Source organism: Lucilia sericata, unplaced genomic scaffold, assembly GCF_015586225.1.
Source record: "Lucilia sericata isolate MDLA Ls3-8-SP2 unplaced genomic scaffold, ASM1558622v1 Contig000554F_arrow, whole genome shotgun sequence".
NCBI classification, from domain to species: domain Eukaryota; kingdom Metazoa; phylum Arthropoda; class Insecta; order Diptera; family Calliphoridae; genus Lucilia; species Lucilia sericata.
In genome coordinates this window covers 111,650-183,738 of record NW_023994564.1, presented here as the reverse complement: position 1 = coordinate 183,738, position 72,089 = coordinate 111,650, and positions in this window count along the sequence as shown.

The window sequence follows — 72,089 nt, the reverse complement described above, 5'->3', positions numbered from 1 at the left end:
ATTCATACATATGGGTAAATCCAGAAAAAAATTTAATTTTGTGATTTGAAAAGTATGTATGTGACCTTTTTTAGAGCTTAAAGATTTAGTCAAAAAGTGGGTGATTTTCGTATTTGGTATATTATTTTTGATGACCACTTTTACTAATTTCTGAAGCTAAATATAAAAAAAAACAAGTAGGAAAGTATAGTCGGACATGGCCGGCTATATGATACCCTACACCATGGGTATATATTAAAAAAATTATTTATTTTTCATAAAGAAACTTTTATGTTGAATTTTACCTTAATTCCTATGTATTTAAGCAATTTAATGATGAAAAACCAAATGTCTAAAAGAGTCTTTATATGGGTGTTAGGGTCAAATATGGGCCGATCCTCAAGAAATTGGGAAGAGGAATGTATTTTTATATAAAGGTTAGTTATGCGGAATTGTATCGCCGTATAAATGGTTATAAGTAAATTTTTGGACGTTTAAAATATTTTTTTAAAGGGGGGTTTGTATGGGGCTAGGGTCAAACGACGGCCGATCATTATAAAAATTGGCATTGTCATTTATGCCTATATAAAACTTAACTGTGCCATTTTTTAGTGATATAGTATTATATTTGACAAATTATCTTATGTAATTCATAAAAAAGGAAATAATTTAGTTTCATAGACTTAAAAAATTTTCTGGATTTAACCATATGTATATGTTCATATGAGTATAAAATGCTTTTATTTTAATTGTATTTAATGTATAATTTATTGTTTAATACCAAAATGTTATTGTATATAAGTTAAAACATTAAAACATATATGTGAACATGTGTATATTAAAAATATACAATTATTGCCTGTAAAGGATGTCTGCGTTTAATAAAACAATATTATAATTTGGTAATATAATGATTAATAAGTAATTATAAATACAACAAAATACATTAATTCAAAAAATATAATATCGAGAAAAAAAGCATAGAATATTTTATGTCATTTTACTATTTCTTAAATGAAATTTTTACTTATCAAATATTTGTGAAAATTTGAATTTTAGGTTTGATGTTTATAAAAATATCGTTCTTGAAAATTATAGGTATTTTTGAATGGATATTTTAAAAAGCTTGTATGTTATGTTATGACAGTCTCATAATAAATAGGCGACATTTATGAATGAAATTTTTGGTAATAAATTTTCAACACTTTTGTAAATTACAAACATAAATGTATGTTAAATTCTTGTAAATTTATGTTTTTAATATCGATATGCTATATGTGTGTGTATTAATATGAGAATAATTTTTTAAATGCCTTTAATTTTTTGAAAAACTTTAAGACGGACGGTATAAATGTAATGATGTTAATAGATTCAGACGATCCGAAAAATTCGAAAAGGATGTATTGATATTGACAGATCTTCTTAAAATCCCAAAAGGATACAAAACATATAATTTTATGAGTCTAATATTTCGATGCATTAGAAATAGAATGAAAATACAGAATGTCTAAGTGCTTAACGTGAACACCTGCCTTGACGGCCTTATAGACTTGAGAATAGTCTACCAGGCGTCCCTGAATCCTTCTATGAAGAACTCAATCACTGGCCTAATTAAATATAAAGGTGTTGGAAGGTGACTACCCTTCAGATGTCATGAAAGATTGCATTATTTAAAATGCAATCCCCATCAACTAATGACCCATTCCAGTGCATTCCTTAATATTTTAAAGACGTATTTGGTAGTCCGAAATACCCAGCCAAAAAATCAGGATCCCTCTGTATGTCTGATAATGTGGCAAAAGAAGGAAGGAATTTCCAAAGTCAATTCGAACCCAATAATTGCCCCGACAAGTTGAGTGGCAGGTCTCAACCATAAGTCTTGTAGCATGACACAATATGAATCCTGTTGTAATGGCAACAGCATCGAGATCTTCCCTGAAGTAAAAGGTCTACTCAATCAGTACTAGTCTCCTGTCGGGCAGAGGATTCTTTCCTGACCGTTCACCAATTGCATCAGTTCCATTCTCAACCCATATAGAACGATCTACGGAGTGACAGGCATCTACCAAATGTTAACCTGAGAATTCCCCAACCCATACTGGCGCCCTACTACGCGAAGACGGGTTCTACGGGTTCAGGAATTTAGCATAAGTTACCCAATGAAATCTGTTGAGATGGCAACAGAGAGAGGATCCAGACATACATGGCACAGGATATATCAGTGCTTAAACCAACATTCTCTCCCCGCGAATTTGGGTTTAAACCACAGAAACTACCTGGATCCCGAGGGAATCTCAACCAACTGGCCAGCCAGGATAAGTCCTGCGGACAACAAAATCGAGGTAACATGCCCCCGGGTGAAAGGGAGAGAAAAAACAGTAAACATTTATAATCTGACATTGCCAACCATATAACACCTTACGATCTGTAGCGTACACACAATAATTAAATGGTAATACAGCTTAATCGACTCATAAAACGATTCTGAGCCAACGGGTATACTTTAAGGTATGTGTAGGCTAATTTTAGATGTTACAAACATCTATATAATCACATAATACCCTTCCCACTATAGTGATGTAGAGTATAACAATATTTAAGCGAACGAACATTTTATAATAGATAACAGCCTAAATATCTGACATAATGGGGAAAAATATTTTATATAAAAAGCATTATTCAGAGAATTTTTTGGACTACAAAATTTCTATAATTACATAGTAGGTATTAAAAGAAAATAAAATCAATAAAATCTAAATTTAAAAAATACATATAAAATCTCTTAAATATATTAAATTTTATTAATGTAATCAAAGCAATGCAACAATTACTTCGATAACGTAAAAATATCTACATATACAAAGATTACGAACATTAACTGTTGAAAAGAATTCACAGAATTTAAATGCACTTCTTTCGCCCCCAAAACACTCATTTCAGTTAACTAATGCTATTACCGAAAATGTATATTAAATGTAAATTGAATTACAAATCACTACTAAGAATCTGACAACAATGATGAGTTTTTTTTTTCTCCAACTTCACACTAGGTTTTATACGCGCCCTTTCTACCAACAAAAAAAGTATACACACATAATATCAGATAAAATTTTCAACCAAATTTAAAGCTTCCGTTAGCATTTAAATTTGCACAAAACAAGAAACGGAAAATAATTCGTACTAGAAAATAGAAATAAAATAACAAGCTGCTAAAAGCTAAAATAGAAGTAAATGGTAGAAAAATATCTTATACTAAAAGATAAGTTGCCATAAAAGTGATTTCCTTTCTAATTCTAATTCAAATATTTTGCCGCTTCAGCAAAAATCCAATTTTAGAATACGAATCGAACAAGTCACAAAAAAAATTAAATCTCAAGAATGAATAAAAAAAAAAACACAAACTCAAAGAAATACATTTGCTTTTGTTAAAAAATTCTTTACAAAAAGTTACGCTTTTTTATATATTTAGTTTTTTGTTCAAGTTGTGTTAAACTTTTTGTGTTCAATTCTTTTTTTTGCATTTTATTTCTACTTAACGTTTTATTGTGTAACATTTTTACTACTCGCACTCAAATATACATATTTTTTTTTTTGGTTTCTGCATTTATTTCGACCACCTCCCTCTAACTGTAATAGTTTCGTGAAAGGACCAACACTCTCCTATGTATATACATTAGGGTGGTCCCCAAATTGGACCGTAACAAGAACATTTGGAATGTTGTTTCATGAGATTTATGTTATATTAATTTTATTAAATAAATCTGTTTAATATTTTTGAACAACGACCATCAACTGATATAAAAATTATTTTGCGTGGAATACTATAAAAAATTTAAAACCCTAAAAAGGACTCTTTTATCCCAGGACAAAAATGTTGAGAAATTTAAGCTTTCGTTTCATAAATTGGAAGCACCAATAACTAATTTTTGAATCTTTACGAACAGGCCACCCTAAAGTACACATGTTTGTATGTAACATCGCCAAACAGCAAGGAAAAAGGACTTTTTTAAGTGCGTTATTGTGCGAAAACTTACATACAAGTCCGTAAATATATATGTATAAATGAAAGTGGGTGGTGGTATTTTTTATATGTATACATATACCGAAAAAAAAACACAAAACAGAAACCTTGCTCTTATTGTATGCGTATTGTGTGCGGTAATATTTTATGTAAATTTCAAGTTAAGTGTGAAAATAGTAGTGATTGTTTAAATTCAACAATGTCACACCAAAACTAAAGGCATTACAATTCGACATCATGCTAAACTAAAGAAACTGTTAAAATCTTTAAGGAAGAAAGAAATGAACGAATGAAAAGCAAAAAAACAAGAAATTGTATTCGTGCGAGGCCGACTATTTAATACCCTACACCTGTTACAAAATTAAAATGTGATTTAGTTCATAACAAAGCATTTAAGTTGAATTGTACCTCGCCCCAGATATACTTAAGATATTTATTGTTGAATAAAATTGTGGACATTTAAGTCAAATTTTGAAGTGTGCTTTGTATAGGGTCTATGGTCAAATGAGATCCTATAATTATAAAATTTTTGAGGGTCATCAAGGCTAGTATAGAACTTGGTTTTGCATCTTTTTGTCGCGATACGAGTATATTGAACATTATTATGAACTTAAGAGCCTTATTCGGCGGGTTCAATTGTATGGGGCCTAGGTGAAATAATGGACCGATGTTAACTATTTTCAATAGGCTGTGACAATAGAAGATCATGTACCAAATTTCATTGAATTATCCTCAAAATTGCTACATGTAGTTTGATTACAAGGTTTACATGAACAAGCAGACAGACTGACGGACGGACAGACGGGCGAACTAAATCGACTCAGAAAATGATTCTAAGCCGATTGGTATACTTTAAGGTGGCTATAGGACCAGTTTTATTGTGCGTTACAAACAACAGTACAAACCCAATATCCACTAAAGTGGTGTAGGGTATAAAAATAACCAGCATCAGTATTAAAAGAAATAAGACACAAATGTATGAGTATTTTCATAAGAAAATTGCAAAAATATCTCGAAAAAAACTACTGCACTTTTAGTTGAATTTATACAAGCAAATGAATAGAAAAAAGACATACACATTGTAAGTTTTTATTGGATAATCGCTGGTTAAATAAGAAAAACACTTTCAACAAAAATAACACTTACACTTGTTAGTATATATTTACGTTCTTATTTTTGCACATTTCACAAACAAATGCATATTTTCTGAAATACTTTCCATATTTACTTATTCCTTAGAAGTGTGAAGTGATATTCCTTGTACAAAGTGAGAAGTGATATAATTATAAAATCTTAATTATTAAGGTATTTTTTATCGAAATTTATTGATTTAAAAATTTTATCATCCACCATCAAAAAACAAGTTTATTTTAAACATTTGTAGAATTTTCATTTATTCAGTGAAGTATATTCCAAAACAAGCGTTCTGCACCGATTAAAGCAAATAGTAGTCGAACGGGACAAGTTCTACACTATAACCATGTCTTTCAACATATTTTTTAACAAGTAAAACGCATTACAGGTGGCCGAGCATTATCATGATGGAACTTACGCTTTCTTACGCTACGAATTAAAGTAATTGATATTTTATCGAAAAGCCTTCAGATTCCCTGCTTTTGGGCGAATCCTGCTGCTGATAAACGTTTTAGTAGTAGCTCCCTTTTAATTTTGCAAGCTCTTTTGGCTGGCCTAGACGATTTTTTCACTTCTCACTATTATTATCACTTCTGAACCGCATAACCCATTACTTGCTCGTTCATACCTACGAAACACATTCACTATTAAGACAAAAGCCAAGTTCATTAAATTCGCTATTTATTGCATTTTTATAACCTCTACCACCATCAGTGGTGATAGAGGGTATATGTAAGCATGTTTGTCATTCCGTGTGGAACACCAAGAAATATTCATCTAAGGCCCAACAAAGTATATATGTAAGTTAGTGGTCCTTGTGAATTTCTGAAACGATTTAGCTATGTCCATCTGTCTGTGTAAAATACGCCCACGTACGGAAAGGAAACAACCAAATTCACCGAAAATATTCATTATTGTCCTAAGCAAAATCGATTCATAACGTAAAAAGTTATGAGTAAAAATTTCAGACTACCTCGAAAAAACTTCGTTTTTTCCTAATTCTTAAGTAGTTTTCTCAAAAAATACCAAAGATATTTTGATGAATTTTATAACACATTTTTTTCCACCAGAGATCAATCACATTCAAAATCATGACAATCGATCAAAAATTTTCCATGCAAAGATACATATTTCCGGAAATGAATTTATAGTAAATAATTCCCTCAAACATATCGGTATTAAAACAACATTTGTATATATAAATATATGTAATATGAACAGAAATCATGTAGATCTGTATTGGTTCACAATTGGTTATAGCTGCCATATAAGGTCCACTTCCAAAAATCACTTATTTTATAGGTAAATTAAGCTATCATAATTAAATTCAACATGAATATGATTTGTGTAGTTATAAACCATTACGCGAAAAATTTTCCGAATCAGTGCACAATTGGTCATAGCTCCGATATAAGGTCCACTTCCGGAAATCACTTAAACGCACATATTTCATTGTCAAATAATGATATATTGATAAAATTCGAAATGAATATGTTTTGTCCATATACTATGAGTCACTCTAAAAATGTTTTTCCGTATAGGCCCGTACTTGGTCATAGCTCTCCTATAAGATCCACTTTCGAAATTCACTTAAACGCACATATTTAATTGTCAAATAAATGAATATTGATGAAATTTGACATGAAAAAATTTTATGTATATATGAATCACTCATCGAATTTGTTTTCCGTATAGGCCCGTAATTGGTCATAGCTATCATGTAAGGTCTACTTCCCAAAATCACTCAAACGCACATATTTAATTCACTAATAAAGATATAGGGGTAAAACTCGACAGGAATGTATTTTGTAAATATACAAATCATTCTCCTAAATTGTTTGGCAGCGGCAAGATCGCCCCATAATCGTCCATATCCGAAAATAGCTTAATGTAAAGAAATTACTAAATGATAGTACCCTCAACAGACAGAATGACTTAATGTCCTTGAACATGAAATGACAAAATCATTATAGCCCCCACTTTCTATGGTGTGAAAAGACTCTTTTAATTTAATTTGTATTTCTAATTGTTACACAATTTAATTTCTTTTACCCTAATTATCTTAAAGACTTGTATTCCTAATTGTTCTAAGATTGATAACAAAAAACCCATATCCAACTCACTTTAATTAAATTGCTTTAAATTGTCTCATTAGGAAAATAATTTTTTCAATCTTTATATGTATAGAAAAAACAAACTTCTCTATACTTCCAAGAATTTAAAAAATAGTCTACACTTTCACAAAAATCTTTATCGATAAATGTTTCACCCAAAAAAAATTTCTGGTCCCTTTCATATTTCTATTTAATTGACATTATTATCACAAGCAACAAGAACAACAGCAGCAAAAAGAACAAATTGTCGAAGAGTAAAAAAAAAATCAACAAAGTTAATAAACTTTTAATTGCTATGACAACAGCTGCAAACGCTTTTAAAACTTGAACAAAGCAAACTGTCAAACAACATTGCTAAAAGGTAAAAAAACGTACAAAAAAAGGCCATAGAAAAATATTGTATTAAAATGCTTAAAAAATATATAAAAATTTCAGGACATAATAATAAATTTATTTTAAAATAAAAATTAAGATATAAAAGTTTTAAAATGTTTATGAAAATATACTTATTGTTAAATTTCATAGTACGTACGTAGGTACAAAAGAAGTAACAAAATATAAGGAATATAAATAATATGCTTGTATGTATATTTTAAGACATTTATGAAACGCTAGTTTAATGGGAAATTCACAATTTTAGGGTCAATTATGGACCGATACTTACACAATTTGACAAAGCGATTAAGGTTCTTATAAAATGTGATCATGTCGAATTTCATCGCTATAGATGCTTCTTATAAACAGTTATGAGCGTTAAAGTCGTTTTCCTTATTTGGGGGCTAGGCGAAATCGTGGACCGATATTGCTCATTTTCAATACCAAACAAACTGCAACAACATAAAATATCTCTAAAAAATCGCTAGCTGCTTCCATTTGGACTCTATCGTGTTTTAAACAGACGGACGGACATGGCTATATCGTCTTAGAATTTAATAAGGGTCCAGAATATATACTTTTATGGGTCTTAGATGAATATTTTGATGTGTTACAAACGGAATGACAAAAATAATATACCCCCATCTTTTTTGATGGTGGGTATACAAATACCGGTGCAACTTTAGTACACAAATCTACCTACGGTCACTTGAGTCCATTCGTCCATACGTCCATATAAATAATACAGCATCAACAAAACTAAGAATTTAGTTTTGTTGAGTATACAAATTACACTGGTCTGCAAAAACATATTTTTTCGCTCCTTTAAATATTAGTACATGATTATGATGAATCGAGATGTGGGTTTAGTGTATTTCCAGCGCGTAGAAGATTTGGCAATATCTTTTCTAAATAATCTGAACTTGGACCGTGATACTGGTCTTGATTACTATTTTTTGGAACTTTTGTTATCTTTAACTGAACTACCGGTATACATCGTATCATTCAATTATTTATTTTTTTTTTTTCAAAATTTTGAACTTTGAGTGTTTATAACTTTACATCCTTAAATATGGTAAATATAATGAAGTCAAATAATTATATTTTGTAGAAAAAATTGTTAAATGAATTCGGTGAAACAAGGGTTAATGCATAAATTTGAATATTTCAAAAACTCGACGAGACAGAAAGAAATAAAAATCAGATGTAGATTTTGTATCTCCAATTTTATTATAATTTTTCTTAACGGAGAATTACATTGCAGACCAGTGTTATTAGCAAGTATCTAAAATATAAAAGGTTTAAAATCTTAAATGTTTGATCAGCTATCATGTTTGCCATAAACAAGTTATCAAAATTACTTAGAAACCTTCAGTAGGCAGACACAACAATATTAAATTTAATTTTTTAGACAAAATTCTTGTTAAATAATTTGTATTTGAGTAAAAAGCATACATATTTGTAGAAACTGAAGATAACAAAAACAAGTAAGAGACTTTAGTTGGGCGTGGCCGACCATATAATACCATACACCAGTTATGAAAACAGAATGTAATTTATTCTTCCTAACCTTGCTTGCGATATATTTAAGCAATTTTATGAAGAAAAACTAATTTTATGAAGGGCCTTTGTATGAGGTCCAATCATTACAAAAATCAACCAGATTATCAAGGCTAGTATATAATATTAAATATAATTATGAGCTCAAAAGCCCTATTCCGGGGGTTCAGTTGTATGGGACTAGGTGAAATAATGGACCAATTTTAACATGTCTTAAACAACTTAGAAAAACTTGTCCATCGGAAATATCAGCACAAACCTAATACATCCTCCCAAGTAACGTGATGTAGGGTATAATTACGCACTTCCAATAGAAGCACACAGCAATATTAAAGATACGTTAACACCTATCAAATATTTGACGAAAATGATGTGACCACTAAAAAAATCGACATTTTAATGTAAATTAATTGTAATTAAATTTTATCTATTTAGAATATCTTTATTATTTGTTTCGATATTTTTTTTTTAATTATAAAAAACATGTAAGATCATAAAACTATTTGCAAAAAGTAATGGTTACGTATCTTTCATCAAATATTTGATAAGTGTGAACGTACCTTTACTTTAATTTATTAGTGAAATATATGAAAAGGATAGATTACATTGAAATTCAATATTTTCATTGAGAATAATACCAGAAAAAAACAGGGTAATGGGTTGTACTTATATAACCACTTACTTTTCAATGACTTTTACTCTAAAGTACTCTTATCATGTTTTACATATAACACAAGTCAACAAAATCGAACTTTTAAATAAAGATAGCTAATTCCTATGTATTTCCATCCGCTGAGTTCAAAAATCGTTATTAATCGTATTTATTAGCTCTAGTTTTTGAGATATTGCGATTTTTGTACAGACTTTGTTTACGCCACTTTTTGGAAGTTTTTACTTCAAAGTTTTTTTAACAACCTGGAAATCTACTCAAAATTATCTTTCTAAAGAATATAATCATGTTGACAGTTATTGCAGTATATCTAAATTGTCTTGCAAAGAAGTTGAAATTGAGCATTTTCTTGTTTTATCCTTATAACAATAATTTTGGCTAAATTTATTTAAATTTTTCCATAAAGTACTACCAACACAAACCAATAATACCATTTTTCGGTTAAAATTGGAAATTCGTTAAAAACGCATTGAAATATTTCGGTTGCCTGAGAAATATTAATGACATATGATGATACAACAATACGATACCGATAGTGAATTGGATAAATTAGACGTCCTTTCTTTTAAAAAATATATTTGTAAGTGCTTGTGATGTTTGTCAGGATCTTATTGCTTCCAAAGTTTCATATTTCTATATATACATAGGAATCAGCTATTTAAAGGGCATTTTCAGTGTTGTCTAGTGTAATCAGATACATTAGTACTTTATTTTGGGTTTTACCGTTTTATTTGTACATTTTATTGAATCCAGTCCTAGCAACTAGTTTTCTGTGAGAAAACCATTATTGGGCCCACAATAAAATAACCTGTGTGAGCAACTTTTTTTGTTTTTAAAACAAACAAAAAACTTTTTAAATACTTATTGAAGTACTTATTTGTAAGCGAGCGTGGTAAGTACCTGCATCCAATGTCATCACCGTGTTAAAATAATGAATTAACATGATAATAAATAAGTAGTGAAAAGCTGCTTTTTAAACCTTTTTACTTATTACTTTTCAGTGTTTGGTTTTGCTGGAATTATGATCAAAACACTTGAAATTTAATGAAATAATTACAAGTTATTGTAAAAAATAAAAAATTTCAGCTAATAGATAGTGTCTCCAATAGATTAGTTTATAGTGAACTACGATGCCCACCAGATACTCTGGTAAAGGAGTGCATAACAGGCCCAATAGTGCTCTACGTGTACTACTTCAGATCAGACATAACATACATAATCCTGTAGCTAAAGGAAAATTTCAAAATTGAAGTAAATAATGGTGCAAAGATATCATGAAATGCGATGCATGTACATCATATGATTAAATTTAACAAATATCTTAAATATTTATTACATATTTTCCTAAACGAATACACACCAATCTTGGCAACCATTCACAGGGTAACGACCTAATAAAAATGACAATATTCTCTTAATATTTAACAATATCAAGACAAGAAAAAATAATACACACAAAGTCAATCAATTTGATGTACAACCCTCCAAAATCCGTTAAGATAAATTTGATTATTTTTATCTTATTTAAGTGTATAGTAGAACATTGGCCGCCCTCAAGATGAATGTAGTTTATCATAGTTTTATTGGGCTAATGTATTGGTATTTCCCCCTCAAAGAAAAAAATTTACAGTTAATAAAATTACACTCTTTCATAGCAGCTTATTCATCATCATCATCATCATCGTTGTGTATATTTATTTCATCTTATGCCCTAAAAGCAAACTTATCATTCTTTTGCACAACACAATCAAATCATCTTAGACTCAAATAAATGCCTGTAAACAGGATACTAAAATTAAATATGTGTGTGGTGGTATTTATGTAATTTATAGGGTGTTCATACTATGAAATTTACAAAGGGGAGAATTTCAATTAAATTATAACTACTATTTGTCGATTTTATAAATATTATACTTATAATGAAATAAATATTTCAATCTTAGTAATATTATACGTTAATTAATAGATTTAATGCGAATGGGGCCATATACAATTAATTGACTACTCTACATACTACATTTCTTGTTGTACTAATCGAACATCTCTTTAGATGTCTAATGCTTTGAAGATTTTTGATTGATTCTGTTGTAAATTGCTATGGCAGTTTCGCTCATCAGAGAGGCAAAAAAAGGTTTTGAAAATAACATTATTGTTTTAAAGATTTTATTAAACATAACCTAGAGTTAAATACTAATCATAATGTTTCTTTAAAGAAAATATCTGGCATATTTCGATATCAGTGTTTAGAAAAATATTCTCAAACTACGAAACTACATATACATATGTACATATACATATTTAAAAGTTCAGTTTGATAACCTTAAGACTTTTCAGTAACATCACAAATATTGTCTTCTACGACACCAAAAAAACTGCTACGAGCTAGATTGTAATAAATTTAATTGGATTGAATATAACAACTAGAACAATTAATACTTCGATTTTTTTTATAAAATATATTTTTATTCCCATGTATTCTAATTTGTTATAGCCGCCGTAAAAAAGGATATGCGTTATATTGGTTGTGTCATTCCGTTTGTAACACATCGAAATTAATAAAAATCCACAGAAGTATATATTCTGTGCCCATATTAGAATCTATTACGATCTAGCCAAGTCCGTCCATCTGTCAATTGATCGATTCAACGATAGATTCCAAATGAAAAGAGGCTAGATAGCTGACATTTTGGAGAAATATTTTTTATTTATGCAGTTTGTCCGGTATTAAAAATGGGTAAAAGATTTCACCTAGCCCCATAAAAGTGACCTCATAAAATTCTACTAGGAGACTTATACTGATTTAGTAGACCTTTTACTTTCGGTAAGTTGTCAGTGCTGTTGCCATCTCAATAGGATGCATATTGTTTCATGCTACGCAATTTATGATTGAGACCTGCCACTCAACTTGTCAGGGTAGTTATTGAGTTACAATTGACTTTGGAAGTTCCTACATCTTGTGTCACATTATCTGACATACAGAGGGATCCTGAATTATCGGCGGTGTATTTCGGACCACCAAATACGTCTCTAGGTGCTGTTGCCGAATCAACAGGGCCACCTCAGTAGTGTAGTTGCGCGGTCTTTAAAAGGTTAAGAAATGCACTGGAATGGGTCATTAGTTGATGGGGATTGCATTTTAAATAATGCAATCTTTAATGGCATCTAAAGGATGGTCACTTAACGGCATACCGGAGGATTGATTTCACCTGATGTTGGGGTTGTCTCCCCTTCTATAGACTTTAGACCAGTGATTGCTTTTTCCTTGTCGGGGTTTGCATTGGGATTGATCCCAAGCTGCCTGTCATTTCACAACAGAGCTACTATGGCAAGAGATTAGATTGCCCGAGTACTTCAGCAAAGTGCTCGTACATGGACCGGCACAGCCATGTACAAAAATTTTCATCTGACTTCTTTATAGAAGTATTAAGTGGTGAATGGTAGACTGTTCCAAGTCTACTCAGTGGATGAAAAAGACCACCGTGAAATAAGGCCGTCAAGGCAGTTAATCACGGTATGCTCTTATACATCTTGTCCTCCCAGAATACAGTTTTAACAGCCATAACAGGCTTAAAAACACTAGTACAGCGATGCAATTTTACAAAAACTGGGAATAAAAAATTCTCCTCATCAAATTAAGGCTCCCTTAAAACAGACTTTAATGACAACTACTGGCTTAATAATATGAATTTCGCCATAAATAAGTTTATACGATACAATTTCTTTACCAAAATTTATAAGAATCGGCCTTTAATTTCTGCCAATGAAATAAGGGGAATAATAACTTTTACCGTAAGCAAAACCTTATGAAGATCAATCAGCAATTGAACCTATCTGAAGCTACCATTACAGAACCTATTTCAATATGTGTATGGTGGGTATATAAGGTTCGGCATAGTCGAATATAACAATGTAACATGATTTTTTTTTACTCATATAATATATTCATCTTTTGTTATTATTGTCTACAAGAATATTAACAACATGAACAACGAGAGCGCAACTGACAGCAAAAATGAAAAAAATATAAAGAAACGTTGTCGCGCTAATATTTACAGTTGCAACCGGATAAAAATGTGCTGTCACTGAGGCCAAAGACAACCTTAAAACATCACAGACGGTAATAATGACGCGCATCTAGGGTATATATGGAGTAAGTTACCCACAATGCATTTATATATAAAGTGATATTGGAAAATATGTAAGTATGTAGTAGTGTAGCTTCTTTTAAAATTTGAGAAATTTATATATATTTTTTTTTTTTCAAATATAAAAAAATATAGAAACTATTTTGATTTTATATTTGAAAAAATAAAAATTTAATGAAACGTTAATGGCTGTTGGGTTACCTAACAATATGGAAATACATACATTAATATTGCAGCATTTTGTATTATTTGTTGTCCTATAAGGATTATAATAAACACAATTCTGTCTTGTATAGCAGTAAAAAAACAACAGTGCATTTTGTTTGAAAAGCTTTTGTTGTGAGTTCTTTCTGTTTCCTATTTATATTAGAAATGCTTCTTTTTGTTACTGTTATAATTCTCTAATATTTCATATAATTTTATATACATACTTACTTGTGTGCGTTACTCTGTATATTCCTCGTTTGTAGTAGTATATATATGTTATGATGTTACATCAGAGCTTATTTGTTCTACAAACTTATCTTGTGATACCACCTGGTCTAATGATAAACAGAACATGATATGTACTGGTGATGATGCTGATGACTGTTGATAGAGGTGGTTTTTCTATTTAAGCTTTCGTTTGTTTATGTGTGCTTCTCATTTAGTGTTCATATTTCTAACCTTAATATCTTACTTTGTACACATAAATATTCTTTAAGCTACATTAACTTAAGTAATGGGTGAAGTTGATTGAAATGATCAGGATATGACTTGTCAACTTTTGAGCTTGATTTGAAATAGAAGAGAAATTAAAAAATTATATTTTTAACGAAAAGAACTAGCTGTTTGCATACATCGATTTTAGCGAGTATCCCAGCAGTTCGACAAAGAGTCAATGCATACGAAAAAGACAGTAATTTCCACTAATAGTTAACCACCTGGATGATCGTAATTCGTATGTTTTGGGTCATTCGTCACGAATGTACCCTTTGTAATCGAGAATGAAGACAGTCGTCACATTAGTGTCCTCTTTGTAAGCGGGAGCGGAGACAGTCGTCTCTTTACTGTCCTCAAGTAACCTAGAGATTATACTCTTAAAAGTTGTTTTTTTTTTTTTTTTTTTTTTTTTGTACTTCCGAAAGTAGTTATTTTACCCATCTTTTGGAGAAATGATTGTTACTTTCTACTAATGTGCCACCATCTGGTTGACTCAAATTTATATCTTTCGGGTCAATCGTCACATTATTGTCCCATAGTATTCTAGAGAGTAGACACTTGAAATTTTTAAATTTTAGTTCAATTAATATCTTACCACCTAAACTCTTTGTAAACGAGAATGAAGACAGTCGTCACTTTAGTGTCCCCTTTGTAAGCGAGAGCGGAGGCAATCGTCTCTTTAGTGTATCTTTGTAGGGTGTAGAGTGACGATTGACTTCCTCGTAGGACAAGCCCATGTTAAAATGGTTGGTCACCTGGGTAGTCAGGTGGATAGGGGCCACCACAAGTGGTAGGTTAAGTGGTCAGTTCGGGACTGCCCGTCGAACTGCTGGGATGTTACTGTGATCACAAATTTTTATACCCTACATCACTTTAGTAGAGAGGGTATATTGGGTTTGTGCTGATGTTTGGAATGCACAATAATATTGGTTCTATACCGATCTTAAAGTATACCAATCGGCTTAGAATCATTTTCTGTGTCGATTTTGCTATGTCCGTCCGTCCGTCCATGTAAATCTTGTAATCAAACTACAGGTCGCACTTTTAAAGATAATTCAATGAAATTGGTCACATGATCTTCTATAGTACTAGAGACGAAGCCTATTGAAAATGGCTAACATCAGTCCATTATTTGACCTAGCCCCCATACAACTGAGCCCCCAAATAGGGCTTTTAAGACCATAGTTATGTTTAATATACTCGCATCTCGATAAGAAGCTGCAAAATCAAGTTTTATACTAGCCTAGATGACCTTCATGAATAGTATAATTATAGGGTCTCATTTGACCCCAGCAACTATAAAAAGCCCCTTCAAAATTTGACTTAAATGTCTACAATTTTATTCAACAATAAATGGCTTAAGTATATCTGAGGCAAGGTACAATTCAACTTTAATGCTTTATTAAGAAATCTTATCATTTTATTTTTATAACTGGTGTAGAGTATTATATGGTCGGCCTCGCCCGACTATAATTTCTTACTTGTTTTAATTTAAAAATTACATTTTTGTATAAAACTGAAGTGTATAAATGACGATTGATACGGAACCGATTGATACGAATATAATGTTATAGAGTATAAAAATAAATTTAAATCAACATTTATAAACTTAAATATATAAACACCCAAAATACAAACCCATATAACAAAAAAGCTATTAAAATTAAACATTAATTGCTTAACAACGTAAATATTATTTACAAACATAATATCTTACAAAGGGCTTAATAATTGTTATCTTCAATAATAACAAAATTAAACCTAAAACTAAATATAAATATAAATAATTCCTTAATATCTAATATTCCTTTTTTAAAAAAGAATTTTTCTTTTTTAATACCATACATATTTTTTTGGCATTTAATTAAAATGTTGTTTGGTTTTTAATGGACAACATAATGGAAACCTTTATAAATGTTTGGCATAATTAAAAAAGTGGAAAAAGTATACATACTTCATTTTGGTATTATTAAGCGTTTGATTCAGTTTGCTAAACTCAAACTTTAGAACCTTACAGTTTTTTGCTCTCTTTTTTCTAAATATATTAAATGACTGCGGTTTTATACCATTTGGCCTCTAAATTTTTAACCAAAAAAAAAAAAAAACAACTAAAATGAAATACCATAAACAGCAAAGAGATAAATAGCAAAGTGAAAAAAATTCCATTAATTCCTGCATGTGGAATTTTGACGCGTGGGCCACTTTTTTAATTGTGCCAGCATTAAAACTCATTTTTTTTAAATGCACATTAACTTTGTTACACCATCCATCTAATACTTTATCGCAGAAGAGAGAATGTACAACAACAATAGCAATGCTAAGTCCTTTTAGCTGTACAGTGGGGCGCAAAAGATAATGTGATTTAACAATTTACTTTTCATTCTATTTTAAATGCGAAGAAATAATTTTTTTATAACAAATTTTAGAGAATACTAGGTATATATAGGACAAAGTTTTTCCCTTTTTTTCCTATACCCTCAACCCACAGTACATTTTTACTCTGCCACTTTAATGGGAGGCATAATTTAAATTTAATTGATTTGCTTGGCAAACGGTTGATGTTATTCGTATATTGCACGAGGACGCACTAAACATCATTAGTTCACAGTAAGTTGTGGAAAAAAATAAAAAAGGAGTATAAAATGTTTAAATATATGACTTGTATATTGTTTATATTGTAATTTAGGGTGAACATTTTTAAAAAAGAATGAAAAATAAGAAAAGGATAAAAATTACCCCTAAATACAAACAAATTTGCGGTTTACGTATTAGGGCAAACAATTATGTTAAAAGTGCTGTAAATACAAAATAAAATTGATTTTTTAGTCTTTGTAAGCAACACACACGTAATAATAATGTCCAAACTAATGGCTTTAATTTGTTTAAAAAAACAGAATTTTATTATTGGTGCAATAAAAATAGGCTGTTTTTTATTTTAATTAATTACAAAAATTTATTAAATATTTCCCATTAAACGACTATAACGCCCTTAAAGTTTTCTTTTGAGCAAAAAAAAATTAAAAAACATCTATAGGTCAATAGTTGAAGAGTTACGCTTATTTGAATAAAGCCCTGTATGACCAAAATGTCCAACTTTGAACCTCTAAGTCCGGCAGTTCTCGACCGATAGAACTGAAAATTTGTGTCTGACCTACTATACAATAGTACTAATCTTGGTACAAATTTCATCCAAATCGATTTTTGGAGTTGGGTCATTTGACACAAAATTGCCCATATGCTAAATTTCATTATGATTCCACAAAATTGAATTAAATAATGTTTATAAAAATCATTAATTATATAAAATTTTTAAATTAAAGAACCCTAATTATTAGGTTATATACATATATTCTCGGTCTTACTTGTTTACAAAACAACGAAGAGAAGGTATGACATTTTTCACAGTAAATCCATTATTTTCTTAAAATTTCTAATTTGACCAATTATAATACTCACATTAAATATTAAATGTTGTGAGTACCATTTCTTTTTATACCCACCATAAAAAATGGTCGTATATTGCTCTTGTCATTTCATTTGTAACCATCAAAATATTGGCAGTAATAACTTTCATTTAAAACCACTTACCTATTAACATACTTTTTAATGACTAATACATATCATCCTGATTACGTAGAAGTGGTCTAATGAGGTCTTATTAATAACTAGCTTTACCCAGTGTACTTTGCTACCCTAAAAGCAGTATAAATAAAAAACCCACTTAACGACTTTGAAGATTCTAACTGCAATAGTTCTCTAGATTTACAATATGTTACATATTAGAGATGCCAAGCAAATTACTGAAAGTTCGCCAATTTCTATCTATCTATGAAAAATTTGAATAATATAAAAATTTCCAAGATATACGAAATTTTGTATTTAATTCATTTATGTAGTGCCAAGCCCCCAATTGATAGCTCGCCCGTTATTTTCTAAATGTTCACATAAATGTCAAAGTTCTTCATGTAAAATTTGAAGATTCTAGCTCTAATAGTTTCTCAGATATACGAATTTAATTCATGTGGGGGCTTCATGCTCCCCGGATGAAAGTCCGCCCTTTTTCCTCCAAAATATTCAGATGAACATTAAAATAATTTGTGCAAAATTTGAAGGATCTTGTTCTATTAGTTTCCCAGTTAAACGAAATTTTGTATTTAATTCATATGGGAGGTACCAAGTACCCCATTGGAAGTCCGCCCGTTAAACTCTAAATGTTCAGATGAATGTCAAAGTTCTTCAAGTAAAATTTAAATATTCTAGCTCTAATAGTTTCTCAGCTATATGAATTTTTTTATTTTATTCATATGGGGGCTCCAAGCCCCCCCAGAAGAAAGTCCGCTCTTTTCTCCTTAAAAATGTTCAGACGAATATTAAAGTTCTTCGTGAAAAATAATGACTTAAAATACTAAATTTTAGTATTTTAACCCCTTACTTGGTAATGAGAGTTTATGCTGGGTATGTTCTGGGTCTTATTAAATTCTAAGACGATCTAGGGAAGTTCGCTTGTCTGTTCAAGATACGTTAGCGCCAAAATAAGTGCAGCTATAGGACTCGAAGAATATGTCACAAATATTCTTCGATTATAACCACAATAACTAGTATTAATAATTATGAATACTAAGTTATTATAATAAGCAATATCGTCGCACCAAATTATATGAAAAGTATGGCCAACATATCTTGGGGGACATAAAGTCCCCTTCAGAAAATTACTTTTGACGCTCATAACTGGTTTAGATAAATTTCCAATAAAAATGATTTATTTTATGAAATTAGTAATTCTTTTTAATTCTGTAGAACTCGGTCCATTAATGAAGCCAGCTGACATTAAAGCCCTATTTCGAAAGTCACTATCATGCCTTTATAAATTTCGAATAATAAAATTCAGTATATAACAAATAATGAGAAGACCTTTCGAAATTAAATTTAATTTTACTGTACATAATTTTAAAATTCGGCATACTATTTTCTTTTCAAATAGTTCTATTAAAAATAGTTAAAAATCCATAATATATACACCCGTATACTTAGATACAAAGATGTTTAACTTGAATTTATATCAATAAAGATCAATGACATATAAACGATTATTACCTTAGTTTAAACAACGTAAATACGATTTTAGTATACATATCGCTCATTTACTATAAGACTGACATAACTCAAAAAAGTTCGTTTCGAGATAAATGTCTTTGATGATAGAATTAAAAAAAACTAGATTTTGGTATTAAAAGTTTCGCATCTAATTTTAGAATAAATTTTTACTTTTTAAACATACTTAAAAAATTTTTATTGTATTGCGTTTACAACAAGAAATTGCTCTTAAATCGGAAATAATAGAAATTTTTGAAAATAGATGAAGATGGTGGAGCATATTTTGTAATACACATTTTCAAAATAAGATTTTGAGTTCTGATAGTGTTGTAGTAAATATGCGATATGCTTTGTATTAAGTAGCAAAAAGCAAAGATTACTAAACATCAACTAAAGGGAATTTATACATGTTTATACGTTTAAGTCATATCTTCTATGTTGTCAGCAATAAGCTTAAATATTACAAGATATTGCTGTTGTTGCTGACATGTATGAATGTATTAAACCAACAGTCAAATAGTCAACCAGTTAGCCAGCAAACCATTCGACCAGGCAATCATTGAACTTTGCTATGTATGTATGTATTACAAATACTTAGGTATGTTTAAATAAGGAAATGGATTTTGAAAATCGACTAAACGTTGAGCTTTTTTACAAATCTTATTTAATATGCTTTAAATCGGATATAAAATTTAGATTTTTAAGAGGACTTCTAACAAAAGGATTAATAGAGGTCTTTTTTGGGGTGCTTAGATCAATTATGAACCAAGCTCTACAATACATAGTTTTTACATGATGGTAAATGTTAGAATAGTTGCATTCGCCTCCAAATTTATTTGATTGCCTTATTAAAAATTTCTCGGGTGTAACAAAGCTAAAAACATGAACTAAAAACACATACCTTTACATACATCTTGTATAGTATGAGTATCCTAACTATGATTGTGTTGGTTATTTAAGTAAATTTATATTTATACATATGTATATGTATTGAATATTTATTTATACGTTTGTTTATTTTTTAGTTGGTTTATTTGTTTTTATAGTTAATTTGTGCTTTTTGTACATGTGACTTCTGTTTGGTGGTAATAAATAAATTAGCCAAGTTAGATACTGATTTTTCCTCCATAACTTTGTCTGCTATATTTTTAGTTGTTGTCATACATTTTCACACTTTATTTTTTTTTCTCCCTATTTTATTCATTTGATGTGGATAAAGTTGGGAAAAAAAGGGCGTCGTTTGTATACAACATATTTGTTTGCATGGGTTTTCATTTGAATCAACATATATTTTTTTTCAAAGTAGAGAAAAAAAACATTCAAACCCTCTGTTAATATGTCACATGGGATTTGTGTTGAATAAGTATTTTTCTACATTTAAGTGTTTTTTATTTCGATTCGGGTTTTATGCATTAGAGTTGGTTTTATTTTATACTTTTTTTCTTTCTACAGCTTGACCATCATGGTTGGCATTAATTTTCAAATGTTTTATTTTATTTTTATACTTTTTGCTCTTTTGCTTTGGTTTGCAATTTACTTGTCCTTTTAGTATTTATTCTAAATAAATTTTCTCAATTGCTTTTATGTATGCTTTTCTAATAACATGATGTCTCTTTATATAATCATACATGTAGTAATTATCAAGTTAGTTAGTAATTGTGCACTTAATACGAGGGTTGTGTGAAAAGCTAAAATTAGTTTTTAGATTTCGCTTGCTAAAAATAAAATATTTGAAAAGGCTTTCAAGTCTTAAAAAAAAATAGCAAAATAACCAACACTTTCTCACCCATCTCTCTCTCTCCCTTTTAGTTTTGTTTATCTTAGCTTAATTCGGTCTCTTAATACATTCTAGCTAATGACAACAGCAATAGCAAATTTTCAAAACGAAGACATTTTAGTTGACTCCTGTTGATGGCTTAATCACATCTGTTTGTGCGTGTGTCTGCAATTTTGTCAAAACTTCATGTCACTTCATTTTGTTCGCATTAATGGTTAAGACTTGTTTTTGAGAAAAATTATTACCCACACGTTTCTCTGTCTCTATGCTAGAGGATGTTAGACATTTTGATATTTGCTTAAGGAATAATTGTAATTGAATGCTCTTGGCAATTTTCATTTTAATTTTCAATTCAATAGATTTCATGAAAGATATTTTGATAGTGTGAAAAATGGTAGTAATCTATATTAGCTAATAATAAAAACCAATAATTTTATTATGTATATAGAGAAAAATATTAGTTATACAAATAACTATCTCAGTTCCCTCAGTAAACAAAATTTTTGACGATAAGCTTAAATTCTAATAAAGTGCCAGATATCAGATATATTGGAATTTGGTTTGGAAACAACCACGAGTTTGGACCAACATATTTCCTATTTCACACCCACCAGAATTAACGGAGATATATAATTATACCCTACACCACTTTAGTGGCTCAGAATCATTTTCTAAGTCGATTAGGTCATGTCCGTCTGTTCGTCCGTCTGTTCGTCCGTCCGTCTGTCTGTCCATGTAAACTTTGCAATCAAACTACAGGACGCAATTTTGAAGATAATTGGATAAAAATTGGGAACACGCATTATCTGTGACCCAACGAATCCAATTTTGGTTGATATCGGTCCATTTACCCTAAATTGGGTTTTGTAGCTCATAATTATGCCAAATATACTAAAATCCCTACAAAAACCCTCCAACATAAATAGACACAACACGGTTTATACAAGCATAAATTATACTGCACAATTTCGTATTGAGCGGCCCTTATTTAACTCTAGGCCCCTTGCAAAGTCCCCCTCTAAAAATGCTTGAATGTCGTTAAATCCCTTATAAACAATATTTTAATGAAATTCGGCATAATGAACTTTAATGTCAATAAAAATCCCTCCAACAAATTTTGTAAGGATTGGTTCATATTTGACCATAGCCCCCATATATTGAATCTATCAGAAAATTATTGAATATGAATTAAATCAGTGAATTCAAAAATGTTAACTACAATCTAAATTTAAGTACTTAAAAACAAGTTAGAGTGCTATATTCGGTGGAGCCGAATCTTAAATATCCTCCAAGAGCTACTTTTTTACTTTTTTCGTAAAAGAACATTGTATGGGAGCTATGGCCAATTATGTACATAAAGACAAAGTTTCAAAATTCTGTATCTATATCATTATTTGGTAACAAATATTGTACATTTAAGTGATTTTCTGGAGAGCTATGACCAAATATGGACCGATCGTAAAACAATTTTATAGTTTAATTTATGTATATAAGAGCAATATTTTTGCTAAATGTATGGATATCAATATTTGGTAATGAGTTATGTGTGTTTAAGTGATTTTCGAGAGGGAACCTTGTATGGGAACTATGACTAAGGGTGGACCGATCGTGAAAAAATTTTGAAATAACAAAAGAGAAGTACTTGTACCAAATTTTATATCTTCATTTACTAATGAGTTATGTGGTTTTAAGTGATTTTCGGGAGGGGACCTTGTATGGGAGCTATGACCAATTATGGACCGATCGGAAAAAAATTTCACAGTAATATTTCTGTACATATAAGAAATATTTATGGACCGATCCAGAAAATTTTTTCTCTGAAAGAATGCTATTGACATAAGATTTTAATTTGTGAAGATATCGACATTGTGACGGAAGTTATTAACAAAAACCCATTTTGCGGGAATATGTACTTTTGTATGGGAGGTATATGAAATTGTGGACCGATTCCGGAAATTCAAGGAGATCAAGCTCTTCTGAAGAAATGAATGTATGGTGATTTTCATCAATTATCTTGCATAGTTTTCGAGAAAATTACATCAGAATGTGTATAAAATGGTTATTTTTTTTGGAGGTTGTTTTAAATTTTGATTCATAACTTTTCCCGGCATGAACCGATTTTCAATACCAAACAACTTAGGAAAATGAAGAACATTTTGGGTGAATTTGGTTAAACTCTATTGCTTCGTTTCATCGTGAGCGTGTTTTACACAGACAGACGGACATAGCTAAATCGACTCAGAATTTGATAAGGACCCAGAATATATATACTTTGTTGTGTCTCAGGTGAATATTTCTTGGTGTTACACACGGAATGACAAAGTTATATATACCCTCTATCACCACTGATGGTGGTGGAGGGTATAAAAATTTAAATAATCATTATACTCAACAGTAATACACTTAGATTTGAAACAAAAATTTTAAAATAAATAAAATCATTATAAACTATTAGCCCAAAAAACACACCTACACCCCTTCCATAGACTATTTTTACCGTTAAGCATACACATTTTCAATTTTTAAGCATCATCAAGTAGTCTAACCTTTTAGTGCCATTAAATAATTTTAATACCTCTTTTGCTAATTGATTTCGAAATTAGTACTAATCACACACAAAACTAAAAACACATTTCCTATCTAGAGTATAATTTAACTAAATACGTATTTAAATTAAATATTATAAATTTCCGTATTTACAGTTTAAAATAAATTTGTTAAAAAGGCTTTTGTTTTTAGATTAAACTTTAAAATGTATTTAATATTTTAAAACAATATACATACACATATAATAAATACATATACATACATAACTACATACATACTTATTTCCTTTTTTGGGTTTTTTGTTTTACTTTTTGCTATTTCTACTCTTTGTGTTATTTATGGCTAATAAAATTATTAGAAAATTTATTGCCTACCTTTTTACAAAATCCCTTAACCGGAAATAGAACATTAATAAAAATTTATTTTCATCTTAAATAAACCATTTCATATATCATTTTTCCTTAATGCATAAAAAACAAATCTTCATATTATTTGCCAAATCATTTTTATTTAATTTTTATACTCACCATCAGAAAAAAATGGGGGTTATATTGATTTTGTCCTTATGTTTGTAACACATCGAAATATTGATTGCAGGTCCACAAAAGTACATGTGTTCCGAGTCCTTATTAAATTCTAGGACCGAAAGGAGCTAAAGGGCTATAAGTTTGCACAGTTATTCTATATTGAATAAACCTTGATATTGAACAATATCGGTCCACGGTCACCTCGCCCCATACCTTTAGCCCCCGGAATATAGTTTAAAGAGACATAACTAAGCTTTTTAAGCAGCATAAACAAGTTTTTTAAAAACAAAATTTTTGTACCAAATTTGATAAGAATCGGTTCATAATTGACACTACCATATAAGGTTATCTTCAAAACGTTAACTGGCTTAATAATAGCAGTATGGTGCGAAATTCGATTCAAGCAATTTGTATCAGAACAAAAATATCTCTGCCAAATTTGATAAGAATCGGTTCATAAGGGGATTCTTTAAAGTCCCCTTTAGCAAATTATAATAATATCAGTATAGTGGAGAGTATGAGTAGACCTTCCGAAATTCGCTTAAAATCTACGGAATTTAATTTGATGATGGGTATATAAGATTCGGCATTGCTGAATATATTACTCATACTTGTGATTTTTTGTTACTTTTTGAATGTAAGTGAGATGTGAGTGAGAATGATTGTATGAATATTTATTAATAGTTGAAATCCAAGTTCTAACCTGCATCTTCCGTACTTAATTTGAAATTTTCCTAGCTTAAGTAGAAAGGCTTGGGAAAAGTTAAAGTAATGAATTAATAAAATAATTATTTAAATGTTTTACAAATGCCGCAGTAACTAATTTTGTAATTATGATTCTATGACAAAAGCTGTTTTTTTTCTTCTGAAATTTCATTCGAAAATAACTTAAAAATCTGATAAGGGTGTAAATATTGACACATAAATTGCCCCCGGGTGCTAACCCTTCCGACAATTTCTTCAAATATAATCATAACTGAAGTAGATATTACATGCTCGATTATAATTTCATTATGATATAAGTCCACCCTAATTTTATTAATCTTCGTCCTTATACCCCCATTTCCGTATATTTATTTTCATATTAAACATAGTAGTAGCAGTATAAAACAACAACATCTTTTAACCATTAAACTGCTATTACTGCTACTGCTGCTTTTTAGTTGTTTCTATGAGTATTGTTTATGTCATGTCAAGCGCAAATCATGTTTCATTAATTCTTTACGAATATTCGTAAGATAAAGTATTTTATGGGTGTAAGTGTGTATTAGTAAGTATAATGTTGCTTAAATACAGAGACGTTTGCCCATATTAACGTACTTATTATTAATAATTTCATATATTGTCATAATATGATGTCTAATACGCCCCTGGGTAACTAATTCAAAACATGCTTTTATTATGAAAAAAGGTGTTTCATTCTTATTGTTTTGTTTTTGTTTTGTTCTCCATACACTCACATACACACGAGCGCTTTCCTTATTCATCTACTCACTTAACCATTAAATTCATGGACACACACGCACACACTTATTCATACATATAAATATTTTTACACATATACTACATTTATATATTTTTTTTATTTTCCGTCGCTCTGATCCTTTATTTCCATCTATTGTTTTCATACTTTTGTTGTTGTTGTTTTATTTACAACTTTTACTCGTATACTCAGATGTACTATAATACTTAGGTTCCGCTTTGTTGATTTCTAACCATGCGTTGAAATTGTGAAAATTTTTCATATTTTTTTTCGCATTTTTATTGTTTGTTGTTAAATAAAGAATTGTTGCAAAATGTATCGAGGTTTTAAATTTTGAATTTTATATTTTTTTATAAAATCAAACATATTTCTCATTCGTTCGTATTTAGAAAAAATTTTGATTTATGATCATGTGCCTTAAACAAGTTTAGACCTTTAATTTAAAACATGTAAGAGTTATAGTCAATTACATCCAACTGTCCGAACAATGATGCGAGCAATAGAAATTTTCAGTTTATGGTCTGAGTGCTAATGATTTCAACAAGTTCCATATTGTTTGAAGGTTTAAAATTAAATATGCAGTATGTGTGCATATGAATTATACTGGTTTTAAATCATATATTTCATTATATATAAATGGCTAATACATATTTAATACATATTTTTTCAATTCATCCTAAACACATAAAAATGCATGTACGTAATATATAACATAAACATAATAATATTACTCATACAACCTGTAGACCACACAGTAATGTATTAAATTTTTCAAGTTTAACATAATTTTTTTTAACATTATCTAACAAAATATGCATTTGTATAAAAAATTGCGAAATTCAAATATAGTAAATATTAACAAATTTAAATTTCTCTACAAAAAATGATAATAAACTGTTAAAACTTAAGAAAAAAAATTCACCTCCACACAACTTTAATTTCCTTGTTACGACAATGTTTATGAAGTAAAGAGTTACCAAGTACAATTAACTTTAACTATATTTTATAGTTTGATTTTAAGTCAAGCTGAGAAACAAACAGAACCTCAACTTGAGTTGTTATGACACTTTTAATAACTTTATTATTACAACATTTTACACAAAAACACACACCCACACACCAAAAAAAAAAAAAAAAGCAAAACAGAAGCCAAAAATAAAATTTGTTTTTATAAGACATAGACAAACTTGACATACCGACTTTCTTTCTCTTACTATAGTAAATACTTTATGCTTTATACTGAAATATTTAGCAGCAAAATGGGGAGCTACAATACATATTCATACTTCTACCACTGCATTAACACCTGTGTAAGAAAATTATATATGTATGTATAATTTTTATTTTATTTATTATCATAGTCGTCAACAAGTGGCATAAAGAGAAGAAGACATTTGATGAACATTTTGGGTGAGAGTTGGTGTTTTTGTTACAGTGTGTGTTTTTGACAGCTTTTTTTATTCATTTTTTTAACTTCTTAATTTTCTAGTTTGTTGTTGTTGTCGTTTAGATTGTTGAAGCATATGCGTGAGCAATTAAAAGTTTAATGCACTTTAATGGTTTTTACGGAAAACTTAGAAACATCAAAACTTACATACATACATTAAAACTTAAAAACTTTATAGTATTTTCTCATACTAAACATTTGTTTTCTTTATAAGAATAATCAAGCAAAAGAACTAATGTATAGTTTGAAGAAAACAAAACTACTTATTACCTGTTAATAATTTTTAGTTAAATTTGTGTGTATTTTTTTAATAACATTAAAATATGCAAAATATGTTTGCAGTTAATTACTTGTTAAATGGTTTTATATGTATTTTTAGCAACAAATTTGTAAATATAGTTATTTTTCAATAAAAAACATGGCCGAACATATAATACCCTACACCATGAGTATATTTTAAACATTTTTATTTTTTATAAAGAAACTTTTATGTTGAATTTTACCTTAATTCTAAATAAGCAATTTATTGATAGAAAACTGATTTTCTAAATGAGGCTTTGTATAGGAGTATAGGTCAAACATGGGCCGATGCTTATTGAATTTGGAAAAATGATATATTTTTAAATAACAGTTAGTTATGTTGAGTTTCATTGCAATACAAATGGTTACAAGTCAATTTTTGACGTTTAAAACATTTTTAAATGGGTGTTTCTATGGGGCCTTGTGTCAAGTAAAGGCCGATCATTACGAAAATCTGCTATACACAATCATCAGACGTGCCTGATTGCGTATCAGAAACAGAATATGTAGTAAACGTTGAAGCGCTGTTCCCAGGTAGAAAGTCTAAGTCAAGCGTAATGTTAGAGCAAATACCCATAATACACCGTTGCTACACCGATGCGTAAATTGGATTAGAATAAATATCGCGCCTAGAGTGCTTAACATATTTACCGACATCCAGAAGGTAATTAGGACGCTATCAGATGATAAAGTTAAGTCTAAGAACGTAATGGATTGTAAAAACGCTCTTACCGTATACTCTTCCAGAGGTAAGATTTTATCATGTGGGTACTAGGCCACTCGGGTGTAGTCGACAACGAAAGAGCGAATGTAATAGACTTAAAGGAAAGAGAGATCGAGGTAGTTAAAGTGGCACAAAGATTCTATGGGGTGACCCTAATGAGAACAGGACGAGAAGCATCCTCTGAGTGGACACACAGGATTACAGACGAATGAAGAGCACATAGAGAGGACAGTGAAACTATACATTTGCCATTGTCAGGCTTTTGCTGAATTAGATCAAAATATCTTGAGAATGAAATTATTCCGGATATAGCATTCCTCACGAACACTGATTGGAAAATTCTTACACAGAGGGAAAAAGAAATACACACGCCTGGTACCAAATTGACACCAAACTGTTTATAATTTTTCAATACCATCCGTTGTCAAAGTATATACATACGTACGACAACACTATGTCATGTTGACAACATTGCAACAATTCGTTGTCGAAATCAAAATTTTATACATATCCGTTGCCTAGTTTTAACAAACGTGGTAAGCTCACTATTGACATATAATCCGTTGCCTATAGTGAGCTTACCACGTTTGTTAACGTTTAGACAACGGATGTGTATGAAATTTAGATTTCGACAACGAATTGTTGCAATGTTGACAACGTTGCGTTGTCAACATTATATAGTTTTGTCGTACGTATGTATATACTTTGACAACGGATGATATTGAAAAATTATAAACTCTTTGGTGTCAATTTCGTACCAATGTATGTACATTATGGATAAAAATTAGGTGCTAATGTTCCCACTGAAAATAAAAGCTCGGTTCATTTTAAGACATCGTTTCACAAAACTTTTGTCTTGGGTTCAATATTTTTGATAGAAAATGTGAGTACTTAATAGCAGATTTTAGTTATTTTTACAATAACGGGTAATTAAATTCACGTAAAGACTGATTCAAGGATCTACAGCCGATTTTAAGATTTTCATATACAAGTTTTTCGTAATTGGAGCATTATTTAAGGATCTATAGCAAATTTTGGATTTATTATATCTATTATAACTTTTGCTACAAAAAGTGAGTGATTGCAGATCTATAGCCATCTAAACGACTTCATATTGGTGGAAAATTGAGTGAGAGGTTTATATATGGACAAATTGTTTGAAAAACCAAAAATACATAGAACAAAAACAACTTACACATAAATACATATTTAATATAGATTATATTCTTCAATCCTTGTCATGTATAAAAGAGCTTATTTTCGTTTTAAGCAAAATCGTTTGTTTTACACAAGATTATTGTCTTTACTGACATGTACGTATATCTTTACGTACATGTACGTATATCTTGTAATGTAATCAATAACGTTAACTTTTAACATATTTTATACATATAACACTTAACTGCAGGTAAACGTGCAACGCTAATGGATTCAAAGTTTATTGTATAAAACTCAAATATAATACAATTTTAAAAGCAATATTATAGAAAAATACAACAATGAATATACAAATTAACTGCCAAAATTTTAAGTAAACAATTTAAATTTACATTTCTGTTAGGCACTAAATAGAATTTGCTTCATTTTAGTATAAACATCCAGACTGAATTTTACCAAAATTTTGTTATAAAACAACTTTAACCTGATAACATTTTACACACTTACACATTAATATTGCATCATTTGTTGGAAAATGTTTGCTATCAATTTATTTCTGTCAGTCCATAATTATGTGGTTTATATTTTTAAACTGGAGCAGTTATAATGATGTTGTATTAATTTTGCAAATGTTTGCAGTCTTAGTGTCAGACACACATACATACATATTTACATACAAACAATTTTATTTAAATGTAAATGACCAGCAAACCTGGAGATAATTTGTCAAATGAATATGATTAAAAACTAGAACCATTGTTAATTGTAAATGTTAGTAAATACTTTGATGATATTTGAATATTATCGTTTTCTCAACAATAAATGTGAAATTTGTTTAAACGTTCATATTTATGTTTGCTGGGTTTACACTGGGGTTTATGTAAAAATACAAACAAATGTATATGTATGTATATGTACATGTAATTGGATTGAATGACACCTTTATGCTTTGTTTCTAACTTTGGTTTTGTGTTCATTTTGAAAAACCATGACATTTGCATGTGTGTGTGTGTGTGTGTAAAATTATGTTTCTAGTACATTAGCCTTATCCGAAAATAGTTGTTTATATTTAAATTGAAAGTTTTCTTTTTAATATGTATATTATTCATTAATGTACAGACAAAAGTATATCAATGTTCGGACTCGCTTTATTGCAATATATACTTGCATTATTTTCTCTTATATTTTTGTTGAAAGCAGTAGTATAATTAGGATGCCTGCCTAATGTATGAGTAATTCCAGAATTATAGATATACCCAGCAGTTCGACGGGATAGTCCCGAACGAACCACTTGACATACCACAGTGGCCCCTAGCCACCCGATTAGCCAGGTGACCAACCATTTTAACATAGGCTTGTCCCACAAGAAAGTCAATCGTCACTCTACAGTCAACAATGAGACTGTCAAGAGGAAGTCAGAAATAGTCAATGGATGGTAATCTCCAAATGGGTTCTTGTGATGTGATGAAATAGTATAACTGTTCATTGTCTTTGAACTCAGACTCAACTAATCATGTTTATTCTTATTCTCTTCACCTTCAATTCTTAAGCGTTCCCTCTCTCGTTTACTCGGGGGATAGTTAAGTGACGACTGCCACCGTCTTGCTTACTTGGTGTACAGTAAAGTGGCGACTATATTTGCTCTCGATTAGAAAGGGTACATTCGTGATGAATGACCAAAAACATTCAAATAGGGTACAACCAGCTGGTTAGACTTTAGTGGAAAATAACAATTGTGTCTCCATTAGATGTGTAAAATATCTACATTCTGAAGTACAATGGAAAAAAAACTATTTTTAAGTGTTCCCTCACTCGTTTACCTAGGGTACAGTAAAGTGACTACTAAGACAGTCGTACTCTCGTTTACGAAGAGTACGTTGGAGACGAATAACGCAATATATAGAAATTAGGGTTAACCATGTGGTTACACATTAGTGTAAACGACAGTCTTTTACATATGCATTGACTATTTGTCGAACTGCTGGGTACTTTTTTAAAAATACATACATGCATATACGTGTATGTATGCGTAATAATATAAATATATAAAGTAAATCTAAAAATAGGATGGTGGATGGATACAACCGATCTGTGATGAAAAGGGTTTTGGAGTTCTAATTATTTTAAAATCAAAACAGTAAAGCTTAGTATTCTATCTAAAAAAAATGTAATAAAAATTTTATGAAATAGTGTTATATGTTTGCATTTTTAAAAAATATGCGATAAGTTTCTAGCAACATTTTCTCAATTTTGTGAAAAAATATATTAATTTCAGTTATTTCACGTGAAATATTTAACAAAAGTTTATTAAGCGTGTGTCGTCCAATATTCATTATCTATATTTTCAAACATTTAGTTCGAATTGTACGTATATACAAGCGGAAATAAAAATGGTGAATTCTGTCATGTCAGACAATTTTATAGAATTTTTCCATTTCTCTTTTACAATTTTTTTTTCTTAAATACTAATTATTGTCTGTAAATTTACTCCACCCTCGTTTAAAAATCACTTTAAATATATTTAAAAGAGTGCTAAACACACACGCGTATATATTTCTAGGTATTTTAATTTCTAACGATGTGCATAACCGCACATACTAGATACAAAGCAGACAATTGCTAAACATTGACATAAAACATTAAATTTAATGATTTTTAATGAGATTTAGAAAACTAGTATGAGTTTTAAATTTTCTATCAAAACAAGTAAAAGCGTTTGTTTGTTGGTTGGTTGTTAACAAATGTTCCATGCTATGGTTGTTAATACATACTTAAAGTTTACAATTAATTTATAGACATTTTATGTATTTGCTAGCGAGCTGTTATAGTTTAAATGAGTTTTATTTAAAATGAATGAAATCATAATTTTAAAGAGAAATTTTGTGGACCGATTTCAAACAAAATTAATGGACTTCGTGTAGCATTCTTTAACGAAAATTGCGGCATGTAGTTTGGATAGATAGATATACACAACGGCAGATGGGCGAACGGACTCAACTCAGAAATTGATTATTGTCTGGTATGCATATACTAATGATAATAATTTTGTGGATTACAAACATTAGCACAAAAGCATAATAAATACCCTACTGCTGTAGGGTATAATAAATAGAATATAATAAACTACATGATCACGTAGAAAAAATTCTGTAAAATAAAGAAACTACATTTATACACCAAATGTGTTAACATATAATATTTAAACAATGACATATGTATGTACATTGTACTTACATACATACATTTAACACATACATGCACAAACTTGTATAAATAGAAGTAACTATATATATATATATACACATACATAGCACTTTTTTGAAACAGTCATCCCTTTATAGCAGCAAAAAATATATATATATTCATAATTTTTCATAAAATAATAACTTAATTCGATAACAAATGGCAAAATTATTGGAAACTCTATAGAGCACATACAAATCTAACACCATTAATCGATTTGAATAAAACTCTGCTGCAAGAGGGACCATATACATGAATACTATACATATAAAAATTATTCACATACAGGACCATATATAAGAACTAGTATTTAACTAAAATAAACAGCGTTGTAAAAACATTTTATTACGTGAAGTACAATAAGAAAACAAGAATGAATATAATAAAAAAGAAAACTTAAGTAAACGGATGTAAAGAATGTTAAATATTTGCATTTGGGAGTCAGTACCACTTGAATTTTAAATAATTCGCTTTTAATTTCCATTAGTAAGGGTGGAGTAACGTATAAAGTTGCTGTATGTTAAATAATACAATAACACATATACATACATGTGTATGTATGTATGTATAAGACTCAACAATTGCAGCAGAATTCTTAAAAATGATGCGCTTTTGTGTAAGTACAGTAAATGCATGTGTAGGCGTATGTACCAGAAGTTCGAAATAGTGGAATCATAGTTCTATAGCTTGTCTGTATGTCTACTAAAAAATTTTTACTTTTTATAGAAATTCTTGAAATAGTTGTACATGTTGAATATGATAACCAAAAAATAATAAAAACATGTTAAAGTTTTTATCAAATCATATGTTGTAAATTAAAGTTCGTTTTAAAAAATGGTGCTATGTACGGACTTAACTCTTAGAAGTTAAATCGGGGCTTGAGTCAATCATACATCGGTATCTTCAGAATTTGAAATAGTTAATAATATCCTCAAAAATTATTTTTTTGATATAATTCGAACGATTGTTTTTAAACGATTTATTGGCAATAAACTGATTTTCTGCAAGAGCGGTTATGCGAGAGGTACGCATGGACCAATCCTTAAAATTTTGTAGAGAAAATTTTGGTCCAAATATATGTAAAATTTTATAAATATATTTTGTTATTATTAGCGTTAGTCATTTTCTGTTGAGGACATTATATGGATTGACTGTACCCAATTATGCTCCGATGTCCGTTTGCAAAGCAATATAATTTCTAGTTGCGTAAAACTGACTTCTGAAAATGTTATTCACGATTGCAGTCTATTTGATTTTAAAAACTTTAATTATGTTATCAAAATGTATACATTCTTTTAAAGTAACTTAAGGCACTACATCTATGTCGTTCTACATTTAAACTACTTGAGTTTTCATAAATAAAATCATTTGTCTGTAACCATGAATGTTAAACTGAAAAAAATTCAAGAAAAATATTGTAAAACATATTTCTCTAACAGTAAAAGAATACAATTTTCCGCTTTTTCACACATATTCTTTTTTATAAGTAATAAAAAGAAGTGCAGTTATGTTAAGTTTATTTTGCGTTTTATTTATATTTTCTTACATACATATATACCTATGTATGTATTTATATTTACTTTAAATTGTTAAATATAAAACAAGAATAAAGTGGAACAACTATTAATAATGTGTGCATATTCTTTAACAATCATAAATGAACAAGTGAACAGTAATTTAGCCTACCGGAAAATGTCACTAAGTGTTGCTATACAAAACATTATTTGTATAGCAAAATGAAGTTGGTGTACATTTTTAAGTTTTTAAATATTTAAAGCATAAATTGAATATCACTTTTAACAAAAAACACGCAATATTTCAGCATTATCTAAGATTGGAATAATTTTTCTATACATACAATAATTTCAGTTATTAAAAAGATTTACACTATTTTCTAGTTCAGTTCTAGTTCAGTTCTAGTTCAGTTCTAGCTCAGTTCTAGTTCAGTTCTAGTTCAGTTCTAGTTCAGTTCTAGTTCAGTTCTAGTTCAGTTCTAGTTCAGTTCTAGTTCAGTTCTAGTTCAGTTCTAGTTCAGTTCTAGTTCAGTTCTAGTTCAGTTCTAGTTCAGTTCTAGTTCAGTTCTAGTTCAGTTCTAGTTCAGTTCTAGTTCAGTTCTAGTTCAGTTCTAGTTCAGTTCTAGTTCAGTTCTAGTTCAGTTCTAGTTCAGTTCTAGTTCAGTTCTAGTTCAGTTCTAGTTCAGTTCTAGTTCAGTTCTAGTTCAGTTCTAGTTCAGTTCTAGTTCAGTTCTAGTTCAGTTCTAGTTCAGTTCTAGTTCAGTTCTAGTTCAGTTCTAGTTCAGTTCTAGTTCAGTACTAGTTCAGTACTAGTTCAGTTCTAGTTCAGTTCTAGTTCAGTTCTAGTTCAGTTCTAGTTCAGTTCTAGTTCAGTTCTAGTTCAGTTCTAGTTCAGTTCTAGTTCAGTTCTAGTTCAGTTCTAGTTCAGTTCTAGTTCAGTTCTAGTTCAGTTCTAGTTCAGTTCTAGTTCAGTTCTAGTTCAGTTCTAGTTCAGTTCTAGTTCAGTTCTAGTTCAGTTCTAGTTCAGTTCTAGATTAGATGGGAAATGTTTTATAATTAGTTCCCAAAAATGCACCCAAAATAAATCAGTTCATTCATAAAGGATTTTAAATATGAAATGTATTCCCTTCTTAAATAAGCATTTTCTCGTGTACATATTATTTTATCTTTTCATCTTCATTTTTTGAGTTTTAAAATTAAATAACTAGTAAATTCAGCATTTATGCAACTCATCTGCAACACAAAACTTACCATCAAACAAATATACAATGAGTGGTTAAAAAAAAAGGAGAAAACAGAAATGAACTGACAAAAAAATTACTTGTTACAAAATTGTATTTCGCACCTTTACTAGAGGCATCACCAGTGGTCATAAAGCATAAAACACGCAAAGGGGCATTACAATTTTATAACTCAACGAATTCTGACAAAAATTAAATGTACAAAGACTGAAAATAGCAAAAAGCGTACTAAGTATTTTCTGTTTTTTAATTTTGCAATTTTTGTTATTATTTTTCGACCAGTTGTCGTAGTTACAACGGAAATACTTGTATAAATTCATTGCTTCCTACAAAGGAATGTTCAAATGAATAAATAAATGAATGAATCAGCAAGTGAGTGAGCGAAAGGACGAATGTCTTTTTCACAGTCTCGAAAACACACAGTTTTCAGTTTACAATTGCTTCACGTAACAACCGCATTTAACCGTGATAAAACCCATGTGTGCGTGTTGTTGTATTTGTGTATGTACATGTGTATATGTATCAATGTCTATTGGATTTCATAAGTGTGTGTGTGTAATAGAGCCATTGTGGCAGGTAACATTGTCGTTATACTTAGTTCATGGAAAATAGTTGTTACTTCGTACTTTTGCTACTCCCAGTACATCAGGAAAGGAACATGACAGACGATGGTGGATACAATAAAAATTTCATGTTATGTTGCTCTTAATTGTAAATGCAAAAACGAAACACAAATAAGAACATGTAGGAAAGTCGGTTATGACCGATACTCTACACCAGCTCATAATCTGTTTAAAATGTAAGAAATTCTTTATAATAAAGCATTTATACGGATTTTATGATGTATTTGTATGCCAGGATCAATACTTATTTAGGTCTACCTTAGTTTTTTATTGGCCATAAGGCCATATTTGGGTGCCCAGGGGTAAATGAAATACTAGGCCAGTTTTAACTATTTTTATTATGGTGCGCCCTTAGGGTAAAAATTTTATTAAAGAAATATAGTAATTCTGAGCCGATTAGTATAGTGTAACGATCAATATATTTTTGAGTTACAAACATCAGCAGAAACTTATAATACCATACCCTCTATAGTTGTATAGGGTATAAAAAACGAAATATACACAAAATAAAATGGCAACAATAAATGCTACTGGATGGACACTTGTGGAAAAGGTTAAGGAAGTTGAAGAAGTAACTGTAATTGTAGTTGTCGGAGATGGAGATGGAGATAAAAATTCAATTAAAATTAAATTTACACAAATTATAAAATATACAATCTGCATAAGTATATATAATGAAAAATATAAGCTATTTATCTTTTTGTTTTATAAATATAAACGTCAATAAAAAAATACATATTTTACAGAAATCTGTAAGGGTTAGCGGATTTTTACTAATTGAAATAATAACCCACAAAGAGAAAATATCTAGTATTTACTTTAAGCCGATTGTGTTTGTATGACAGCAAACTCGTTTTTTTTACTTTTCAGGTATTCACTTATGTTTTTTTTAAGTGTCTATTTTCTAAATTACCTGGAGACAGTAAAATGACGAGTGTATTCGCTGCGTATTAACCATTAAAATTAGTTTCTTAACATTGTCATATTTCACAAATCTGGCCTTTATAGTGTATACACTGCTTCAGAAACTCTTTAAATTATCCCCATATTGTATATTTCCTAAAAACAAAGTAATAAAAATACATACTTTATTATAAAATTATTAATATTGAATTGCTTAAGCAACAAATTGGGCAGATTTTAAAGGCAACAATAAATTTCGCTTTAGTTAAATGATGCCTGTTAGCTATAATTCTTAAACAGAATTATACATAGATTTAGGAAAACGTTAGCAACGAATGTTGCAATCTTCCTAGCGGTAATAAACATAGTATTACCCCTTCTGTATTTTATTATACTTATTATAATCCATTAAACAAAATATTTTTTTTTTCCATTTTTGTTTTTGTTACTTTTGTATTTAATTTATTTTTCAGACTTGAGCTTGTTTCATTTCTTTATTCCATCAAACACGCATAATTTCTACATGCTTCTAATACATAATACATTTTCATTGTTAAACAAAAAAGTTTTCTTGTTTTCGTACATTTCAAAAATTCCTCAGTTTTTTTTTTTTTTTTTTTTTTTGAGAAGATGTTTTTGAATTTTTTGGATTTTTTTTTTGCTAAAACTTTTTCACTCATACACATAATGTTATACATTTATTCTCATTTATTCATTTACTTACTTACTTTCATTCATTTATTAATTGCAAATTCAAAACACATTTTGTTAACATATGCTGGCAATTATTTCCTCTTATTTTCAACATTTGTTACAAGAGTAGTGAGTGGTAGTAGTAGCAGTTGTACTATTAATGTTCCCTTGTTTGTTGTTGTTTTATTACAATAGCTAACATTTTGTACCCGGCGTTGAATGGAGAAAATTACTTAATTTACTGATTTTATAAAACCATATTTAACATGCCTATGAGTTCCAAAGCCATATTCGTCGTGGGACTAGCTGAAATAATGGATCGTTTTCAACCATTTTTAATACGCTTCTTCCCTGGGCCAAAACAAACATATGAAAGTTGCGACCAAAAAACGGATATCAAGCCGGACGGCTTAATCGATTAACTAGTATACTTTAAGACGGTTATAAGACCTATATTTTCGTACATTACATATATCAGCACAAGCGAATAATACCGTCCAACTAGGATCCACCGGGGCATGTTTCCTTGATGAAATCTCCATCTTAGTGTATTGCAATCCCGGGTTAAAGATATGCTACCAGTATCTCTAGTCAGCCGGGACTATAAACTGGTGATGTCAAATGTATCCTCGGCTTCGCATGAGGTGTAACCAGAGCACAATATAATCTGGCACTACGGATGGCCGGTTGCCCACAGGACCTAGTCCTGACCGGTCAATTGGTTGAGGTACCTTTGGGATCCACGTAGTGGCTGTGGCTTAAACCCAAATCGCGGGGAGAGAATGTTGGTTTAAGGATTGATATATCCAAATGCTAAGTATTTCTGGATTCTCTCACCGGTGCTGTTGCCAACAGATGTCACCGGATGATGTGACAAAGCAACTTATGCTGGATTCCTGAACCCGTTGAGTATCTCTTACTCTTCGCGTAGTAGGGCGCCAGTATAAGTTGGGGAATTTTCAGGTTGACACTTGGTAGTTGCATGTCATTCCGTAGATCGTTCTTTATGGTCTGAGAATGGAACTGATGTAATTGGTGAACGATCGGGAAAGTCTTTTGCTCTACAGGAGACTAGTACTGATTTAGTAGACCTTTTACTTCAGGGAAGTTCTCGGTACTGTTGCCATCTCAACAGGATTCATATTGTTTCATGCTACGCGACATATGGTTGAGGTCCGTTCCCTCAACTCGTCGGGGCAATTATTAGGTTCGAATTGACTTTGGAAATTTTTACATCCTTTGTCACATTATCTGACATACAGAGGGATCCTGATTTATTGGCTGGATATTTCGGGCTACCAAATACGTATCTAGGTGCTGTTGCCGAAACTACAGAGCCATCTTAGATAGATAGCTCGAGTTCTTCAGCAAAGTGCTTGTGCATGGACCGACTCAGCCATGTACAAAAATTTCCACCTGAGTTCTTCATTGAAGTCCAACTAGGATATAATAAATAACTTTTCTTTTACACAATTCTGACTACTAATGTTCGAATTGTGATAGCCAACAAGTGGGTGGGGTATTATGCGTTTGCGCTGATGTGTGTAACACATAAACATCAGGAACACCCACCATAAAGTATCAGAATTACTTTCTGAGTCGATGAGCTAAGTTCGTCCGTCCGTCTGTCTGTCTGTAAGTCTGTATGTGTGTATGTCTTTATGCCTGTATGTCTGTCTGTCCGCCTGTCTGCCTGTGTGTTTTCAAGATAATTTGATGAAATTTGCCACATGCTCCTTTTTGGCATAAGGTCGAAGCCTATTGAAAATCGTTAATATTGGCACATTTTTTGGCCTAACTCCCATACAACCCTCTAAATAGAGCTTTTGAGCGCGTAATAATCGAGCCTCATCCTAGCTCCCATACACAAAAACAATATGAAATTCTGCATAAATAACTTTAATGTAGACATAAATTCCTCTACCAAAATTTATAAGAATAGGACCATATGTACCCTTACCCCCATATAAACCCACTTGTAGGAAACCTCTTTTTTTTGTCAAGAAATTTTAAAAATATTTCGCAATTAAGGTAAAAAACTAATTTAATGTTTTTTTATTAAAAACAGTAATCCGCTTCTTTAACATTCTCACTGGTATAGGGTATCATATGGTCAGTCATGTCCGACTATACATTCATACTTGTTATAAAGAAGAACACTTTTTGAATCCATTATTAAGGTTTTTATTATAACTTTTAATTTGCAATAAACATGGACAAACTAACAAACAGACTTAGATAGAATATATACATATAATTCTGTTGTTAATATGAATAACCCAGTTTTACTTATGATGGTTGGTTATTTAACTCTATACCGTTGTTAGTGGATTAAAAGTGGTACAGTACTTAGATTTATAAAATATAAAATAAGAGAAATTGCGGAAATTTCTTTAAAATAAGATGGAACTAGAAACGACTAATACGACCAATGAATAAGCAAGCCATATAATTTTTAGATATATGGAAATACATACATATGTATGTGTAGTTATTAAACCTCATCCACATGTCATTGAAATTATAGAGATGTTATTTGAGGGTTAATTTTTTTAAAAAAATTACACACTTTGTTATGGTCTTCTAGCACAAACTTCAATTTTTCCACCAACATACAAATGTATATGTGTATGTATGTACGTATATGTACGTTTGTATGCTACTTTTTATATATGTGTAACTATGCTCACATATCCTTTTTTGTTGTTTAATATGACATGATCTAAAACAAAAGCACAGCATACTCGGTTTTTACAATATAATTTTTTTTGTTTTCTATTTTTTATGTTAAAAAATAGACTATGTAATCAGCTATTTCATCGCCTAATTAATCTTCAAAAAGAATCATCAGTTGCTTTAACATTAATCTTTGTTAAAATGTAGCGCTTTGGAAATTTTATTTTTATATTTAAGTATAAATTTTTTTTGTAATTATGAACACAACACGTAGATTATGTGTTAAATATGCAACAATGGGATACAATAAAGGTAAATAGTGGGTTTAAGAACTGATACAAAAGAACTTTTTAACCTTGAACCTTTTTATGATTACGGTTAAAAATTACAATTTATTAAAGGTTTATAGAACAAATTTTGTATTGATAAACTATTATGAATAAAGCTCTATATAAATAATATAAAAACTTTTAATAGTAATGAATATATTTCATTAACTATTAAATACTTAACTAAAGAGACAGTTTTAACGTATTAAAACCTACATCGATTGATGTATGTTTGTGTTTAAGGGAAAATTAATTAAAGACATATAAAAAACAAGTAGGAAAGTATAGTCGGGCATGGCCGACCATATAACACCCTACACCATGATTATATTTAAAAAATTTTTATTTTTCACAAAGAAACTTTTATGTTGAATTTTACCTTAATTAATTAAGCAATTTATTGATAAAAACCAAATTTTCTAAATGAGGCTTTATATAGGAGTATAGGTCAAACATGGGCCGATCCTCATTAAATTTGGGAAAAGGCTATATTTTTAAATAATAGTTAATTATGTTGAGTTTCATTGCGATACAAATGGTTACAAGTCAATTTTAGACGTTTAAGACATTTTTTGAAGGTGGATTTGTATGGGGGCTAGGGTCAAATAAGGGGCGATCATTACGAAAATCTGCAGTGTCATTTATACTTATATAAAACTTATTTGTGCCAATTTATAGAGAAATAATAGTATATTTGACGAAATTATGGCATAAAAAGCCCAAATCGGGAGGTACGGTTGTATGGGGCTAGGTGAAATAATAGACCGATTTCAACCATTTTCAATAGGCTTCGTCCTTGTGCCAAAGAACAAGCTTGGTCCAAATTTCATTAAATTATCTTGAAAATTGCGGCCTGTACCTTGCGTACAAGGTTTACATGGACAGCCAGCCAGCCGGACAGAAGGACGGACGGACATGTCTTAATCGATTCAAAATGTGATTCTGAGTCGATCGGTATACTTAAAGGTGGGTGTAGGACCAATATTTTTGTGTGTTACAAACATCAGCACAAACGTATAATACCTTCCCCACTAAAGTATAGTCGTATAACAAGTAAGAAAGTATAGTCGGGCTTGGCCGACCGATACCCCACACCAGTTATGATTATTAAATGTGATTTATTTTTCATAATAAAGCATTTATCTTGAATATTACCTTGATTCCGATTTATTTAAGCAATTTATTGACGAAAAACTTATCTTCTAAAACAGGCTTTATATGGGGGATAGGAGCAAATGTGGACCGATACCTATAAAATAGGCTGGATAGATTTGTATTTATATAATATTTGTCTGTGCTAAATTTCATTGCAATAACAGTGCTAATGAATTGCGGATATTCAAGCCACTTTCTGAAGGGGGCTTTGTATGGGGGCTAGGGTCCAATAAAGTCCAATCATTTCGAAATTCGACAAGGTCATCATGGCTTGTATAAAACTTAATTGTGAGAACTTTCATCGAGATACATTTATATTATACATATACAACAAACCTGTATTCCAAATTTCATCAATTATCATGAATTGACTCAGAAAGTGATTCTGAGTTGATCGGTATACTTTAAGGTGGGTATAGTACTAATATTTTAATGCGTTACAAACATCAGCACAAACTCATAATACCCTTGCCACTATAGTGGTGTAGAGTATAATAAAAATGAAATTTATTTATGAATTCTCTACATTATCAAGATAGCATTTGTAATCAAACCATTCTGTAATACATGAACGAAAAAGTCCATGACATCATTTCATTAACGTAACGACAACAGTTGTTTTTATACTTTTACACATACATAATGTAACAATATATCAATTATACTTTGAAATAAAAAATATTCATTCTATTCGATTAACCGATAAAATTTAAAGTGATCAAAGATTTTCTATATTTATACACTACACCAACGGAATGATATTATACTACGTTTGTGTTGATGTTTATAATATACTAAATTTCCCGAATTGGTTTAAAATAATTTGATGAAATTTTTAAAAATACTTCTTTTGGGCCTTGGACTAAGTCCATTGCAATTAGTTAAAAACGGTCCATTATTTTAGCTCATAATTAGGTGTAATATTCAATCGACTAAGGCAATACCAATTATATTATTTCTTGCTTGTTTATATACTGAAAGCATGAAACTGCCACCGTCTTTAAATGTTCGTATGTACATATAGTCACCTGAACGCAAACAGCCTTAACTTACCAAATTGTTGGTTCTAATCCATTTCAGCAAACAAATGTCCACAAAAATGGACTCCTCCTTCCAAAATTTGCGATTTTATTAACAAAAACATTTAAATATTACAATAAAAAAAGGCCAATTTATCCATTTTTGTATACGCCATTGTCAACTATCTATCTAAACATATGATATTTCAGTATTAAACAATTTGTTTATTAAATAAAACAACCCTACACCAGTGAGTACCTTAAAAATGTGGATTTTTCTAATATAAAACAAGTAAGAAATTATAGTCGGGCGAGGCCGACCATATAATACCCTACACCTTTGACAAAAATATAATGTGATTTAGTTGCCATAATAAAGCATTTAAGTTGAATTGTACCTTGCCTTAGATATACATACTTAAGCCGTTTATTGTTGAATAAAATTGTGGACATTTAAGTGAAATTTTGATGGGGGCTTTTCATAGGGGCTAGGGTCATATGAGAACCTATTATTATGGAATTCGTGGGGGTCATCAAGTCTTGTATACAACTTGGTTATTGCAGCTTTTTGTCAAGATATGAGTATATAGAACATAATTATGAACTTAAAAGCCCTATTCGGCGGGTTCAGTTGTATGGGGGCTAGGTGAAATAATGGACCGATGTAAACCATTTTCAATAGACTTCGTCCCTGGGACAATAGAAGATCATGTGCCAAATTTCATTGAATTATCTCCAAAATTGCGACCTGTAGTTTGATTACAAGTTTTAAAAGCCCTATTCGAGGGGTTCAGTTGTATGGGGGCTAGGTGAAATAATGGACCGATAGTAACCATTTTCAACAGGCTTCGTCTACGGTACCATAAAAGATCATGTGCCAAATTTCATTGAATTATCTCCAAAATTGCGACCTGTAGTTTGATTACAAGTTTTAAAAGCCCTATGGGCCAAAACTTATACATTTTGGTAGAGGAATTTACGTCTACATTAAAGTTATTTATGCAGAATTTCATCGTATTATTAGTGTTTATAAGTAAATTTTGACCTTCAAGTCATTTTCTGAAGAGGAGTTTGTATGAGGGCTAGCAAATGAAGCCCGATCATTAAGAAAATATGTAGTATCATTTAGACTTTGATAAAAGACAGACAGACAGACAGACTAAGCCAACTCAGAAAGCGATTCTGAGCAGACTGCTACAAACTCATAATACCCTCCCACATATTCTAGGTTTTCGATTTAATGTGGGGTTTCTAGTTTGAGTAAAAATTTTACTTGTATTTTCTTTTTGTTACAATAACAAAATACAAATAAAATTTGTGCTCAAACTACTCGCACGTTATCTAGAAACAACACATAAATGTTTTCAACTGATGCCAATTGTGTAAACTAAATATTTTGTAAAAATGTTCAACCTGATAGAAAAAGGTCTTTCCTATAAAAATCAGCTAAAGATTGCACTAACGAATAACTCCTTAATCGAATAAAAATATACAATTGTAAACGAAGTAACACAATAGTGATGCATGCAACTCATTTTAATGGCAACTTTTATATACATACGTCTGTATGCATTTAATGTATGTATATGAACGGAAACGGAAATGCGTGCCGGCAGTACAATAAACAGACATAAAATCATACTACGTACATATAAAATATAAGCATTTGCAAATACATATGTATATGAGCTTTTCTTGTAATAACTGTAAATAGTTACATATATACATTTTTATATTGTTTTTATACTTATTTATTTGCCATAACATTTTGGAGGCCAGCAGGAATTAAGCAACATAAGGCAGAAAGAAACCTTTTAACGTTGATCTTTTGTATATATGTATGTATAACTGCCATAGTATTGCAGGCAATATTCATAATATTTTTGTTGATAGTTATGTTTATATGGTAATATAAATTTAATGTTTTATTCGAGTAAAAAATATATGTGTAAATTTACCTGTCATTTAAACAATTATATTTCAATTAGAATTGTTAAGCAATGACCAGAATTTTTGAAATATTTTTATTAACAATTTTAATTTAGCAAAAAAGAAAAAACTTAAACAACCAAGTTTTGTTATAATTTCATAATGTACTTAAAAATAATATACCTACACTTGTGTTAAATAAACTCTAGTGTTTTTTCTTGCATTTCTTTCTTTATGTTTGGGTTTTTTCGCGTTGGAATGTACATTTACTTTAGGCTATTTATCACACTTTTTTTTTGGTACAACTGCAGCAACAAAAGACCTAAAATTGTGAACACTTTTTTCGTTTTTGTTTTTATGTTATTTTTCATAAAAATACGCATATAACCCAGTTGGTAAATGTAGCGTAAATGTTTTGTGTACGCTATAAAATTTTATTGTTTATATAGCATTCACATATAAAATGTAGAAAATTTGTAATATAAATAATAATTTTCAGGAAAAATGTAGAAATACCTTTCAATCGATGCGTATTAATGTACTGAACAGGAGAAAAAACTATTTTTTTTTTCGAAGGAGACCTCAGTTCCCTACGAGCGTTTGAAAATGTTGTTCTCAGTACTATATGTTAAAAAAATTGTTGTGCAATCTTTTTGAAATGGATTGAAATTTTTTTCGAAAATTTTCAAAAAATAGAAAAAATCATCTTATGTTTTCAGAAATTCCTCTTTCAGAAATTTATAAATGGTAGGGTACAAATCCAGTCTCCTTTAGCTTCAAATAAAAATAGTGTTCTATTTTGTAAACATTGTACTCTAAAGTACAACGTGCATACATTGTTATTGTTATTCATTTAGTTTTCTTTTTTTATTTTTACTTTTTGTTTGCAACATACTTTCGAAAAAAAGTGAAAGGATTTAAAAATTGTTTATAGTGCAAAATTACCACAAAGAAACAAACATAGCTACAAACAGAAAAAAAAAACTTTTACAAGTAATTAGATCCATTTTTTCCACAAACATTTAATTTTGGAAAAACAAGTAAGAAATTATAGTCGGGCGAGGCCGACCATATAATACCCTACACCTTTGACAAAAATATAATGTGATTTATTTGCCATAATAAAGCATTTAAATTGAATTGTACCTTGCCTCAGATATACATACTTAAACCGTTTATTGTTGAATAAAATTGGTTTTTGCAGCTTTTTGTCGAGATATGAGTATATGAAACATAATTATGAACTTAAAAGCCCTATTCGGCGGGTTCAGTTGTATGGGGGCTAGGTGAAATAATGGACCGATGTAAACCATTTTCAACAGGCTTCGTTTACGGTACCATAAAAGATCATGTGCCAAATTTCATTGAAGTATCTCCAAGATTGCGACCTGTAGTTTGATTACAAGGTTTAAAAGCCCTATTCGGGGGTTCAGTCGTATGGGGGCTAGGTGAAATAATGCACCGATGTTAACCATTTTCAACAGACTTTGTCTACGATACCATAAAAGATCGTGTGCCAAATTTCATTGAATTATCTCCTAAATTGCGACCTGTAGTTTGATTACAAAGTTTAAAAGCCCTATTCGGAGGGTTCAGTCGTATGGATGCTAGGTAAAATAATGGACCGATGTTAACCATTTTCAACAGACTTTGTCTACGGTACCATAAAAGATCGTGTGCCAAATTTCATTGAATTATCTCCTAAATTGCGACCTGTAGTTTGATTACAAAGTTTAAAAGCCCTATTCGGGGGTTCATTTGTATGGGGGCTAGGTGAAATAATGGACCGATGTTAACCATTTTCAATAAGCTTCGTCTACGGTACCATAAAAGATCATGTGCCATATTTCATTGAATTATCTCCAAAATTGCGACTTGTAGTTTGATTACTAGGTTTACATGGACGGACAGACGGACGGACATAGCTAAATTGACTCAGAAAATGATTCTGAGCCGATTGGTATACTTTAAGGTGGGTATAGGACCAATATTATTGTACGTTACAAACATCCGCACAAACCCAATATACCCTCCCGACTGAAGTGGTGTAGGGTATAATAAAGAAAATAAAAAAAAAGTTTTTTTAACATTGTGCCACAAGAAAAGAAGGTCACAGCAAACTAATATTTTAAAGACCAAAGCTTAAAGCTAAAATGCACTCAATTTATTTCTAAAAATATAATAAACAATAATTAAAAATTAAGACTTTGTTTAATTAATAACAATTGAAACTATTGTTTAAATTTAATTAACATCAAAATGCTGTAATTGTCACAAATTATTATTTTTTACGAATGTAATCTCTTATTTTCAATTTAAACTACTTTTTACAGCTGTCACTTATCATGTCCAGTGGTCACCATAAATTAATATTTAATTAAAATGTAAGTTTGCACTTTTTATATTTGTTCTTTATTTTTTGTCTCTACTATTTACTTCTTTTACTCAGGTCACAATCACTCGTTTTAATGTTCATTACAAATAGTAAATGTTTTATTTAACAGTAAAACAGTGTCAGTTGCAGACATAAGTGAATGTTGTAAACTTCATTACATAACAGAATTTAAAAACAAAAATCGTGTGAAAAGTGCATGTTAAAAGTTGTACCATAGAGTTGGATACAAAAGATATTAGAATGAATTGTACATTGTTATAAATTTGTTTGTATGTACATTTTAATGTGTATTTAATGAATACGAATGAATACACTTTTTGATAATGTTTCCAACTAAAATCAAAGATAGGATTTATTGAGAATTTTCTGTAATAAAAACTTTTTAGAATTTTTGAATAACCATCTATAAATACGGAATTTATTAAGAACTTGTCATAAATAGATTTAGAATTTAACCAAAATAAAACAAGTAAGAACATGTAGTCGGACTTAGCCGACCATATGATACACAACACAAGTGAGTTTGTAAATGAATTTTTGATCTTCAAGTAATTTTCTGAAGTGCACTTTGTATGGGGGCTTCGGTTCAATGAGACCTAATCATTGCGAAACTCGGCAGTAATATTTAGACTTATTCAAAACTAAGTTGTGCCTATTTTTATAGAGATACTAGATTATTTTACATAGTTATGATTTCAAGAGCTCTTTTTTGGGGGCAAGGTTGATTATCTTGAAATGTAGCGTACGCACGAGGTTTACATGGACTCATATACGGACAGACAGACAGACAGACGGACGGACATAGCTTAATCGACTCATAAAGTGATATATACTTTAAGGTGGGTTTAGGACCAATATTTTTTGGTCTTACAAACAATCTGTAATGAAATTTTTGAATATAATATATACTATTAATGGACAAATTTTCTCAACATAGAAAATTTTACGAAAATCTCATAAAAAAAGAAATTTAAACAAGCATTTGCTGTGAATAGACAACTTATCGACAATTTTCTGTAAATAGATAATAGGAGAAAATTTGATAAATATTTTCAAAATTTTTCCAATTAGAAAATTAGTTTGAATATCTCTTCGGAGTAGATAATGCATCCAAAATTGTATCTCTCTTTATAGATAAATTATCAAAAAAAATTCTTCTAAATAAAAATTTTGCTTAAAATTTATTTATTTTTAAATTCTTATTCATAAACATTTATCAATGGTTTATAGAACATTTTTGTATGAAAATTTGATTTATAATCCTTTGATAAAAGTTTATGAATAAGAAACTTATTCTATTCCTTGTTATAGAACGTATACTTTATGTCAATATTAATTATACGTCTGTTGTACTTATAAATCTATATGGCTCTTCAAAGTATGCTATAAAATTTTTAAAAATTGGTATAAACATTCATATAAATAATATATCTTTATAATTATCATTAAATTACATAAAAATTTCATATTTTATGATGAATATAATTAATAGGGTCACCACGTTTCTTTAAATGTGAACACTTTTGTCCCCTTATTTATAACGACATCTCACTTTGAAAATATTTAATATTTTGGAAACAGTAAACATTAATTTCAAATAAACGTTTCTAATGCTTCTCAGTGTTTAATTCTTATCTACATACTTATATCTGACACTACAACATTCTAACCCACCTACTTAGTCTAACATCTTCCAATTTTAACGTAATTATTAAACACTTCATCAAATCCTTATAAGAACATTCATATATACGTCACTAATCATTCTTGATTACCGCTGAGTGCATTTATTATTAATTATAACAAAAATTAAATGAAATATTCTTCATTCATACTCTAATGCTTAAAGTTTAAGTTAATGTAATTACATATAAATACAAAATCTTAATAAAATCTTTGCGTAGACTCACAACATTATTAACAAAAACATTTGAAATTTGTTCAAGCATTTGAAAATTGTTCAAGACAAGATATTATTTAATATTAATATCAAATAGACACGTTTTAAAAATAATCTGATTTACTTGTTTTGTTCGTAACAATACACAAGTGCTGAAAGAAACCATAACAATATGACACTTTTTTTTCAACACATGATGTACGGTTAAGTATTGAATTTAAAATGGGATAAATTGATTTAATATATTCTAAAATGTTTTATTGAGTTTTAAAATGAAAACTTTAGACAATTTATGAACATGCTAAGCAACCATTACAATGTCAAAGTCATGTTTCCTTTAAAAAAGAAAAATATTAAGAAAAAAGAAAATGTCAGCGTTACTACAAAAAACCCTTTCAACAAGCGCACATTTAATATAATTTATCATCTCAAAAATAAGCAGTGATGAGATGGTTACAAAATATTGTTCAATTTTAAAGATACAAAGTATAGTTCATAAAATAATAATAACAACAACGTAAAAAAACGTACGCATATTTAAGAGGTCTGAACAGAAAAAGGGATTGTCTGTTAGATTCTCAGCTAAATTTAAATTTTAAGAAAACCACCATAACTTGCTTCATGTTCTTTAAAATGTTGTATACTATGGTTATTTTTTTCCTCGCTTAACCACCGTTGTATATGGTATATACCAGTAAACTCCTTAGAGATATTTTTGCGGTGTTTATGCGTGTATGTCATGATCTTTCACTATGATGTCCTTTCATCAGAAACTTCGCAAAATGTATGCAGTAAGTAGTACTGTACAATGAACTGAAAATAAAAACAATGCATATGTAAGTATGTGTATGCCGTGAATACACTATGTGAATATATGAAAAAGTAAATTGTGGTGAATTAAAATTATGGAATTTATATACATATTTTATTCATATTCTTCGCTTCCATAAGTGCTAGTATCTAATATTTAGAACTAATTTCATCCAAATTAAATAGTATATAACCAAATTTCGTATTATTTAATTAAAAATTTAATAAGAAATATAGTTAGTTACTTAGTTAGTTAGTTAATTAGTTAGTTAGTTAGTTAGTTAGTTAGTTAGTTAGTTAGTTAGTTTTAGTTAGTAGTTAGTTAGTTAGTTAGTTAGTTAGTTAGTTAGTTAGTTAGTTAGTTAGTTAGTTTAGTTAGTTAGTTAGTTAGTTAGTTAGTTAGTTAGTTAGTTAGTTAGTTAGTTTAGTTAGTTATTTATTTCTTAGTTAGTTAGTTATTTAGTTATTTTTAGTGTATGTATTTTTATTTTTTATTTTTTCTTAGTTATTATTATTTTTATTTATTTATTTCTTATTTCTTTCTTTCTTTAGTTCTTTATTTCTTTCTTTATTTATTTCTTTCTTTCTTTCCTTTCTTTATTTCTTTGTTTCTTTATTTTTTTATTTCTTTACTTTTTTCTTTCTGTTCTTTATTTTTCTTTCTTTCTTTCTTTCTTTTCTTTTTTCTTTTTTTTTCTTTATTTCTTTCTCTTTCTATTTTTTTATTTCTTTTCTTTCTTTCTTTATTTATTTTTTTCTTCTTCTTTCTTCCGTTCTTTCTTTCTTTCTTTCTTTCTTTTTATTTCTTCTGTTCTTTCTTTCTTTCTTCTTTCTTTCTTTCTGTTCTTTCTTTCTTTTCTTTCTTTTCTTTCTTTCTATCTTTCTTTCTTCTTTCTTTCTTTTTTTCTTTCTTTATTTCTTCTTTCTTTCTTTCTTTCTTTCTTTCTTTCTTTCTTTCTTTCTTTCTTTTTCTTTCTTTCTTTTCTTTGTTTTTCTTTTCTTTCTTTCTTTCTTTCTTTCTTTCTTTCTGTTGTTTTTCTTTATTTCTTTCTTTTCTTTCGTTCTTTCTTTCTTTCTTTTCTATTCTTTCTTTCTTTTAGTTAGTTAGTTAGTAGTTAGTTAGTTAGTTAGTTAGTTAATTCGTTAATTCGTTACATTCAATTCGTTCATTCGTTCCTTCGTTACTTCGTTCCTTCGTTACTTCGATTACTTCGTTACTTCGTTCCTTCGTTCCTTCGTTCATTCGTTAATTCTGTAATTCGGTAATTCGTTAATTCCGTTAAATTCGGTGTAATTCGTTAATCTTTAATTCGTTAATTCGTTAAGTCCTTAATTCATTAATTAATTAATTCGTTAATTCCTTAATTCGTTAATTCCTTAATTCTCTAATTCGTTAATTCGTTCTTTCTTATTTTGCATATTCTGGCTGAACCCATTTTAACATCACGATATGGGTATACATTAGGAGGGGCCAACAGTAAATTTTCGAAAATCTATTAAAAACCGTAAAATTGTTCTTTTGTTCCATCTCATATATTAGATAGGTAATTTTACCTAGAATATAAGACTGATCGAAATGCTGTAAAAATGGTTCTATTGTAGTATTACCCCCTAATGAACAAAATGAGAGCCATTCAAGCAAAGCACATATTTTGGGGCATCTCTAATATACATACATATCTATTTTGAATAGAGTATCATTATTCTTTATTTTACAATAAGAACCAATGTAAGCATGTGAATTTAATATACATACATCTTAGACAATTATTGGTAGTTGAAAACATGTCTTTATGAAAATTCTTCAAATATACCACCAACTAAGAAGCACACACTCAGCCATATAGACACATACATGTACATAGCACAAATGCATGTAAACCTAAAGACAATGTCATTAGTGTTGAACGGTGACTGAAACGATTTCTGTTATGAATGACATTTGACGTTCTTATTGCGAGTAATAAATGCTGAAACTAAGGACAACATAATACAGACACATTCATCATGCATGCGACTGTGTGAGTAAAATGAGTTTGATTGTATGGAAATTACGTCGTTAGAGTAGTTGTTTTTTATTATTTTACTACCACAACTACTATTCCGTTATTCAGAGAAAACTTATGTTTAAGTTTATTTGGGGAATTTAAAATTCACAGAAAAATGTCTTTAAAGTCTAGAGAATGTTTTTAACAAGAACAGTTTTATAATGGACTGTTTAAATATTCATATGACCTTGGTGGTAAAAAGGAAATTTAATTAAAAATCCATCAATAGTCAACAGAAAAGTGTGTTTAATTTCTTGGAACATTATTTAATTACTATAAATATAACCACTATATATTTTTTGTTAGCTAAGCTAAGATCTTATTAAACATTTCTGTTTTCTAAAGTAGAAGGATTTGTTCTGCTTGAAACATTTACTTATTTAACTAATGGTGAATGATACTTTAAGCTTTGGTTATTTTAAATTTGTTATTTTAATGTAGGTATAATTGATATTTTAATTTCAAGATTTTGATAATTAAAAAAAATATACTTAATACCGAAACAATACTTATCAAATAACTTAAGCAAATAATGATTTTAAAGTAAATAACAAAACCATTAAATTGAAAATACATCCACTACTTACTCAAAAGCATTTCCTCTTATGACGATCAAAATTTCAATTGAATGTTAAATGTATAAACAACAAAAAGTTTTTGCCAGAAAAGCATACCTAAATGGCCACATTCATACATATAGTGCAGACTATATCAACAAATTGATTTTGATTTTTTTAATATTATTTTCTGCTTTTTTTTCATTTTTGTGTATGGATAAAGTTGACTTTATCCATAAAACGTGCGCTCAATTGAACTTTTTTTGTATGGCCTCTCCAATATCAAAAGCTCACTGGGTAAATCACGGTATTTGTTTGGCATCATAAAGGTTTCGTCTACATATTTTTTTTTTCATATTCAATAAAACGAGTGAAGAGCTGAAAATGAAGATGTTTAAATATATTTGTATGAAATTCAACTTGAAAAGAATTAAATCTTTAATTTTGATAAATTCCAAATTATACAAATTGTTCTATAATTTCTCAAGTCTAGAAAGTCTGATATGAGCACTCTTTTTAAATTACGACGTATTCTTAAATTTTTAATCATGTCTTATTTTTTTCTAAAATATTCATATTCATGTAAAAATGAATTATCAATTTAAATCAAATGTTCTATAAATTTCGAAAACTTCCATAAGCTCTCTTATTTTTCGATTTTTTAGAAAATATTCTAAATTGTATATTTTTCAAAAATATCTATAGAATTTCTGAAATTAACTTTACTTAAGGATTTTTTTATAATATACTCTTTTAAGTCTCTGTCCATACGCAAGAATATGAAATAATATTGTTAAATAAGTTTCCATGTATGTGTGTTTGATTTTAAATTTACTTACGTGTGTGTCAGTGCCTTGTATGTATTTAGTTGAGGGCAAAGTTTAAAGTTGCAAACTTTGATTTAATAACCATAACTTATGTACAAAAATTATAGGTATTTTCTTTTTTTGCTCTTTCCTCACTATACTGTCTATAATCGACTGCCATTCGAACTCCCTTACTTTCTCTCTATGGATGATCAAAAAACAGAATAGTTGGGAAAACATTTAACATACACATGCAGGAGTGTAAGTATATTAAATGTTTTTCCTACTATCCTGTTTTTCGATAACCCTGCAGTTCGAAAAAATACTTCTCTTCAGCCCTAGCATATTCGAATAAACCACTAAATCGCCTTAAAATTTCAGATCTAGATTTTATACTTTTTTACATATTTTTCACAAAATATGATTATACCCTAGAGTGACAATGTTTACAAATATTCTGTTAAAAAGGAAATAATTTCAAAGTCACTTTCAAAGACTACTGGAATGTGTGTGAAAATTTCGGTGTATCGAAATAGAGCTAAACATTTGTTGTGGTTATTATGCATGAATAAAGTGTAAAGCTTCAATATACACACATACAAACATATACTAGATTAAAATTATAAAAAATCAAACTTATAGAAAAAAAATCAGTTTAAAGTTTTTGAATGATGTCTACATACTTGAGCCGAGGAAAAGATTTGTGTAAAAACCAACTATATACGTATGTATACATCTACATATGTATGTGTAAGTATATAACTATAAGTGCATTGTATTTCTAATAGTATACTATATAAACATTCAGTTATTTAAATAAGGAATATGTAGTACATACATATACAACCTTTAATATGTATGTTTTTCTGTATACCTTTCATTCTTTTGGTACTGAACTATTAATGAGGTTATAAATTTTAAGTATATTGATTTTGAATTTATTACAAAAGTTTTGCCTTATTCAAACAAAACCATAAAAACAGATTACCTGTGGGAGCCTTTTCAAAGTTCCTAGAAAAGTTATATGTAGAGAAAATAAGGATTTTTTTTCATATTTTCCCCAAATATTTGATTTATGTTCTTTAGAAAAGTTTTTTTTTTGTTCTTTTTAAATTTTATTACCGAAAATTGTCTAAAATTACTGTTGAGCATTAAGTGACATTGAATATTTTGAATTTGTAGTCTTTAGATTTATTTAAATATATATATATATATTGTGTTTATATGTACAAACGTTTGTACTTATGGTTCAACGAAATGTTTTATGGCTTCGCACTAAGAAATTCTTTCGTACATTTTATAAAATTGTAAAAAAATATTTATTTTATAATAATAGAAATAATAATTGTTCGTAAAATATACGAAAATGTCTTAATATTTACGAAAACAAAAAAATTACGAAAAAATGTCATTAAAAATAGTTTCCAACAAAATCTTACTTTGAAAAGTAATGATTTAAAATGCTAAAAAATCGCCCTTCACTACTTCTTCATTAGCATTTTAATTCCTTATTTTAACACGGTGATGATGTTGGAAGCAAGTTCTTATCATTCTCGATTACAAATAACTACTTAAATAAGTACTTGCAAATAAGGAGTTAAAATGTTATTTTGTGTAAAAACAAAACAAAATGCTCACACAGAACACGAACCTTGGCTTCTTGTTCGTTAGTCTATGTTCAAGTTTATGATCGCTTTTAGATAAAAAAAATATTGACTTTTTTACCAAAGGTAAAAACTATATAAAATTATATTAACAAATAAGAATAGTCGGGCATGGTCCCTACACTAGTGATTATATTACAAATTTTCATTATTTTTTAACAAGAAAGTATTTAATTTAATTTTTACCTTCATTCAGTAATATTTTAACAATTTTTTGACTAAAAAGGGATTTTCTGAAATAGGGGTTATATGGGTCCGATGGGTTAATATGGTCCTATTCTTATAAATGTAGAATATCAAAGTGATGTTTATTAGTGAATTCTGACTATTAAGTCATTTTCTGAAGGGGACTTAGAATGAGGAATAGGGTCAAATGGCACCCGATCATTGCAAAAATCAACAGTATTATTAAGATTTATACTAAGTTTTGCCGATTTTGGAGTGATACAAGAACATTTAATATATTTATGCTCAAAAGTCCTATTCGGGGGGTGCTGTTGTATGGGGGCTATACGAAATAATGGACCGACTTTTAAACCGTTTTCAACAGGGTTAAAAGGAAAGTATGTGCCAAATTTCATATAATTACCTTGAAAATAGCAACCTGTAGAGTTCGCACAAGGTTTACATGGACACACAGACGGACGGACGGACAGAAAGACAGATAAACAGACAGACAGACAGACATAGCTAAATCCACTCAGAAAGTGATTTTAAGCCGATTGGTATACTTTAGGGTGGATGTAGGATCAATATTTTTGGGTGTTACAAACATCAGCACAAACGCATAATACCCTCCCCACTATAGTGATGTAGGGTATAAGAACTACTTTCTTTTTGGAAATTATATTCAATTTTTTTACACTTTTTAAATAAAATTTTATTTGCAAATTGTCTTTGAATAGAAATTGTATCGATTTATTGTATATATAAGGAGAAATTATCGAAAATGTTTATTATACACAACCCTAAAAAACTAACTTAAATGTAACAATTCCCATAAAAATAAAATATTCCACCATTACAAGACGTTTACAATTTTATAACTATTTTACCCTAATTTGCAATAATATTTGAAAACTTTTACTATATATTTTTTTCTTCTTTGCGAAAAAAAAAAAAAACAAAACAAAAAATCCCAAAAGGAGAGACACTATTTAAAAGCTTCTTATAGTAAAAATAACTATGGTAAGTTAGTTTTACAATTCTTTTACTCGTTTAAGATTATCGCAAAAGGAAACAAATTTTGATTTTTTTTCTAGCAAAGTATGTGGCTTTAGAATAAAACTCCACGCAAATAAAAAGCAACAAAAATGTAAGAGAAAAAAGAATAAACCACAAACAAACTTACATACGATGTAGCTGAAACTCTCCATAGACACTCCCATAACCGATACTTCCATATATACATATGTATGTATGTATAAGTATGTATGCATTTCCGAGTATGGCTTTTGTATTAGTGTATAAAATAATACAAACTAACATTATGTTGTAAAATTTTATGATACTTACTGGTTTGGCATTATGCGAACTATGAGTGCCAATCCAACAATCGCCGTTGAATGAATTTTTGAATTTTATTTTTCCCCCCTTAATCTATTTTCAGATAAACTGCACCAAAAAAATATTAAGAAAATACTCGACATATGAAAAAACTAAGAAAAAATTTGCAAACGAAATAAAAGCCATTTTGTGTATTTTGTCTATTATAAAAAAACTCTAAAAAAGCATAATACGACTGAAGTGATGAAATGTTAAAATAAAAACTTTACATATTGGGTTGAGAGAAAATTTAGTTTTTAGCTCGAGCACTCTACAAACATAATAGGCAACTTAAGAATAGGGTGAATCCATATCAAAACGGACAGAAAACAGCAATTTTCGGATTTACCATCTCCGATTTTAATGAAATTTCCCACACATATTATGGTTTGAAAGTGTTCTTTAAATCAATGACTTTTTGATCGAAATCCCATTCCAGACCAAAAATATCGCGCTTCGAAAATTTAAAAATATGTTAAAATTGTCTAAAAGTATATACATACATATAATTGCCCATAACTTTGAAATTCCTTTAAGTACAGGATAATTTTTGATTTCGTTATAAAGCCAAAAGGTTAAGGGTCAATTTTTATAGTGTATTGTTCGATGCCAAATATATCAGACAGCCCCATATTAAAAATTATAATAGGACATGGTATGAGGATACCTATACTCTCTTCTATATTTTAGTGAAATTTTTTCGATGGAGACTCATGTAGTTCAGGAGTTATTAACCAAAACGTAATTTAAAGCAAGTTTTTTTATACAAAATCGTATGAAAAATTAAACAAACAGAAAAAAATACAAAGTGGAATCAATTCAATTTATATGGAAAATGCTATGTATCTCTTAAACTGCAGGACCAATTTAAATAAAATGTACAAGAAAATTATTAAGAACGATTTAACCTTACTGAAAATTTACCTTTTTACCGCCCTGTTAAAATACAAGGTGAGGTATTTGGTGTTAAATGAGAGTACTTCGACTATAAAAAAATATTAAAGCTTCACAAATCTGCAAATAAGGACCGATTAGGCTGAAGTTGAATTTTTCTTATAGTAGACAATACGGGTATTATAAAACTTAATGGTAGTACTAAGTTATAAGTAAAATTGAAAAATTATTTTAGTTTAATTGTTTAACTTTTGTCCACTACATTATTTAAATTATATCTCTTAAACCCTTAAATTTAATTAGTATTGCAATATGGATCTAGCTTTACTGTATTGTATAGATTACGAAAAGTTTATGATCAGTTAAATTTGATCTCATTTATAGATGATAGAAGCTTTAAAATAATTTTTGAAGTCGAAGAGTTAACTTCTTAAACGCTGTTTTTCACCTTTTATTTTAATATTGTGATGACAAAGGATACCTCCAGTAAGGCCTGATCGTCCTTCATAATTTTCTTGCACATTTCATTTAAATCGGACCAGTGGTTTATGAGATACGATGTAATTTACCATATAAATTGAAATTGATTCTAATGTGTATTTTTCTGTTTGTTTAATTTTTCATACAATTTTGTATAAAAACTGATTTTAAATTACGTTTTGGTTAATAACTCCTGAACTACACGAGTCTCCATCGAAAAGTTTTCACTAGAATATAGAAGAGAGTTTAGGTATCCTCATACCATGTATTTTTATAATGTTTAACACGGGGCTGTCTGACCTATTTGACATTGAATTATACACTATGAAAATTGACCTTTAACCTTTTGGAAGTGAAATATTCTGTTTACACGATTTTAAAGACAATATCTTTGGCTTTAATATGAAATCAAAAATTATGTTGGACTTTAAGTAGTTTCAGAGTTATGGGCTATTATGTGTATGTACTTTTAGGAAATTTTAACATATTTTTCAATTTTCAAATCGCGATATTTTTACATTGGATTGAGATTCCATTCAAAAAGTCAATGATATGTGGAACATATTATATATTTTATATGTGTGGTAAGTTTCATTAAAATCGGAGATGGTAAATCCGACTGCTGTCCGCTTTCACATGGATTCTCCCAATAATATTTTAAACGATGTTTTGTAATAAATTTAAGGGTATCATTTTATTAAACGAAACGAAAACGTATAGAAATAAATAAAATTTTTAAAAATTTCCCAGTATTTTTCATAAATTTTTTTTTATCTCAAGAAAAGTTTCGTTTTGTAAAAAGCCTCATCCTTAAATATTTTCCAGTAACTGAACTAATCCGATTATGTTTATATATCGTTATACCCACCAGCAAGAAATATGGAGGGCAGACTTATGTACATACATATATCCTAGGTCATTATTATATTATAAGACGATCTAACGATGTCCATCCGTAAGTCCACAGAAAACACAGTTTATTTGGTACTGCAAATAGGTAAAATCGATTTACATTTGACCCTAGACCCTATTTGTAACGAACGAGTTTTTTATAAACCAAAACCTCAACACTGAATTTTTCGATTGGTCCACAATTAATCCTGCCTCCACATAACTAAATTATATCCGTTATAGAGAAAATCACTTTATTATCAATAAATCGTTTAAAAATGAAGGATATTAAGATTCGTCATGGTCGAATATAACACTAATACATGTTCTTATTAATTTAGCTGTGATTTAGTTTTTCTTACCATTATAGGGTAAAATAAATTCTGGGTTATTTCTAAAACTTTAAACTTGTTAACATATCTTTTTATGTTCTCTCTACACTTGTGAAAAATTAAGAGTAAGTTAAAGTTAAATTTCTTTGCTTAGAAAAAAATCTCTAATACAACTGCAAACGATAAGAAAAAATATAATAGTAGGGTTATTGCTTTGAAATCCTTACACACTTTCATATTAAGTCATAACTAGTAAAATTATTTTATTCAGCTAAGACGAATTTTATATACCCACCATCAACACACAACACCCAGCAAAAACACAGTAATGGCATGTATTTAGACAACAACTTACTTTTCAATGACTGCTACATACCATCATACCATTTTAAGTACTCTTATAATGACTTACATACATATATATATGTAAGCAGATACACGCATTAGCAACTTGTATGAGGACCCATGTAGACCTATCTTGTCCATTTTTAATTTAACAAACATTATTTATCAGTAGAGAATATTTGGCTAGATCATGTTTATATTAAAAAAGGCCTTAGAATATTTATATCCTTTTGGATTTACAAACGTAATAACAAAATCAGTAAACCCTCTACAAAATTTTTAATGTGTGTAGCTAACCCCAACTATCTGACAATATACAAAAGTTAAGTTTGTGTGTATATTTAAATAGTACAAACATATACATACATATTTAAGTATGTAAATTTTTCAGTACGTTAACATTTATATTGAACCTCATTGCGTATTAATGTTAACGTATTACAATATTATAACAATCGTTTTGGGTCATTGGGAATTCATTTATGGATAAATGGTCTTAAGAGGTCTGTGGTAAATGCAATTTTATAAAATAAAAGTACAAAACAAAAAAAAAAAACACAGAAAAAATCATAATATGCAAAGTAGTTAAATCGAAGCAGGAAACTTTATAATATTAACATATTAAATTTAGTACACAACTGGAAATGGAAATATAGTGATACTAATCAGACCACTTAAACAGTATTAGCTAAGTTAATGAGTTCTTCAAATATCGCTTTTGATATAGTACTTTAAACATTTTAATTAAAGATAGACATTTGTATAGATATTCATAAAACTTCAAAAAAATTATGTTTTAGTTTTTTATACAAAAACACTTGGTACGTACTTGTGATAATACAAAACAAAGTTTACATTTCATAATTAATGAAATGAAAATAATAACTTTAATCTATATGTATGTTTATGCTTATTTTAGAAAACAAAATATTTAAATAAAGTTTACAGTATCTGTCTAGTAAAACGTATAAATAAACTATGTACATGATAAAATAAGCAATTACAGGAGCTGGTCAACTATTCAAGGATACAGTATTTAGTCATATAATTAAATGAAAAATTTTTCTTTAATATTGCAAAAATTGTTTTATGAAGAGTTTTTGCTGAAACAAAATGAAGATAAAGTTTGAAACTTGTTATTAGGAATACCGCAATTCCCAAAAAAGTTTTTAAAAATATTGAAACTTTTTTCACCGCTATTCAATACTTATTCATTAGTATTTTAACGCATTATTTTAACACGGTAATGTCATTGGAGGCAAGTACTTACCATACTCGCTTACAAGTCACTACTTAAATAATTACTTACAAATAGGGAGTTAAAAAGATCCTCACACGGAATACGAACCAGGGCTTCCTGTTCGTTAGTTCGCTGTCGTACTTACGTATTTGATTATACATATACAAGTTAGTAAGTATAAGAATGCAGACGGTATGTAGTAGTCATTGAAAAGTAAGTAGTTATGTAAGTACAAGTCAATACCAAGTTTTTGGTGGGTACCGATTTTTTTTTGGAGATTTCTTACAGAGAAAATAAAACAATACCCTCAGAATTATTTCAATCACTTTACAACACAGTCTTAGAAATTTTCTTAATGCATTCTTGGTCTTAAAAGAGGAGAAGTTCTTTTGAAGCGGAATCCATAAGTTGCCAGAAAGATGGGAAGAGGTTAAAGCTAAAAATGACAGTTTTTATCAATACATTTATATTTTTCAAAATACAAAATTTTGAAAAATCCCTCCAAATTTTATTAGAAACACGAACAAATGTATTTTAAAAGGCTTCCACAATCAAATCTCTGAAAAATACACAATAAACTGATAGCATCCTGTTTTCAACTATGGAAGTCAGTACCAAAAATTAAACATTTTTTATTTTTTTACATTAATTTTAAACTCAAACAACTTTCTACGTCTGTTACTGAAGGATGTTGTGTTTTCTTTTACCGTTTTGCTGGTAATGTAAAGGACTTGTGTTTGTACAGGAAAAAATATTCTAAAACAAAAAGGTGTTGTAGTGTTGATAATGTTAAAGTTTGTTCAACTGCATAAAGAACAAATTTTAACAAAACAAGAAAAATTGTAATTAAAATAAACATTTAAAACTATTGTAAAACAAAATATAACAGATTATAATTTTGTTACACAACTAAAGTTAAATAAACAACCGGAAAGGATAATTTTGATTTTTAGGAAAAAATGTTGTTGTTATTTATTTTTTAAAGAACTTTTAAAGTTTTCACATTCATATTTTCATTAAATCTAAAATGTATTATTAATTTATATTAAAGCTTTACAAATATTATGAAAAATATTTCCAAAAATAAAACTTTTTTCGTTTTTAATAGTCACAGTGCAATTTTTATTAAGTAGAATTTATTTTCTTTTAAATACCCAACTTTTGCAGTTATTTTTCAACTAAATAATTTTTATACCCTCCACCACCATCAGTGGTGATAGAGGGTATATATAAGTTTGTCGTTCCGTGTGTAACACCAAGAAATATTCATCTAAGACCCAACAAAGTATATATATTCTGGGTCCTTATCAAATTCTGAGTCGATTTAGCTATGTCCGTCTGTCCGTCTGTCTGTCTGTCTGTGTAAAACACGCTCACGTTAAAACTAAGCAAAGAAAATAAACCAAATTCACCCAAAATATTTATTATTATCCTAAGCAGTTTGGTATTGAAAATCAGCAAAATCGGTTCACAACGTAAAAAGTTATGAGTAAAAGTTTCAGACTACCTCGAAACAAATTACGTTTTTTTCATAATTCTTTTGAAGTTTTCTCAGAAACTACCAAAGATATTTCGATGAATTTTGTCATACATTATTTTTTCATGGCAGTGATCAATTATGTTCAAAATCTTTACAATCGATCCAATATTTCCCATAGCCCCCATACAAAGTTATATATTCCCGGAAATTAGTTTATCGTTAATAACTCCCTCAAATATATCGGTATCAACACGAAATTTTGTACATGTAAATATAACATGAACAGAAATTATACTGTCAACGTAGATCCACAATTCGGTCCACAATTGGCCATAGCTCCCATATAAGGTCCACTTCCGAAAATCACCTAAACGCACATATTTCATTGATGAATAAAGCTATTGTGATAAAATTCGAGTTAAATGTGTTTTGTGTACATACAAATCATTCTACCAAATTTTTTACGAATCGGTCCATTATTGGTCATAGCTCCCATATAAAGCCCACTTCCGAAAATCATTTAAAAGCTCATATTTCATTGTCAACTACAGCTATTTTGATGAAATTCGACACAAATATGTTTAGTCGAAATATAAATCACTCTACGAAATTTTTTCCGGATAGGTCCATAATTGGTCATAGCTCCCATATAAGGTCCACTTCCGAGAATCACTTAAACGCATATATTTCATTGAATTATGAAGCTATCGGGATAAAATTCGACACATATCTGTTTTGTATACATACAAATCATTCTACAAAATTTTTGACGGATCTGTCCCTTATTGGTCATAGATCCCATATAAGGCCCACTTCCGAAAATCACTTAAAAGCACATATTTCAATACCAAGTAAAGCTATATTGATCAAATTCGGCACAAATATGTTTTACCTAAACATTAATCATTCTACGATTTTTTTTCCGGATAGGCCCATAATTGGTCATAGCTCCCATATAAGGTCCACTTCCGAAAATCACTTAAACGCATATATTTCATTGAATTCTAAAGCTATTGGGATAATATTCGACTTGAATATGTTTTGTGTACGTACAAATCATTTTATAAATTTTTTACGGGTCGGTCCATTATTGCTCATAACTCCCATATAAGGTCCATTTACGAAAATCACTTAAAAGTACATATTTCATTATCAACTAAAGCTATCTTGATAAAATTCGACACAAACATGTTTTGTCCAAATATGAATCACTCTGCGAAATGTTTCCCGAATAGGCCCATAATTGGTCATAGTTCCCTTATATATTTCATTGAATTCTAAAGCTATAGGGGTAAAATTCGACTTGAATAAGTTTTGTGTACATATGAATCATTCTACCACTTTTTTCTCGGATCGGTTCATTATTGGTCATAGCTTCCATATAAGGTCCACTTCTGAGAGTCACTTAAACACACATATTTCATTGTCAAATAAAGTTAATTTGAGAAAATACATACATCACTCTACGAAATTTTTTGCGGATAGGCATATAAAACATTGTACCAAATTTTTTCTGGATCGATCCATATTTGGTAATAGGTCCACTTAAAAAAATCCCTTTAACGCACATATTTAATTATCAAATAAAGATATCTTGATAAAATATGATTTGTGCACATATGAATCACTCTACGAAATTTTAATTGTTCATAGCTCCTATATAAAGTCCACTTCCTAAAGTCACCTAAACTCACATATTTCATTGATTAATAAAGCTATTGAAGTAGAAGTAGAATTAGACTTGATCTTTTTCTGCATAAAAATCATTATACTAAATTGTTTCCTGATCAGTCCATAATTGGTCACAACTCCCATATTCTGTGTATTGCTACATCATTCTATCAAAATATTTTCGAACTGTTGTATTAATATACATTTTTTTGGACCTAATCAAAATTAGTTCGACAAAAATTTTGGCAAGTTATCTAAAAATTAGATAGTTAGATGGGTTTCAATAAAAAGTAGTTTGCTGGTGGAGGGTATTTAAGATTCGGCATAGCCGAATATAGCACTCTAACTTGTTTTGTTTTTATTTTTATTTCCAAAACTTTTTACATTTATAATTTTCAACTCCTCGGAGATTAAGAAAACGGAAATTTTCACAAAATAATTTTTTCCGATTAATGTTTTTTTTTTTTTTCGTAGTGCTATTTTTTTAACTACTCTAGTGTAAAATAAAATTAACTAAATACGCTCATGAGTAACATTCATAATAAATGTTAAGTAAGTAAAAGAAATCTAAGGAGATAAAAAAACCAAAGAAAACCAACCGACAAAGATAAAGAAATGAAAGAAAAACTTATGTTAAGGATAATAAAAAAATTATATTTCTAAGACATCACCACGAAAAAAACATCATAACATCCTTTGCCAACCTAACAAATAGACAAAAAATAAACATTTTTAGTATGGACTTGTAAATAAAAAGTAAATAAAATTATAGCATAAGTAACTTATGAAGTTTAGTAATTTCTTATGGTTTTTGCAAGTTTTCTTCGTTGTTTTTATGTGAACATTTAATTTTATTTTATTCGTTTTTTTTGTTTTAATAATTTCTTGTTGTAATAAAAACATTATAAAACATTTGTGCAAAAAATTAAGATAATTAACTCTAAAATTGACAGTATATACAGTATATCATCAACATATCGCTCATTCAATACAAGACGGGCATAACTGAAAATTCGTTTTTTTTTTTTATTCTTCAAATTTTCAAAACTATCGCTTATTGTCGGTTTTAGGGAGATTTTTTTTGCTGATTTTATTTTTTTGTCAAAATTGAAGCCCTCCAACGGTTTCTATGTGCGAAAGTTGGTGTTTATTTCTACAAGATGAACAAATATTATTACTTGAAATGTAAAACACATCTATTATTAATGAAACAGGCTAACCAGCCCAAACGACACCAAATATCTATGGTGTTAAGGTAATGATCTGTATTTGGTCACACCAAATAAGTCCTTTATTTTATAAGCAGTTAAAATCCAGTCACAACATCACAGGTAAAATGTACCGAATGTGATTTATTTAATATTTCCATAAAAAGAAAATTTCTATAAAAAGAAAATTAGTCGAAATATTTTTATAAAAGAAATATCTATCCAAAATGTTTTATGAAAAGAATATTAATAAAAAATTGTTTATAAAAACAAATTTAAACGAAAATTTTTTAAAAAGAAAATTGATCGAAATTTTTTTTTATCAAAAAGGGAAATAAATCGAAAATTTTTTATAAAAAAGGAAAATTTATCGAAATTTTTTTATCAAATGTAATAGAAAATTTTCAATAAAAGGAAAATAAATAAAAAGAACAATTATTCAAATTTAAAATTAATCGAAAATGTTCTATAACAAAGAAAATTTATCGAAAAATGTCTATAAAAAAAAAAATTCATCAAAAATTTTCTATAAAAAAAAAAAAAAAAATTCATTGAAAATTTTCTATAAAAAGAAAATTTATCGAAAATTTTCTATAAAAATAAAACTTATCGAAAATTTTCTATAAAATATAAGATAAAAGAAAATTCATCGAAAAATTTCTATAAAAAGAAAATTTATCGAAAATTTTTTATAAAAAGAAAATTAATCGAAAATTTAGTTAGTTAGTTAGTTAGTTAGTTAGTTAGTTACTTAGTTAGTAGTTAGTTAGTTAGTTAGTTAGTTAGTAGTTAGTTAGTTAGTTAGTAGTTAGTTAGTTAGTTAGTTAGTTAGTTAGTTAGTTAGTTAGTTAGTTAGTTAGTTAGTAGTTAGTTAGTTAGTTAGTAGTTAGTAGTTAGTTAGTTAGTTAGTTAGTTAGTTAGTAGTTAGTAGTTAGTTAGTTAGTTAGTTAGTTAGTTAGTTAGTTAGTAGTTAGTTAGTTAGTTAGTTAGTTAGTTAGTTAGTTAGTTAGTTAGTTAGTTAGTTAGTTAGTTAGTTAGTTAGTTAGTTAGTTAGTTAGTTAGTTAGTTAGTTAGTTAGTTAGTTAGTTAGTTAGTTAGTTAGTTAGTTAGTTAGTTAGTTAGTAGTTAGTTAGTTAGTTAGTTAGTTAGTTAGTTAGTTAGTTAGTTAGTAGTTAGTTAGTTAGTTAGTTAGTTAGTTAGTTAGTTAGTTAGTTAGTTAGTTAGTTAGTTAGTTAGTTAGTTAGTTAGTTAGTTAGTTAGTTAGTTAGTTAGTTAGTTAGTTAGTTAGTTAGTTAGTTAGTTAGTTAGTTAGTTAGTTAGTTAGTTAGTTAGTTAGTTAGTTAGTTAGTTAGTTAGTTAGTTAGTTAGTTAGTTAGTTAGTTAGTAGTAGTTAGTTAGTTAGTTAGTTAGTTAGTTAGTTAGTTAGTTAGTTAGTTAGTTAGTTAGTTAGTTAGTTAGTTAGTAGTTAGTAGTTAGTTAGTTAGTTAGTTAGTTAGTTAGTTAGTTAGTTAGTTAGTTAGTTAGTTAGTTAGTTAGTTAGTTAGTTAGTTAGTTAGTTAGTTAGTTAGTTAGTTAGTTAGTTAGTTAGTTAGTTAGTTAGTTAGTAGTTAGTTAGTTAGTTAGTTAGTTAGTTAGTTAGTTAGTTAGTTAGTTAGTAGTTAGTTAGTTAGTTAGTTAGTTTCAAAATTATTATTAAAGCCCGAACTATCGGTGTTGTATTAACAAAAATTATTCGGAGATTTTTTAAAACTCTAGTATTCATAAAAAAATAAAAATTTATCTGAAACTTTATAAAATGTATTTCTCTTTGTTAAACAGTAGTTGCAAACTGCATATATTGACTAATAAAAAAATCTCTGTATTTGTAACTATTTCCTGCAATAAATAATGACTTCCGCTGTATTCATAGGAAATACAATTTATTTATCTATATGGCAAAAAGATTTTTCTTTCAATAGCTTAAAGTGTATTAAAACAAATACATATACAGTAAATGTAAATCTTAAGGAGTTTGAATGGAAAGACACGTGAATTGTTTTATTTTCTTTCTTTAAAACTTATGCAAGAAGATGGTGTAGAAAAATAAGTATATATTTTTTGTTAAAAATAAATTGATAGCAAAATCAAAAAAGTATTAAACACCTGCGGCAACAATATGTTGCCATATAAACAAAAGATTTTTTTATATGTGAAAACTCAGTTGTAGATAAGGATGTATATATTTTATACTTCCTGATGTATTTTATTCTATCTAATTTTTTTTCGTATTTTACAAATAGATATACAATTTTTATATTGCGTATTGTATGTTTGATTTTGATAGAGTTATTGACAAAGCAACTTTTATTTACTCTTATTTATTATGTCGATATGTACATACGTATATATGTGTGTGTATGTATTCGTATGGATGTAAATAATAAGAAAAGTAATTTTAATATGTTTTTTAAGTGAATCTTTTTCTTGTTTGTGAAATATGTTTTGGAGCATTGAAAAAAGATTTGATTCCCATTGACAGTTTTGTTTATTTTTTTCCATAACTTTAAGCTTTACAAAATATTTCAAAATTCTTTAGTTTTAGTTTTAAACCCATATTCATAAACAACATTTTATTTTATAAAAGGGTTTATAAAACAAAATATATTTTATTCCTACATGCTGGAAGATTGCTAATGTCACTCCAATTCCTAAAAATGGAGAGGCTAATAACCCTAAAAATTATCGCCCAATTGCAATTTGTTCTGCACTCTTCAAAGTTATGGAAAGTATGGTAAATTTCCATCGACCGTCAGTACGGCTTTCGTAGAGGTCACTCTACGGGAGACCTTCTGGCCTTCCTTTCGGAGAAATGGTGTCATTCCATTCATCATTTTGACGAATGTAAAGTGGTGGCTCTAGATATTTCCAAGACGTTTAATAGAGTGTAGTATGGTGCACTTGTATCAAAACTTATTGCATTTGGTGTCGGTAACAACTTCACTCGATTTATTTCGAGCTTTCTCAGAGATCGCACTATACGAGTTGTTATAGATGGGATCTCATCAAACGAGTTCAAGATTAGTTCAGGGGCCCCGTTCTTTCTAATCTTCATAAATGACCTTCTGTGTCAAACTTCCAACTATATCTACTCTTTCGCCGATGACAACAATATCTGTCATTCTTATTCATTCAATAAAAGACCATGCCCTCTAATGGTGCAATGAGGAGCAATATGAATGAATCGCTCAATCACGACTTGATCAAAATCTCTGAGTGAGGTTGTGTTAACAGAGTCGATTTTAACGACCCTAAGACTTAATATTGCTTTTTAACACATTAACGCATGGCAGATAATGTTCATCTATCTATATTTATGGGTGGTGTAAATATTAAGGAATCGGAAACTCTTAATGTTCTGGTCACAAAATATACTGCGATGTCTGATGGACTAAACACATTTTTCAAGTGTCGAAAGAAGCATTCAAGTGACTTGGTTTTTTGAAACGGTGTAAGACATTCTTCGCTATATCTGATCTTCTTACTATTTACACCACTTTTATCCACCCAAAATGGAATACAACTCTATATGGGCCTTAGCTTCGAAGTCTATTTTGGAGCTACCCTGCTGCGTCCAAGAGAGGGCGAAGTTACTTATCGGTGACAAAGGGTATCTATTGATTCACTAAAGCATCGTCGCAACGTGGGATGTATTTCTCTGTTCTATCGATAATATAATGGAATGTGTTCCTCTAAAATTAGGGAACTCGTTCCCGATACCCGTATATTTTTACGCAGTATACGACTTTTATCAAGAACACACCCAAATGTGATCGATTGGCCAGTGGACCGCACAACACATTACAGGAAGAATTCATTCTTCCAGCACAATACATTGCATGAGTAGGGGTCATTCCCTGCACTAAGAGAAAAATCTGTCATATTTTTAATGAACCGCGTTCATTAAAAGTTCTGCATTAGAAATATGTACAATTTCATTAGTACAATGCAACATTTCGTGTATAAAATGAAATGTTTCATTATGCAATTTTTTGGAAGTTTTTGTGTTTCATTGCACTGGTGAAGAATATTTCATTAGAAATATGAAGTTTCATTTTTTCAATTTTTTTAAAAGAATATGTACTATAAATACATTTTTTTATTAAATACTGCAATTAACTTTAATTATGCATATAATTAAATATTTTTTAATTAATATGGTGCAAATTTATCGATTTTCGAAAAATTTATGAAATTGCATCATATTTGCAATGAATATTCTGCAATAATTCATCTTCTAATTTGTTTTATATTTCCCTCTACCCTTTCAAATTTTTACCCCTTGTTCACCTTTGGTTACTTTTTTACTACTTTTAAATGTGAATGAACATGTTTCATATTTACAGTGAAGTAGAATTTATATATGTAATGAATATTCTTCAGCAATCCTCTCTATACACCTTTACCGTCTTATAATTTTTACCCCTTGCTCTCTTTTTGAGTATTTTTTACTAATGTGAATGAAGATGTTTCATATTCCAATGAAACATTCTTCATACTTATATTGTTGTCATACCACTTTTTTGTACTTGCCTAAACTAACAGTAAAATTAAAAAGAAAAAAATTAAGATCTACTTCAGGTTACCAGTAGTTATGTTATTTGTTAATAAAGAATGCATCTTATTATATTTCCAAAGTTTGTTCTATAAATGACGTCATATTTAAAGCTATTGTAATAACTGGTCACCTTTAGATGGTAAAGTTATTTTTACAATAAGATGCAAGAACAATCAATCACTCTTATTTGAGACGCGAAAGCCGGCAGATAAAGAAGTAAAGTGCAAGTTAAAAAATTAAAAAACAAATGTACAGTTTGTATTAAAATGTATTCTATTAAAAAATTGTGGCCAAAATTATTAATTGTGCAGGTAATTATCATTTGAATTGTTTTCTTATAAAACATATATAATACATATAATGTGTTGAAATCTTTAATTAATTTAATTATGGATCCACTTTTTATTTCTAACTTTGCAATATTATTGATAAATGGAAATACATATATATTTACATCATTCAAAAATCTGGTAGAGGACCCCTCCTAAATGAAACTAACGCAATAAAGGGTAAGCTTAAAATTTCTAAAGTCTTTTATGCCTATGTAGCGTTCAAAATATGATATTTTTACAGGAAGACTTTTAAGCAGTCTGGTCAAAATGTGCAAAATTTCGTTTGAACCAAATTCTCGTTGAATCCTAAAATATTAATGAGGCACTAATGTTTTGGCCACAATACCGAGGGCCTATTCAACACAACTGGTAAGTAGATATTTATAATCCAAAAATATTTAACTAAATGTAGATATATTACATTCATATGCTTTTACTGCATCTATAAAATACAAAAATAATATTCTGTAACTACATTACAGAATATTATTTTTGTATTTTATAGATGGATTCGATCCAGGAATCCAAGAAAACTATTCAACAATTGTCATAAAACAATTTATAACAATTAAATTAAAAATGTCGTCAACAGTTCGCAATGTGATGAAATGAAAAAAAGTAGTTTATTTTATTTATCATATATTTTTTTACATATCCATCTTAAATTATTTTTTCTTCTCTTAATAATACAGATAGAAATGCATTTCTCCTCAAAGTATTATGGTGTGATCACTACTTTTACCCCCAACAAAGAAATTTCTTTTTATAAATTGAATATTTGTTATAATTTTTCGTTAACTTCCAGTTTGTAATTATATATATTGAAATCCAATTGTATTTGTATTTATGTGTTTATGTATGTATGTATGTATATATAAATAAAATACTTTTAATAATAAATATATATGTATTTTTAATGGTGGGAAGAATTCATTAATCTAATGATATAATTGCATTGATTTAATGAAAAAAACATTGGAACTATGACATAATTACATCAAATATACGAAAAATAATTATTAAATGTATGAACTAATTTCATTCAATTAATGAAATCATGTCATTAATAATACGAAAATGTTTTATTGAATTTATGAAATATATTCACTGAAATAATGGGTAATTTCATTACATTAATGAAATGGTTTCATAAAGCCAGTGGAATGAAAATTCATATTATTAATGAAACATTCTCCATTAATACAATGACATGCTTCCTTAGCTGACTTTTAATGACATTTTTCATTAATCCAATGTAGAAATTCATGCCTCAAACGAAGGTTTTTCTCTTAGTGTGAGTGCTGATCCACTCCAAAATAACGTAATAAAATAAAAGCTTTATTATACCTTAAATTTAAAATAAATTAAACTTTCAGAAAAACTTTTCGAATTTTATAAAATTTACTTTTCACACCCTTTTTAATGCAAATTTATATTTTTTTAGTTTTCTTAAAATTTTAAAATACACAACAAAAAAGGTGTAAAAAATACCAAAAATTTCCCTTAAGGATTGTTGTAATAAGAAAAACTTAACTTTTGCCCAAAACAAATAAAAAACATTTCAAAACTTATTTGTGCATAAAATAAGTTTAGATATTTTACTTTTTTTTGGGAACAACTTGAAGAAATCATACCAAATATATGCAAATTTTTTACACTTTGCCCTATTAAATAGTTAAACATGCGTGTTAAAAGAATACAAATAGACAAGTTAGATTTTTCTCTATTTCTACAACCTTAAGCTGTTAAGATTAAGGGTCGGTTTATTTTTCCAAAGGTCAACTTACTGCAAACAATATAAAAGTGGACAAAAAA